Source organism: Salarias fasciatus, chromosome 18 (assembly GCF_902148845.1).
Source record: "Salarias fasciatus chromosome 18, fSalaFa1.1, whole genome shotgun sequence".
Classification (NCBI taxonomy): domain Eukaryota; kingdom Metazoa; phylum Chordata; class Actinopteri; order Blenniiformes; family Blenniidae; genus Salarias; species Salarias fasciatus.
In genome coordinates, this window is record NC_043762.1 from 4682367 (window position 1) to 4754455 (window position 72089).

Genomic DNA, 72089 nt, shown 5'->3' on the forward strand with positions numbered 1-72089 from the left:
GAGGCACCGCACGCTGCAGCGCTCTGCTCCGATCACCATTCCCCCCCCCCCCCCCCCCCCCCCCCAATCATAATGTTGTGCGATTATATATGGTGTTCTTACGGTTGTTGGTGACTGATTTGAGCTGTGGCGGAGGTCTGCGCTCTCTGAGTGCCAATTTCTAGTTTTTGTTGAAATATCGCCAGAATTACCCAGCAACTAAAAGCAGTTGGTGCTGTAGCTGTAAGATATGACACAGAAAGAATGAGCGAATGGCTTTGATCAATCCTCTTTCAAAATGTTGCTGATTCACTGTGTTATAAAAATACTTTCACAAAGAAATAAATTCATGATGCAGGATAATGTAAAACAACTCATGGTAACAACTCTGAGGAAACAGAAACTTACACACCATTCATATGGAGCCTTTTGAAGTTTTATAATTGTTGACAATCGAGTGCATGTGGTGGCACAAAGGTAGCATGTGGTGATAAGACTTTAATTTTATTATTGCACTCTTCAAGTGAGGTGGAATCCGTTTATTTTAATCACATGTAGGTGTGTTGAACTATTAGTGTCCAAATGATGTCAAGATAAACTAAACCAAACTAAACTACACTAAACAAAATTAAACTAAACCAAACTAAATTAAACTAAACTAAACTATACTAACTAAATACTAGTTTAAACAGTAAAGTATTCACAAAGCTGCCCCAGGAGCTAGAATGCTGTGGGAAGTACGGTGCACTGAGCCCTATCCTCGAATGTCTGAATGTTATTCCCTTTAGTCCGTTCATTGCTTTTCTCCTGTTGTCCCCCCCCTTCGAGGGGGAGTCTTCTCCAGTTTCAGTTGCTGACTCCACTATTACGAGGGCCTATGAACAAGCTCCGGCCGGACCGGGAGGACACTCCTGTCGGTCCTGCCCGTGGACTGGCTTCGGTTCTACTGCTGAGATCCGTGGTTCTTGTGCTGGACCGTCCAACGGACTGTACTCAACATAGTCCGAGGCTTTACTTCTTATTGTCTCATGCGAGCTGTTGCCAAAGCTGTCCGTCCCTGGGAGAGGGATCCCTCCATACTGTGGTTCTCCCCAAGATTTCTTCTTTTTCCACTGGGTTTTTGGAGTTTTTTCTTGCCGGATGTGAGGGTCGAAGGCGGTGGTTGCTTCGTTTTGTCTCGTTACTGTAAATATTGACATATTACCATTATGCTTATTCACTGTTTTTACTTTTACCGACCAATGTAACATCTTGAAGCCCTCTGAGGCAACTGTTGTTGTGATACTGAGCTATACAAAAATAAATTGATTGATTGATTGATTGATATTGTGCCTGACAAATATTTTGGCATAATGCCGTGCACAAGTTATTGATGCAAAAATATAAAATGAATGCATGTAATATTTTTCTCTTGTGGATTTAAAATTGTAGACAGTGTTTCAGCCTTAAATCCTTGAAGTTTGAATGCTGTGTCTTCTTACATTCCTACATTAATGCAGGGTCGATGCTGAAGTTTGTCCAAATAGATGTAGATGAGCAACCATCAGCAAGAGGTGTATCCACATCTCTGGATTGCTCTTCAGATTGCTCTAACTCTCCCTGTTACTGTTGTCTCTGCTGAGCGAATCTTTTTAAAACTCAGGCTCATTACAACATGTTTGCGTTCATCATCTGTGTGCTGCTGGACACTGGAATTTCTCCCTTGGGAGATTAATAAAGTTTTTATCTATCTATCTATCTATCTATCTATCTATCTATCTATCAGTGGGTCAGGAACGTTGAGGTGGTTTGGCTGTCATCAGCATCAACATGGACGTGGCTCAGAAGCTGTCCTACAATGACCTGACAGCTGATTTTGCTTCCAGGAAATGCAGACGTGTGTCTCTGTGGGGCCTGCAATTAGTGGCATTCACTCAAACTGACACCAGGGGGCGCCACAATGCAGTTGTGTTTCGTGCCCCCAAATTACTCGCAGCGGCCCTGTGCAGACCCTGTTACAGAGGATCGGAGTGTAACAATAACCTTGAGTCATCTTAGTGTCAAACCTGCTTTGTTTGTAGTCATGAATCATTTTACAGGAAACTCCTGAACATGGCTGCAATTTAGTGGAATTATGTGTGATTTAACTTTGCATTTTAACTCTTCTGATAAATCAACATGTGACCTTCAACATGGATGTTTGTGCTCTAAAGCATTCAGTATGAAAGTGTTTCTAACTTCTATGGAGTCTGTTCTGATGTGAATCCAACATGGACCCTCAGCAGCAGACTGCAGGCTGGATCATTGTTCCTCCTTTGACTCCATCATTTATTGCTGGAGTTCACAAATGGAGACTTTTTCTCTCACAGAGGAAGAACAGAGTTTCCACTTGTAGCTGTCATGTTAATAAAGAGAAAGTCAAAGGTCACAGTGTGGAGGCTGCAGAGCAGAAAGCCACAGAGCTGCTCTGCTGCAGTGGAGGAAGTGTGATGAGCTCTCACCAGCTTGTTTTTTCTCTTCTAATAACCACAGAGAACAAATTCACATCTGCTGCTGCTCCGTCATGAACGCCACTCCTGTCTGTCTGTCTTCTCTGTGGTTTGATTTCCTCTCAACATGTTTCTGATGAGACCTCCACCCACACACAGGTGAGCTGAGACCCTGAATACTGTTACTGTTGCACTGTGGGAAATATTTGGAGCTGATTGAATTCAGTTCAGTCCATCAGTATCAATGTCATCAGAGTTTAGTAGATTGAACAGCTCTGTGTTTCATGAGGAAGAGACTGAAGATAATCAAAACTCCCATTCACTGTTCACTTCACAAGAAACTATCCTGATGAAGAGTGAAACACTTCCTGTTAGCGCTCAACATGTCAGACTGAAGAGAAAACACAACAAAACAACATTATGTGACATTTTATTCTGAAAGTAACACTGAGGAAATGTAAAGAAAGTTTAACATTGAGAAGCAATATCATGAAAAGGAAAACAGAGAAATATGTCATTAGTTTCTTTGTTTAAAATACTGACTGAACTGAAGTTCCTCTTTCTATTCTTATTCTCTGTGTTTTCTACATGTGTTCAGGAGGAAGATTGTTTCAAGATAATCTTTGTTGTTCTTTACAGTTGATGACAGAAAACATGTTTGAGTTTTCCAGCAGGTGTGAGTGAGACGTCAAAGCTCTTGGAGGTCAGTCAGCATGTGTGGAGCTGGTGGACGGTCCTTTGTTTCTGAGGATCATCATCAGAGAGAGTCCAAAGCAGTAGACCACACTCTTCACTATCAGCACTGTGTACTGCAGGCAGAGCAGCCTCTCTCTGGACCAGAGTGGTGAAGGGACGGCTGGAGGAGGAGGAGGAGGAGGAGTAGAGGGAGGAAGGGTAGGAGGAGGAGTAGAGGGAGGAGGACGAGTCGATGGAGCAGTAGATGGAGGGGCAGTGACCTTTATGACTGAAATGGACAAAGGTCAACATGTCAGTGCTCTAAATAATGACAGTGAATCACAGCTAAACTCATCAAACCTTCTTTACCTTGCTCTGTTTCAGCCTCCACTGTTCCTCCCTCGTGCTTCACAGAGCAGCGATATTTTGTTTCAACATCATGCTGACCGAGCACCAAGATGGAGGTGAAGCGTCCCGACTCTCTGAGCTCCAGCTGCTCTCCCTCTCTGGAGTTCAGCTCCTCCAGGTCGCCGTTCTGCTTCAGTCTTTTCCAGGAGAACTGGACCTCACGAGGGAACATGGCTGAGGCCACACACAGCAGGTGGTTCTTCAGGGGATCTCTGGAGGCTGCTGGGTACACGCTCACCACGGGCTTCACTACCTGCTGCTCTGGAGTCAGACAGCAGCAACAAGCAGCACACACACACAACCACAAAGTCAACAGCAGCTTCCAGCTCTCAGCTACATTCAGTCTGATCCTGGAAACCACCTCAACTCTGATCAATCAGCTGATTGATGTGAACACAGTACAAAGGTCACTGCTCACTGTGTTCATGTTGATATCAGACTCTGTCTTCACCTCAGGTCCTCATGTGTTGCAGCTCACAGTGATTTTAACAGAGAAATAAAGTGGTCAGAGTCGGGGCCACACAGTGGAGTCAGTGTGAGAAAGTTCCTGCTTCACATCCAGGCTGAACTCAGACTGAGTTTATATGTGGAGTTTGCATGTTCTTCAGATTCAGATTCAGATTCAGAAAACTTTATTGATCCCATAGGGCAATTCATTTGCAACACATCTCAAGCAGTTTCACACGTGTATACAACATGAGACAGGATATTAAAACAAGCAATACAATAAACAATTTAAGCACTGGAATTCAGTAATTCATGAGCGCACATTTCATTTTTCCTGGGCTTTTGGTTCCATCCAGTTTTAAAAAGTTTTTTTTTTTTTTACTTTTGTGGCCAACTGGCAACTCACAACTAGTTTTATAAGTGTGAGAGAGGAGTGAAGTGTTCAGTGTTTTGTCTTCACTCTGATGGATAAAGACAGAAAACAACCTTCACTCAGATTCTTTATTTCAGTTTATTGCGGTGCAAAATTTGTAACATTCAAGACATTTAACATCATACAATCAGAACATTTTGATAATATAAATGTATTTAAAAAATTTTGTTTGTAATTTATATCTTGACTGTGATGTTTTTCAGATTTTATATTTAATGCTTTGACTTTGCCTGGAGACCAAGAAAATGCAGTGAATAAATTATATTTTCAAAAAACTGTTTTTAAAAATTTATGCATCAGATTTGTAAGATGATCATTCAAACTAGTTTCATGTCATCTGATGTGATATTCTACACAAAGTTATATTTCATTAAAAAGTTACCTAAAATAAATTGTAATTTTCACTTATTTCCATGTTATTTTATATTGGCATGTATTTTATTTTAATTTGAAATAAATATAAAGGATGCAAAACAAATCTGTTATATCATGCTGATGTTTCTCCACAGTGGGTAATAATGAAAAAAAGCTGGTAAACTCAGCTGTACTTGGAAGCTGATAAGTTTATCCCAGAGCGATATAAACTGATGTCAAACTATGAATTTTGTCTTTGATTTTGTAAAGGAATTATGAATTGAATTACTGAGCTTATAAATTATATTGACGGGCCCCTCGGCACAGCGGGAGCTCAGAGTAACAAACAAAAATACAGTTTTCATCAGAATTTAATTAATCTTCAATTGTGATACAAGACTCAGTGTGAAGAAATATTGTATTTATTTCTATTTTCCACTCAATTTTAAGCTTTCCACATTTAGGATGAGAGTGCAGATTCATTTTCAATTTTGTACACATGCACCAAATACATAAGTACTGTACAAATATTCGTGAATACGACATGTTTAACATCATTATTTTAGCATCAAATTAACCTATTTGTATTGAAGACTTGGATTCAGTGTTTTTTGTGAAGTGTATGATCAAATAATGTCATTTTATATTAGACACATTCATCAGTTTTTATTTATAACAATTGAAATCCTTTGAATGTCAAAATAAACTGAAATTGAAAGTTGAAGGCCAATTCATGATTTATGTTTTAAATTAAACTTCAGCTTGTCTGTCAGGAGGTAACGGCTTTGTAAAGTGTCTATCTAGTATCTAAAGCATCTTTGATGAATCTCAATCCATTAACCTGAAAAAATAAATAACCTTTAAAAAGAAACTCAGACAATTTTCCATGTAAATAAAACAATTAAATAAATTAAAAGTTTGTTCTTACCTGTTACATACAGTTTAGTCCCAGAGCCGAAGATGTATTCTCCCACAGTGAGAAAGAGTGAAACAAAAACCCTCCTGCAGCTGAATGCGAGCTGAGCTGATGAGACTGTGTCATATTTCTGCTCCATTAAGAGTTTCTCTGATTTCATATCAACACATCTGTCTCTGGTTTCTTTGATCCAGCAGCTCAGCTCTGATGATCATGTCTGTCTCTTGGTCAGTTCACAGCTTTAGTCCACATGGAGCAGATCTGGACTAAAATACTAACTGTTGGACTGAAAGGAAACTTTTACTTTCTTGGTCTCCAGAAGATGAACTTCATGAAATAAATAAATTAACTTCACCAGAAGCTGGAGTTTTTTTTTTTCTTCTCACTAAAATGAACCAACAGCCATGAAAAGCATTTTGTTCTCAATAATTCAGAGGATAATCTGTAAGTATGATTATTGATTGTGGTCACACAGTGGATCAGTGATTAGCACTCTTGCCTCACATCAAGAAGAACCTGGGTTCAAATTACCAGCTGAGGCCTGGGGCCTTTAAAGGTGCATTAAAGCAACACTGAGGAACTTTCAGTTTTCGTTGATTTTGGAGGCGCCAGTGGACAAAAGCGGTAGTGTTTTGCCTGAAGGAATACTACAGTTCCCATGAGGACTAGCGCGTGACGTCATAAAATGCTGCTCCCAGTGGCATGCTGTCGGACTGAACTCGCCTTCATTTGTTTCCAGTGGCTGTGTGAAGGACGGATAGCGACGAGGTAATGAATCTAATGGTGGCTAAACAATGTTATATCATGATGTGACACATGCTGTAAAGCAGTCCACACATTTGGAGTTTTTTAGCGTGCAGGGTTCCTACCACCCTCCTCACAGTTTCTTAGTCCAAGTGAAAGCAATACTGACGCCCTCAGCCCGTGACAGAGGGGTCATTCAACTAGTTGTAAGTCGATGTATCATCACAAACGATATTAAAATGTTTTATTAAGGTTGAAAAGTTCCTTAGTGTCGGTTTGAGGAGTTTGCACGTTTCATGCGAAACAACGGACCCTGCAGGCCTTGGACGTAACTGCAGCTTAGTGAAACGCTCGTGCCTGTGGCTTGCATCCATGTACGTGCACAGAAGAGGGGAACTCCTTCCTCACTCTTTAGTAGTGCTCGAGAAAAATTTGAGTTTCTTTTGCTTAGTGGGGTCTGTGCTGGAGTTGTGGCAGTGCTAGAAGTCGGTCTTTTCTTACTTTCTGGAAGATCCATCCTCAACACTGCTCAGTTGTTGCTCGCTAATCCTCTGGCGGAGTAATGGCGGACAAAGCGAAAGCTAAGCGAGAGAGGCCAGGGGGAGCACGCATTACGTCACATCCTCTCAAATTCTCACCAAGAAATACAAATTGCCGGACCGGCACTACAACTACTCAAGTGACAATTTAACGCTGTTGGTGGTACTTGCAATGAATATGTCAGGGCACATTCTACACATCATTGAATATTTCGAACATATTTATGGTGGAAAATAAGTATTTTTAAAGTTGAAAAACTCCTTAAACCTACACTAAGGAACTTTTCAACCTTAATAAAACATTTTAACATCTTTTGTGATGATACTTCGACTTACAACTAGTTGAATGACCCCTCTGTCACGGGCTGAGGGCGTCAGTATTGCTTTCACTTGGACTAAGCAGCTGTGAGGAGGGTGGTGGGAACCCTGCACACTAAAAAGCTCCAAATGTGCGGACTGCTTTACGGCATGCGTCACATCACGATATAACTTTGTTTAGCCACTATTAGATTCATTTAGATTCATTACCTCGTCGCTATCCGTCCTTCACACAGCCACTGGAAACAAATGAAGGCGAGTTCAGTCCGACAGCATGCCCACCGGGAGCAGCAATTTACGACGCCACGCGCTAGTCCTCATGGGAACTGTAGTATTCGGTCAGGCAAAACACTACCGCTTTTGTCCACTGGCGCCGCCAAAATCAACGAAAACTGAAAGTTCCTTAGTGTAGCTTTAATGCACCTTTAAGTGTGGAGTTTGCATGTTCTCCCTGCGAGTGTGGGTCCTTCAGTTACTCTGGCTTCCTCCCTTAGATTTACCTGGTGAATCTAAACTGCCTCGAGGTGTGAACGTGAGTGTGTGTGGCTGCATGTCTGTGTGTTGGACTTTTTTTTTTTTTTCCCCCTTGTCCTGTTCAGCAGCTGGGGCGTGCAATATTGTATGATTGCAGCCTTTTACTATCCAAACAGATTTTAATGTTAGCAGCAGGACGAGACTGAATCTCCTCCTGCTGCTGCCTTTATTTAAAACTGGCATCCGGCAACACCAAAACAGAGCCGACAACTAACACAAAAACTGACAGAACCAGAAGTGATAAGTGATAAGTGATATATATATATATATATATATATATATATATATATATATATATATATGTATATATATATATATATATATATATATATATATATATATATATATATATATATATATATATATATACATATATATATATATATATATATACACACACACACATATATATATATACACACACACACACACACACATATATATATACATATATATATATATATATATATATATATATATATATATATATATATATATATATATATATATATATATATGTATATCACATACACACATACAATTTTTTTCTTTTTTTTCCTGACGAACCTTAGTGAACACACCAGGCCACAACAACAAAAGGAGGTGTAGGGAAGGAAGGAAATGCAAGGACACCACAAACCTTTTTTTTTTTTTTTTTGGAGAATATAGCTAGTAGTAACTAGTAGTAAACTAGGGGTGTGCATCAAGAGAGGTCTACTACAGATCACCATTATTCTAACCACCACAAGAAGACAAGGTAACCGAGTATGTGAAGAGTGATTAAAAATCAGCGTGATCATGCAAATGTGATGGTGATAGTGATGCTGATAGTGATCATGCATATATGACCTCTGACCCCTGAGAAGACCAGAAGCACACACACACACACACACACACACACACACACACACACACACACACACACACACACACATAGTCCCTCCACTAGGTGGCGTTGTCAGAACAACTTTAAATTAACGTATTTGTAACCCCCTCGGCCCAGATTTTCTGGCGTTGTCAGCAGGACCACAGGTTTGTGAGCAGTGTTTTAACCAGCTTTTATTTTTTTCTTAAGCAATTTTAAAAACTGTTGTTTTTACTCGTTTTTAATTATTTCTTTTAACTCGCAATGATGATGCCAATTTATCCTGGGGCCCCATGGGTGCCTAAGTTTGAAGGTGAAGATGGCAGTTTGAAGTATTTGGAGTGGAAGGAGCAAATGCAAGGTCTTTTAGAAACAAATCATTTAACCGAACCCCAAAAAGTTAGGATTTTGATCGGTGGTTTGTCTGGGCTGCCAAAGCGACAGGTTAATGTGCTGGCTGATGATGAGCGTGATAGAGCTACAAAAATCTTTACAGTTTTAGACGGACTATATGTAAAGGAGGTTCCAATATCTGTTTTACGTTCTCAATTTTTTGGTTGTGTACAGAAGCCGGGCCAGTCCGTTCAAGCTTATGCACTGTGCTTGAAGGAACTTTATCGTAAGCTCCAGCAACAGGGTGAGGGGGAAGCACCTACTGACGTTTGTTTGTTTGTTTGTTTGTTTATTTTGTTTCGAGCTGAATTTCATTCACAGTGCTCGGCAGTAAACAAAAATTACATTACAATATACAAAAATCATTACAATCAATACAGCATAATACAATAACAAAACACACGTTCACTTGAGGGACCAGTTCATGCTTGGCCTTAAGGATGGCACCTTGCTCCGAGCACTAAAAAGAGAGGTACATCTAGCACCCCAAACTACCTTCAATGCACTGCTCCAGGAAGCCCTCCTCCTGGAAGAAGAAATGCCCCCAAGGTGGCCTGAAGCAACATGTGCTGCTGTAAGAGAGCCGAACCACTCTAGACCTCAACAGCAGGGGGAGACTTGGAGGCAGGAGTTAAAAAGGGAAATTGTTGAGGAGCTCAAGGGCCAAATAAAGGATGTTGCACGTGAGCTCATTCAAGAGTTGAGACCGGCCAGCCCTCCACACATACCTGTGCGCCGCAGCATCGCCCCCGAGCCCGACCTGGAGACGAGTTATCAGAGGGGACGTCCGCTTAACAGATGGGATGAAGGAGGCAGGCCCATCTGTAGAAACTGTAACCAGTCTGGTCATATTGCCAGGTTTTGTAGGACACCCCCTGTTACTCAGCCGGCTTTAAACTAGGCCACCCTACTGTTGAGGCCCATGCAGCGGGGTCTGGGGGGGAAGATCAGAGGGCCGCTACAGCCTTGGTGGGAAACTGCCCCTACGTGGACGTGTATGTAAGTGGAGTCAAAATGGAGGGACTTTTAGACACTGGTTCACAAGTTAGTCTTATTCGGCAGAGTTTATTTTTCAAACATTTTCCAGATCATGCAGTAAACAATGTGCCGTCATACATCAAGCTCAAAGCGGCCAATGGCCTCAAGATCCCCTGCATAGGCTACGCACTAATGGACTTTAACATAGAGGGTGTGGAAATAAGTCAAAAAGGAGTTTTTGTTGTCAGTGAAGAGTGCTCTTCCAACTCATTTATAATGAGTTGCCTCAGGTTTTCCTGCAAAACATCCTGATAAACTTTTGAATTCATTTTTCCATTAATGATTGCAAGTTGTCCAGGCCCTGAGGCAGCAAAACAGCCCCAAACCATGATGCTCCCTCCACCATGCTTCACGGTGGGGCTGAGGTGTTGATGTTGGTGAGCTGTTCCATTTTCCCTCCACACATGACGTTGTGTGTTCCTCCCAAACAATTCAACTTTGGTTTCATCAGTCCACAAAATATTTTGCCAAAACTTCTGTGGAGTGTCCAAGTGCCTTTTTGCGAACATTAAACGAGCAACAAAGTTTTTTTTTGGACAGCAGTGGCTTCCTCCGTGGAGTCCTCCCATCAACACCATTCTTGGCCATTGTTTTACATACAGTTGATGTGTGCACAGAGATATTGGTCTGTGCCAGCGATTTCTGTAAGTCTTTGGCAGACACTCTGGGGTTCTTTTTTTTTACCTCTGAGTATTCTGCGCTGAACTCTTGGCGTCATCTTTGGTGGACGGCCACTCCTTGGGAGAGAAGCAACAGTGTCAAACTCTCTCCATTTGTAGACTACTTCTCTGTCGATTGATGAACATCCAGACTTTTAGAGATGGTTTTGTAGCTTTATACAAATCAACAATTCTTGATCGCAGGTCTTCAGACAGCTCTTTTGAGCGAGCCATAGTGAACATCAGACAATGCTTCTCATCAAGACAATTCTTATCAGGTGTGTGTTTTATAGTGGGCAGAGCAGCTTTAAGCCACTCATCAGTGACTGGGCACTTTCCTGACTTAAAGGGACTTAAGACAACTTTACAAAATTTACCTCAGTGCTGCCGCAATAGGCGCTGCAGCCACCAGCCAAGGCAGCACGGGAGCATGCAGCGGCTTCTGTCATTTTTTTTTTTTTTTATTCACGAGATAACACTGATAAAGTCCTTTTTTCTTCGTGGTGGTACTTTTTTGTGGGCTTTGAGTGGATGCAGGTCGTTTGATGACTGCTGAAGAATCCATTTGTATCCCTGCAGCAGGGTTTCCTGCAGAAAAAAGTTTGGATGGGGGGAGCGTTTGGGGGGGGGGGGGGGGGGGGGGGGGGCCGTGTGGTGCCGCGGGGAATGCTACTAATGAGCTGTCGGCTCGGGGTGGGCAGGGGGTGCTAACGCAGCTAACACAGCTAACACAGCTAACACAGCTGCCGGTGTTCGACGGTCGGAGAGTTTATTTTTTTCTCCTCTCCGTTGCCCGGGCGCTCCACAATTTAGTGCGGGCAGGGCGCCGGACTGAAAAGGTCTGGCAGAAACCCTGCCTGCAGTGTTTTAGTCCGTGTCCATGGCAGCCATGTTCTTCCTGTTCTAGAGCTGTTGGGAACACGCTTACAGCGCCAGTTTACGTCACATCCCCACGATTCAGAAATTCGGACCCCGAACTGCAACAAATTGTGTGGCACACAACCTGTATTCACTTTATTCATGAAGTGCTGCTGGGCGGCGCCATTTTCGAGAGCAACTTCCGGTTGGCTGTCTTTGCGCTGCAACAACATCTAGTCCTCTCGCTACTTTAGCTACTTTTAACTGTTCTTTTTAGCGATTTTAACATGTTTGGCATCAATTGCGCTGTCCGTGGAGCCACAACAACTGGGGAAAGATGAAACTTTCTCTCTCTCTGAATTGTTTGGACCCTGGAAAGGCTAGATCTGAAAGCTGCGGACCAGCTTTTAAACTCCACCCGCCTCGTCTAAAGAAGAAGACCTCCGCTGCTGGCTCAAGGCGCTCAATTTAAAAAAGCCACCAAAGCGTCCATATGTATCTGTCATTTTGTGGACCTACATCCCTCACCACTTCATCCTTATCCAGAGAAACGGCTGGGCTACAAGGCTGAGTTAAAGAAGTCACGACGGAAGCTGGAGAGACACGCAGGTAACTATATGTTAAATAACAGCTGTTGCTGTTAGAGTTGGGATGATAAACACTGTAAATGATAGCTTAATGATTATCCTTGGTTTGTGTAGATAATTGTCAAAAATATCAGGGCTCCTCATTAGCATTAGCTTGTGACAGGGTTAATAACACAGTAAACAACAGGAGCTGTTTCAGAAATGACAACAACCTCCGTTTGCATGTTGGATAACTAGACCGATGCAGAGTGATACAGGAGAGTGATACAGCAGAGTGTCCTCCCAGGCAGAGACTCAGCCACAACTTCCACTAGCACAATGGTTACTATGACATGATCTATGTCAATAAAAAAATAAATAAATAAATAAAAAAAAATAGTAAATGTCAAATGTATTCGTATTTCCTTATTTGTTTAAAATTAAATGAAATGGACTTCTGTTAGCTGTTAGTGAAAGATATCTTACTAAAGTAAAAAGATAAAACTGAACTGCAATTTTATTGTGACATAAAAAATCATTATTGTCCATCCCAAGAGTAACTGGATTACAGACGTCCTGTTTTGTGCAATCATCCATACATTACATGAGAAGATACACTCAACCTTTTAACACACCTTTTACGTCTATATATGTTGTTTCCATCCCAGCAGGTAGGAAACACATATGATCATTGACAGAACATTTACTAAATAGTTAAGTGGGAATAAAATAAATTTCATGTTATTTGGGGACTTGTCTGATACGGTGTTTCTGTAACATCATACCTGAAATAAACCCATCATTCTTTTTCCTCAGATGCATCAATCAGTGCTGGGGGTGAAAGTCCTGCGCAGCCACACGACGAGCTCCAGGCTGAACCTTCTGCCTCCTGCCTTCATCTGTCAGACCAGGACTGAGCTGGAAGTCCTGTTCTCTACCAGCCATTCCAGGGTCATCCAGCCACAGTGTTCAGCACCATCCAAGCTGCATCCAACACTCCACACATCCACACATCTGTCCCTCATCTACACTGGTCTCCCTCTGGACACTTTTAGCCTTTTGGCAGATCAACTAACAAAACACCACGTCAGCACCTTCCAGCTTGATGTCTGAGACCAGATCCTGAAGACACCCATGAAGCTCCGGCAGAACCCCATGCAGGAGGACCTGGCTGAGAGGTTCGGTGTGTCACAGTATGGAGCAGCAGGATCATCTCTGCATGGTTGGACATCATGGGGAAGTTGAGGTCTCACATTGTGTGGCTGCCCAGATAGACCATTGATGCTACAATGCCACAGTGTTTTAAAGAGCATCACCCAACAACGACGTGTGTGTGTGTGTGTGTGTGTGTGTGTGTGTGTGTGTGTGTGTGTGTGTGTGTAAGTGCAAGTGCTTTGATATCTGTACACCATAAATTGCATTCTGAAGTTTGGTATGGTCAGTCCTGCTGTGAGGGACTGTTGTGTTTGAGCTGTAGCATTTTCTTTTACTATCATGATGCTGCACCACCTGCTTCATGGTCTTCTTTATTTGTCATATAGAACTTTTGGTAAACAAAATGTTTATTCTGTCATGCTGTATTGATATTTAAACTGCACCGTCTAATGGACTGTTCAAGAATAGTCAATTCAGTAAAATATCACTGCTTTATGACTGACTGTTTTGTAATCTTTCAATAATTCATTAATACACTACTACATTATGACAGGAAACAATTGACAACAAGGAATAGAGCACATTTAAATCAATAGCTTAGCTTTAAATTTCAGAAAAATAAGTAGACTCATACAAAAGGTCTTCATTTGAAGTACTATTTTTTCACATTTCATTAAACTATAAACAATCTCAAACACAAGTACCTTCCATTTGTAAAATGGGCTGCAACAACTGATTAAATTAATCCTATCTATGGAAGTATTTATTTTTAATTGTGGAGAGTACGCTCACTGCTTATCAAAACCATCAGCTGAAATGGCTTATATCCAAAACTTTGGGAGGAGGAGGAGCCATTAAAGAAAATTAGTAGTTACTGGATGTAACTCCAGTTCTACGAGTAAGTGCGTGCCCGCCTTCGGGCTTCACTAGTGGCACACCTCCAATCTCTGTCCAATCCACTGAGACTATACAAAGCTCGACGCACCAATCCCCAGCACGCGATGGTGCAGCACCACACCCCACACCGAGGGTACATAACCTCGGATGGCGCTAAAGCAAACCCTTCTTCTGACGTAGCAAAACAAGGGAAGCAGACAGCTGGGCCAGCAGGTAGGCGGGCACGCACTTACTCGTAGAACTGGAGTTACATCCAGTAACTACTAATTCTACTTCGTAAGTGCTTAGCCCGCCTACGGGCTTCGCTAGTGGTACTCACCAAGGCGAAGGCCGTAGGTCGATGAATGTACTCCCAGCTGGCCTGCTGACGGGATTGGTGCGTAAGACGGAAGTAAACAAACCGTACGTCCAGAACAGCCGAAGAACTCCCAAAGGACGAGGCGGGCACCTAGTGACGAAGCGCGGCCCACAACGTACAAAGCATCGCCACAGCGACACACACACACGCCGGCCAGGAACCACAGCGGCAGGTGGTGAAGGGGGGGCCCCTAGCCCGCGATCCACACATGGGGAGCGGCAGCGAACCCAAAAACGGCAAGCGGCAGAAGTCCTGCTCCCGCAACACCGTAAACAACATCCGCAGACCGCGGCAGAGCTGAGCGGCAGGCGGGGAATCCCTGGTCCGCGACCCCACCCGGGACGTGGCGGCCAGGCCAGAAGGACCGAAACGGTTAGACGACCGAACTTCTGTTCTCGCCGAAAACCATAGGCCTCGTAGGCAGCTGCAATAGCGCCCCCCACCCAGTGGGCGAGACGCTGAGAGGTCAGCGGGGAACCACGCCCCCGGGCTCCAAACCTCACAAACAGCTGGTCCGTGGCGCGAAAGCCAGCTGTGCGCTGGACATAAAGACGCAGAGCCCTGACCGGGCACAGCAACCGCAGTCGTGGGTCGTCCCTAGATGAGCCAGGCATGGAGTCAAGTGCCCTGATCCAGATCACTCGCGACCGGAAGTCCGAAGTGATCACCTTGGGATGAAAGGCCGGGTTAAGCCAGAGGTGCACGAGTCCCCCATCCTCGCTGAACACCATGCAGGATGGGTGGACTGACAAAGCGCAGAGATCCCCAACTCTCTTGGCGGATGCTAGCGCCAACAAGATGGTGGCCTTAAAGGAGAGAAAGTGGTCCTCCGCCTGCTCCAAAGGCTCGAAGGAGGTCCCTTAAGGCCCCCCAACACCACGTGGAGGTCCCACGGAGAGACGACATGCCTGGGGGGTGGTCGCAACCGACACGTCCCACGCAGAAACCACTTCATAAGCGGGTGGCTGCGTGCAGAGAAGCGGCCGAAGCCGCCGTGGCCCGCTGCGATGGCCGATGCAAACACCGCCAGGGTGGATGCAGCGCGACCGCTGTCCAGCAGGGCCTGGAGGAACTCCAAAACTCCACCAATGGTGCAGGACACCAGCTCGAAGCCCCTCCCCGAGCACCACGACGTGAAGAGCTGCCACCGAGACCTGTAGGCCTTGACAGTGGAGGGGGCCCTGGCACTCTGAATGGTGGACACCACCGCTGGGGGGAGGTCTAGTTCCACTAGTCTCACCCGCTCAGCCTCCAAGCCAGGAGCCTCCCGCCCTGGAAGGGGCGGGACCGAAGGGCGCCCCCTGCCTGCTGCAGCGCGTCGGGCCCGTCGGGAATCGGCCACGGGTCCCTGACCGCCAACTGAACCAGGTCCGGGAACCACCGCGTACTCGGGGTGTCCGGAGCCACCACAATCGCGTGAAGATTGTGCAACCTCACCCTGCGCAGCAGCGGGATCAAGAGGTGGACTGGAGGGAACGCGTACAGGAGGCCCGACGGACAGCTCCTGTGTGCGAAGGCGTCTACCCCTCGGGGGTGGGGGCGTCTGACGACCTGAGCGAGAACCAGAGTGGGCACTGTGCGTTCTCTGCACTGGCGAAAAGGTCTGCCACTGGGGATCCGAACCTGCGCCAGAGTCGGGCTGCGACCCACGGGGACAGGCCCCACTCGTCGTGGAATGGGCCTCCCCGGGACATTCTGTCTGCACCGATGTTGAGGACTCCGGGCACGTGACGCGCTCTGAGAGACGCGAGGTGCCAGTCCGCCCACCAGAGGATCCCCGCCACTATGCGATGAAGAGGGGGAGACCGTGTCCCCCCCTGCCTGTTCAGGTATCAGAATCAGAATCAGAATCAGAATCAGTTTATTGTCATTGCACAAAGTGCAACGAAATTTCAAGCAGCATCCGTGTATATATAATTTAAAAGAACAACCAACAATAGTGCAAATTTAAAAGGAAAACATAAATAGAAAAAAAAAAAATCATATATAGAAAAGAACTTGCAGTATTTGCAGATTATTGCACATTTCCATGAGTGCGTGTCTGTCAGTGACCCTTCAGATTCAGTGCAGTGATGGCTTGTGGAAAGAAGCTGTTTCTTAGTCTGTTTGTCTTTGTTTTGATGGACCTGTAGCGCCTGCCAGAGGGTAACAGTTCAAACAGGTGGTGTGCTGGGTGGGTACTGTCTCTTTTGATTGCCTCAGCTCTGCTGAGGCAGCGGGATGTGAATAAGTCTCTGATGGAGGGAAGAGGGCATCCGATGATCTTTTATGCGACCACCGTAGTGTTGTCCGTCCTGATGAGCACATGGCTGCCCTTCAGCCTGGCTTGGAAATGGAGCAGGACCTTCTGCACCGCCATCCTTTCCAGCATATTGATATGAGTGGGAGTCGAATCCCAAGCACCGCCCACCGCGTGGTGGTCTAGGGTGCCTCCCCATCCCGCGAGAGACACATCCGTGAACACTCGACGTGATGCGACACGCAGCCCAGGGGAACTCCTTGCATTAGGAGAGCAGGATCCATCCAATAAAGGAGCTCCTCGTGTGCTTGGGGCGGGATCGGGAACCATTTGCATCCGTCCCGCTTCCCCACGCAGCGGAGGCGTGCAAACCACCGTTGCAGCCTGCGCATGTGTAGAAGGCCCAGCAGGACCACTGGGTGGGCCGCGGCCATCAAACCCAGGATGGTCCTGATCAGTTGAACCCCGACCAGGGGTGCGGTCACTGCAGACCTCAGGGTCGAGAGAAGGGAAGTCCGTCTCTCCTCGGAAAGGCGGACCGTCATGGAGAGTGTATCCAGCTCCAACCCCAGACAAGCCATGCTCTGAGCTGGGGTGAGCGCGCTCTTGTGTCGGTTCACCATGAACCCCAGGAGCTCGATGTGGTGCAGGACCTGGGTCGTGTGCAGCACAGCCTCCTGATGACAGGACGCCAGTATGAGCCAGTCGTCGATGTAAGTGAGGATCCTCAGACCACGACGACGGAGGGGCTCCAATGCTGCTTCGACACACTTCCCAGATAGCATACGGATATGGGCCACTTCAGGCAACAATCTGGCACTGCAGGCATTCTTCTGGGCCGCAAAAAACAGATGTAAGCCTAAACTGGCCCATGTGGTAAATACTACATTTGGCCCATACCTCATAAAACAAATATGGCCCATGTTTGGCAAATACATGGCAGAGTAGGGAATAGTTATTCTGTAGGTGAACCAAGGCTGGGCCACATATGGTTCAGCACACATGGCCCACCTTTGCTGAAACTCATTTGGGCCACTTTTGGCCGAAAGACGGCAAATCAGCATCGACTAATCGGGATGTGAGCCTAAAGTGGCCCACATATGAGAAAACGCGCATGGCCCACCTTTGCTGAAACACATTTGGGCCAGTTTTGGCCGAAAGATGGCAGTCAGCATCGACTAATCTGGATGTGAGCCTGAAGTGGCCCACATGTAACATGGTGGGGTCCATACTTTGTGAAGTACAAATGTTGCAGGGCAAGAAAAGACAAGAAAAGCTATGTTAGTTTGCTTCTCTCATTGAACAGCTGTCCACTATTACTTGCTCCTAGTTGTATTTACAATTTCAATTAGCAGACACTTTTGTCCAAAGCAACGTACAACAGATATAACATACAACCATTACACTCACATTTAAAACTAGGGACAATTTAGGGTGACCAATTAAACTGACATGCATGTTTTTGGACTGTGGGAGGAAGCCAGAATAGGGAACCCATGCAAACTCCACACAGAAAAGCCCCAAGCCATGGCCAGTACTTGAACCCAGGACCCTCTTACTGTGAGACAAGAGCATTAACTACTACGCCACCATGCATAGCTATGCAAACTGCTACTGCTTTTCTTTTGTCCAGATCATCCGTTATTAACTAAACCATAAACATAAGATAAGATAAGATAAGATAAGATAAGATAAGATAAGATAAGATAAGATAAGATGACTTTATATTCCATTTTCAGTGGAATGTTCCATGATGTACCTGAACATATCACCCACAGTGACAGTTTTTTTGTTTTGTTTTGTTTGTTTGTTTGTTTGTTTGTTTTTTGTTAATGAAGTCAACTACTAAGTCTGTATGCCGTGAAGGATCATATCTTTATTCAAACTCTACTTTCCGTTATGGTTTTTCCTGCTTCAAGTCGGAGTTTTCCAAATTACCGAGTCCTTTAAATGCATCATATTTGAATTGACGAATGGGCACAAGGAAACAATTGCTGCAAACCTGCAGCTGTGAATTCTATCCAGAACAGAAGAGAAGACATGGTGAGGTAAGTCCCTGAACAAAAAATAAAAGAATGAATTAATCTGTTTGCTGGAAACATTTAGCTCTTATTGTTGGAACTTTACATTGTTTTGTCAGGTTGCCAGTGCTGCAAAAATGTTAGGTAGTTAACATTCACTTTTATGTAAGGATAAAGTGACCAGTGCTGAAAAGGCGTGCCACACAGCTCACATGTAAGTCAGCTACAATACCTATTTTGCAGTATACGTGTGATGCTGTTCTACAGCAGAAATCAAGTTGAAGCTGTCACCATATGTAAAAAAAAAAAAGGAAAAGAGGGTGAAGTACAGAACAAATCTCCCCAATTCTAAATGAATTGAACTCTATGTTTTATTACTGTAACTTCAGGTTAAATGTGAAGTTTGTCAGAGTGTTTGATCAAACTGCTTTACTCAAGTTCACTTGGCATGTATCAGTGCCATCTTTCATTGTTGTCTGAGCGAGCAGATATTGGGTCAGTGATCAGATGCCTTCAGATTAATTTAATTTAAAAAACCTTTTTTTTGTTTGGTTTCATGATAAGGTTTTTGTAGTTAGCACTTCACTGCAACCATGTCCAGTAACCACAGAGCTGCTTTACTGAGTCAACAAAATGTTCTTTTGTGCATTTCTTAAAGGGCCAGATGAAGATGAGACGATGCTGGGGCCATGATTGTTTTGCAGTGAGCGTTGGAGGTCAACAAGTGTTCCACTAAGTCAGAATTTTCTTATTTTTTTATTTTGTTTTGCCTATTTTGGGGCACAGGTTAAAAAAATAAAGGATCACTAGTTCTTTACTTTTCACAAGTTGTTTCTCGTGTCTGGTTATTTCTTCATTTCTTCAGAAGGTATCTTCATCTTTGACCCTGATGAGTCCCAAGACTGGACCACTGCATGCCACCATTTAACACAATATCTGGAGGTACCGAAATAATATGTAGCCACAAATTCACATGACACCAGTTCTGCTTCATTTATATGCTGTGTTCATGTTTGACCTAGAACTTTGTCATGGTGTAGGCTCGACAAGATCTGCCCAGATAGCAAAAATTTTTCGGCTTATATCTGGCCCATACCTGACATGCTCACACGGCCCACGTACCCCATGGAATGATGGCACTTGGGAGGTCCGCTCCTGTTTGCCAAAAGTGGGTCACAACCAAGCCTTTACAATGCCGCACCGCTTGCGTGACGCACACAGCGGGAAAGCTAGCGGCTCCAGCGCGCTGCTATGCCCCGCGTCCGCAGCCGCATTGCGGCCAGAGCGCGAAGAAAGCGCCGGTGAAGAGGCAGTTCCGTGTGCATTCCGCTCACCATCCTCAGCCGCCTTATCAAATCAAATCAAATCAAATTTTATTTGTATAGCCCTTTACACACAAAAAGTGACCAAAGTGCTTTACAGTGAGATAAAAGCAATAAAATCATAACAACTAAAACAAATGAAACGGATGGTACAAATTGAAATTTTGTCCATGATCAATTTAAAGGAGCTATGAAAATAAAAACAGATAAAATACAAAAACCAAAGTGCCACTGTGCTACTGAGAGTTAAATGCCAGCCTGAGTAGATGAGTTTTAAGCCTGGATTTAAAAAGACCCAGCTAGGTCAGTGATGGTTCGCATGTCGGGGGGGCAGTTTGTTCCAGAGTCTGGGCCCAGCAGCAGAAAACGCCCGATCTCCCCAATGTTTATATCGGGCTCTAGGGACTTCCAAAAAGAGCTGGTTTGATGACCTGAACTGCGAACTTTGAGAAGCTCTGTAAGGTATGGGGGAGCAAGGCCATTAAGTGCTTTAAAAACAAAAAGTAAGAGTTTAAAATCGACTCTGAAAGAAACTGGAAGCCAATGCAGTGATAGAAGAACCGGGGTAATGTGCTCACGGTGAGGCGTGTTTGTTAGGAAGCTGTATTTCTAAATAGAGGCTCTGTGTTTGTTATTATATGAGTGTGATCAGTGGCGGACCGTGCATTTCACACTAAGGCCTTCAGAACAGATCTGCCTGAACCAATCCACCTCTCAATAACTATTTTGTCTACAAAAAAAAATCTTATTGTGCAGATATGCACATAAAGAGTTGTTGCACAGCAGATAGATACTTGTGCAGCCAGAATAAATGCCTTTGCTGAAGTGCACAAGTCTCCTACTACATCTGTGCACATACAATGAGCATCAACAACTTAATAAAACAGCAATATCATTTAGGAAAAGAGGAACATTTTACTCACCAAAATCCCGATTATTTGAAAACAAAATACATCCTCCTTTTCTTCCTCAAAAAGAGTTCAACTGCTCTGTCATCTAGATTATCCGTGCGTTTCAGTTCCATAAAGCCAGGGCTGAAAGTCCAGCTGCCCTGTGGGATTTCTGGCGTAAGTTTTATTTCTCTTCAGGTCTTCTTCTTCTTCTTTGGAATAATTGAGGTAGGCGACCAACAACTTAGGTGCATACCGCCCCCTACTGTATCTCTTGGTGAATGTAAATCAGAAGGCCTGGATATGCTGTTCGTGTACGCTAGCTAGAAGGCGCTGAGTCGCCAACTCGAAATCTGATTGGTTGAAGCAACTGTCTGATTGGTTGAAGCAACTGTCTGATTGGTTGAAGCAACTGTCTGTTTGACGCTTCACTTTACTTTACTGCGCCAACAGGAACGAACTGTGAAGGCCTCGGGCAGATTTCTTTGACCCTAGCAACAGATGATGCCTGTAATCTGATTGGTTAAATGATTTAATATGAAAAAAACATGTCTGGAAGCAGCGCAACCATGAAAACTATGAAAGGAACTGGAACATACCATTTGGAATCATTTATTAATTATTTATGGACAAAATATAATTTACATCAGTCTGTAATTCAGATACTTTTTAGGCCAGCAGAGAAGGCTTTGCAGGCCCTGACGGCCCACCACTGTAATACAGTAACATACATGGAGGTTTTCCAGAGTAAAATGTAAAAAATAAAGTAAGTGTAATAAAAAATGAAGTCACTTTAATCAGAAGAGGTTCATCGAATACAATGGACACTCATTTCTCGAATAATTAAAACTGACTGAGTGAAACAGCCAAAGGAAGACAAGAAATGGAAAAAATGAAAGCATGAAACACAGTAATTGCAATCAAAAATAGAAAAGTTTATTTACAGGACATGACAGAAGTGCACACTGACATATTGAATTGAATTGAAAGTCCTTTATTTGTCCCGCATGGGCAAATTGCAGGGTTGCAGCAGCAAAAACAACGCGGAAAGAAAAATAGAAAAATACAAAGCCAACTATACAAGAAAAAGTTAAATGCAATTTGTATGTAAAATTAGGATAGATATAATTAAATAAGTAACAGGAATATACTGACCGACACAACTAAGTATTAAATTAAATATAATGTAAATACAAATTAAGACATATATAATTAAGTAATAGATATAAACTGACAGATATAAATTAAATATAATTTACATAAAGATCTAAGACAGATATAATGAAATAAATAATAGATTTAAGATAACAGACATGGTAAGTGCTATGCAGTAACGTATGTACTTTTCAGTGTCAGATATGATCATGCCGTGCTTTTCACCTTCTCAAACGGATTTCTAGTTCATTTACACATTTTCTGATGACAAAAATAGCCTTGTCACCCGTCACCAGGTCAGGTGCTCTCCTGAGGAGAATCTGCTCAGCTGCAGAAAAACCCGGCCAGTGCTGGTCTCGGGTCTCCTCACTGCTGTTCTCAACGTATTTCAAGCATTGTGACTTGATTCCAACACAGAAGTTTACTGCACCTTGATAAATCACGAAACACAAAGTCACATACCGTGCTGGCGTCCCACTCTGAATCCGCTTTTTGCCACTACCGGAAGTCAGCTGCGATTTGCCATCTCTCAGGGGGCAGTCTAGTAATTCTATACGTCATTGAGCGGCGCCACGATCCAGGAAGCTCGCCATGCGCCTGTCCCTTTCCGACGGCAGCACGGGTTTTACGCCGGGCCAGGATCGGGGGAGGAGGCACAGCCGAACGGAGTCCTCAATGGCAGGCACTCCGGAGACCGGCGGCCAGCCCTCCACACAGGAATACTCTCGGTAGCCCTTCACTCTCGGTAGCCCTTGGCGGTAAGTGGCGTACCCCAGTCCCGCTGCATGTGAGCTTGAAACGACGGCACGGCGGGACATAGCACCGCAGTCCGGGACCGAGCCCGTGACTGGGTTGCCAGCCCGAGTGCAAAATCACGCTGCACCGGCTCCGGAGGCTGCGGCAGCAGCGCGAGGCCGGTGCGCTCGGCGGCTGAAGTAAAGAGCCCCGCGAGGTGCTCCACAGGCTCCACAGGCTCGCGGGGGAGACGGGATGCGGTGGAGGCGGAGTCGAACCGAGTCGAACTCCGTGGCACCAACACGGCGCTGCAGCTGCTGCTGCTGGCGCTGCCGCAGATCTCGGCCCAGTCGTAAGCGGGGGCAGCGGTCTCCTCGGCGTCGTCCTCACCAGCAGGAACCAGGGAGGTTGCGCCCATGAAGGCTGCTCGCCGCTGGCTCTCTTCGAGTGGCAGCGCGAGGCAGGCCGGGCAGGAGGTCCGCTGGCAGTGATGCTGCCAGCCAAGGCAGAGGAAGCAGAGCTCGTGACAGTCCTGCACGATGAGCAGAATGCCGCAGGAGCGGCAAGAGAACGGCCTGACGCCCGATGGCGACTGGTCCCGGGCCGGCGAATCCATTGTTGTCAAATCTTGATCCGGAGAAAAGAGGCTTCTAAGTCTCATGGAGATGCTGAGAAAGAAGAAGGGTTTGCTTTAGCGCCATCCGAGGTTATGTACCCTCGGTGTGGGGCGTGGCGCTGCGCCATCGCGTGCGGGGGATTGGTGCGTCGAGCTTTGTATAGTCTCAGTGGATTGGACAGAGATTGGAGGTGTGCCACTAGCGAAGCCCGTAGGCGGGCTAAGCACTTACGAAGTAGAATCATCTCCACCTGACAAAACAAAATGTATGTATATTCCCGTTCTTGATGAGACAAAACAGCGCCGACTTTACCGCTGTGCAAATATTGATAGCCTTCAGTGCTCTTACAATTCCTCATAGCCGAGCCACCCGCGCCAAGAGACAACTCGAAATAGTTGAAAATATCGCCATATATGACCTGGTTCAACTTTTTCATGCCATCCTCCCACTCTGTAATAAGTTGCGGCTGAGGCAGACTCGATCCATTTATGTTTTTTAAAGAGGTTTTCGTTTATTCCCGCATCATTTTCTCAGTTGTAAACACCGCCAGTACCCTGTTACAGGAAGTGCTACTCAAAACAGGAAGTCCCACCCCTTGGAAAATGGGCGGGGCTGAATAAGGTGAATAAGGCAACAGACAGCTATGAGGATTGGCCTGCTATTTTAGGGTTGCTTCACGGCCCATTTGCATTGAATAAACTGGAAATGCATGTGTAGTTTTTCACAAATTTTGCCTTAAGTCCCTTTAAATGGGTAAAAATTGGTTTCATTTGCTCTTTAGGTCTCCTTAGGCAGAGGGTTCAGTTACTTATTACTCCCCCTTCTGTCATTGTTTGCATGCTATCCTCATTAAAATATGAAAACCTATAAATGTTTGGGTGGTTTTAGTTAAAGCAGACACTGTTTTTTCATCTGTGTGATTTTGACAAAGATCAGATCACATTTGATGGTGATTTTATGCAGAAATGTGAGAAATTCCAAAAGTTCAGATACTTTTTCGTACCACTGCATCTGCTGTGGCTCTTTGATTCTGTGTACACTTCGACTGAACAGATTGTTTTAGTTCAAACATCTTTGCTTCAGTTTTCCAGATCAGAACTCTTCTCTGAGTCTGACTGAACATGAACTCAAAGTAGCGTCAAAACAATATTTCAGATATTTAGTTAGAAATATGGTGCTGTCTTTAGTGCTCTTTCCTCTCAACTAGAAAACCCAGGTTCAGTTCCAGGTCCTGCTGTTTGATGTTTGCATGTTCTCCCTGAGCCTGTGTGGATTCTCTCAGGTTCTTCATCTTCTCATATTTCATAGACATGCTTGTTGTGTGTCAGTGGTTTTCTGTTCCTCTGTGTGTTCTGTGATGGAATATTGGTGTCTCCCTGCTCTTCACCAAATCTCAGCTGAAATAAGTGTTTCCTCTCTGAGAGCCTGACTTGGAAAATATGAGGATGAACTGGAGTCATTCCAGCTGAGGATCAAAACAGGAGAATTATCTTCCTTTACTATATTTGATTGAAATATTTTTCATTATACTCAAAATGTTTTATTGTTGACTGAAAACAGTTATGTTAAGTCTGTTATTCAGTATTATTGATGTTCACAAATTATTTAAAGACAGGCCTATGAACGTAATTACATTTAAAATTGATCAAAATAAAGATCTCATTCACTAAAATTAATAGTATTTGTGATTCAAACTGAAGTGGATTGAAATATGTGAACCTGCTCTCTGGTTTACTGTTTACTTCCTGTCACACACTTTATTTGACATCAGTTGGTTTTTGTTCAGGCTGCAGGGATCATTTCTCACTGTGGTCGTTTCCTACCAAGCAGCGGCAGTAGTAGGAGGCTGAATGATCTGATTTAATTTTGTTAATCTTTAAATCACAGATGCCTCCTTTCTTCAGAGCTGAGAAATCATTTTGCTGAGGATGATTGTGTCCTAAATGTAATGTGCAGTCTTTTCTATTGATCTCAAGAATCACTCTGAATGTTTCTCTGTCTTTCTTCTGGTACCAGAATACATAGTTAGTGCTGCACGGATCAGTTCTACATCTGAAGGAGACTGTGTCCCCGACTCTCCTGGTCAATGTTAAATCGTCCTGAATCAGCTCTGCTGCCATGGCAACCAGCGCTGTGGAGACACAGACAGACAGGTGCAGGTCAGTGTGACCTCCTTTGTTCCAGGTGGAGTTTTCTGGCTCCTGATTGGCTGGAAACACTCACCTGAACACAGACAGCAGAGAGCAGCAGCTGGGAGGAAAAGCATTGTGTGCAGTGGTGTTTCCTCTGGAGGAGCTGAGGAGAAGTGGAGCTCTGATGCAGCCGAGGCCAAACAAGGACGAGCTGTTTGAGCAGACGAGCTCATGTGGTTTCTAACAGCTCCTCAAACCTCCCATCAGCCCACAGATAAGCTGCTGATTGACAGCTCAGCTGAGGCTGCTCTGTGGTTTCATCTGGCTGAATCCAGCCTGAGGAGAGAAAAAAAACACTGAGAATATTTATTTTCTCACGTATTTAGGTTTGGGGTTGATAAGTTCAGTGTCATACAAAATGTTCACACACACACACACACACACACACACACACACACACACACACACACACACACACACACACAAAAGTATATTTGAATGACTTCCAGGTAATTGTGGATTAATGATTGATTTGTTACAAAACATACATTTATGAAGTGTTGAACACAAAACTCAAGTAGAAAATCAGATCTAATGAAATAAATAATTCCATGAGCCTTCTTGGACTCATGCTTGGACTTCAATGACCCCAAACATTTTTTTTCATCATTAATAGTTTTTTTTTCCTTCAGACATCACTGAATTTCAGTTCAACCTTAAAATCTTAACAAAATTGGTCTTAAAACATATTTCCATCAATATGATGAGCTCATTTCCACAGCTTCCACAGACCAGGATGAAGTTCAACCAGGACCACAGCCAAGGCCTCATGGAGGACCTGAGAAAATCCTTTCTGCCATCAGCAGCACTGTGGAGTGGTGTTATGCTCTGAGAGGCTTTCAGACCAACACTGAACTTCAGCTGTGAAAACATTTAGACATCATTAGTTTTTGTAAAACAGGTGCGTTATGTGTTAACAGTCCGTAAAGGTATAATGTCAACATGAATAAGACAACAAAAACTTTACACATATTTTCCATGAAATTCCCTTATTTGTGAAATCACATCTTTTGTTTCAGCACGTAACAACAACATATCTGGAGATTTTTGGCAGATGTGTTTAAGAGGCTGATGATGGATTCTTTTTTGGTTTTTTTTTCAGTGCAAATAAGATCATGGAAGGCAATAAAGACAATAGAAACCCTACATAGAGTAACTAGATATGACTATAATCAAAAAAGTAATACTGAATATAGTAAAACCCTTAACTCACATATTCAATGCTTCCTTTGTAACTGGAGAATTTCCTCATCTTATGAAAATAGCTAAAGTCATCCCAATCTATACAAATGGAGACAGTCATCAGTTCACCAATTACCGTCCGATATCAATTCTTTCTCAATTATCAAAAATTTTGGAGAAGTTACTTGTTACACGCCTGAGAGGCTTCATAAATAAGCATAATATACTCAGTGACAGCCAGTATGGCTTTAGAAACAACAGGTCAACAGCTCTTGCGCTGATTGATCTCATAGAAGAGGTAAAGGATAAAATCGACAGCAAGATGTATTCTGTGGGTATTTTCATAGACTTAAAAAAAGCCTTTGACACAATAGACCATAATATACTTTTGCACAAACTATATCTAAATGGAATCAGAGGAACTGCATATAATTGGTTGAAATCTTACTTAACAAACAGACAGCAGTATGTGCAGATAGGTGAGCATAGTTCAAGTTGGAGAAGCATAACCTGTGGTGTCCCCCAGGGGTCAGTGTTAGGACCTTTATTGTTCTTACTATACATAAATGATCTGTGTGATGTATCACCAAAACTAAAATTTATATTATTTGCAGATGATACTACAATAGAAGGCTCAGGCAAAAATTTGCAGCTCCTTGTGACTGAGATTACAGCAGCACTTTGTAAAATTAAAGAGTGGTTCAATAAAAATAAATTATCACTAAATGTACTCAAAACAAAATTCATGTTATTTTGTAAAATCAAAGAAGACACTAAAACCCAAGTTAAAATAGATAATGTTGAAATAGAAAGAGTGAAAGAATACAAGTTTCTGGGAGTGATTCTGAGTCACAACATGAGCTGGAAGCCGCAAATCAACAGTATCCGAACTAAGATGGCTAAAAACATCGCTATTATGAGCAGATGCAGACACCTTCTTGACCAAAAAGCTCTCCAAATCTTGTACTGCTCACTTGTCCTTCCTTACATCACATACTGTGTAGAGGTTTGGGGAAATACCTACAGAAGCCACTTGGAGATTTTGTTCAGACTTCAAAAAAAATCTATCAGGATCATACACAACGTGGGGTTCAAGGACCATACAAACTCATTGTTCCTAAGATCTAGCTTTCTAAAGCTTGAGGACTTAATACATTTGAAATCTCTGTTAATACTCTACAAGGCAAGAAACAATTTACTTCCCGGTAACATAAATTGTCTGTTTGCTAATAGAGAGGCCAATTATTCTTCCAGGCAAATGCTTAATTTAAAAGTTCAACGTGTTCGTACGACCCTCAAAAGCCAATGTATTACCCGGAGAGGCGTAAATCTATGGAACAGCTTAGATGGGAACCTAAAAAGTGCCATAACTATACATCAATTCAAAAAACTGTATATGCGCCGTATTTTTGATAACTATGCCAGACAAACATAACACTGGAAGTGAATACTGTACGACATAACACACGCTCATAAACAGGCACATGCACGGGTTAGGGTGCATGGGCCTGGGTATGGAAAATGAACACACAAAATATAATAATACTGTCGGACATAGTATGATTATGAGTATACTGTAATAATATGAAATATTGTGTGATTGGTTTGAATAACAATGAATAATGACTGATTGGTTAATGATGCAGCTCATGTCCAGGCATGCACACACACTGTGTGGCATACCAGGACATGAATCTTGTACCACATAACACACACACATTCATAGGCAGGCACATGCACATGCTACTGTGTAATGGCCTGGGTATGGATGATAAAATTATGTATAAATACAACAACATTACCATGTGACCCTCAGTGATATATTTACGAGATATGGGAAGGGGTAGGCACTGATAAGCTTCTGCTTCAGCCTACTCCTTTTGGGCTTTCATTGAATGGTTCTGTATACTTTTGTTGACATGTTTGTTATGTTATGTGATATGCCCAAATAAACGAAACGAACGAAAAAAGAGTACAGTCATGATAATGTTATGGCAAATAAAGACAAGCAATAAATTAATTATTAATTTCATTATGTTTAATAATAACAACAATAACAAGCAAAATCAAATATCACAACCTCAACAGTTATTCATTTTTATTGATTAGTAATAATTGTTTGAATTTCATTTTGCAGCAGAACATAAGAGAGGACAGTAAAAGAGAAAGTATCCTGCTGGAGAGCTGATGGACATGAAACATGTTGAGTTAAAGTCCAGAAAAACCTGCAGACTGGACGACTTTGTGGTTCAGTATCAACTGTCACACACCGCCCTCCTCAAGGAATCTGAAGAAAAGATCTTCCAACTTCCAACTTACTGCTTATTTCCAGGATCGTAACCCAAAACTGTACTTTCACCGTTTTTAATATTTGATAAATATTTTATCAATTGCGGGATTAAATGTTCATATGAAAAGAAACAACGAAATTATTTTTTATCTAGAAAATCAATATTTACAAACATTTACTTTGAAAAGTTTTACAAGTAAAAAAGTAACGCGTATCAAATAAGTTTGAATATATAAAAGGAATGATCTTCTCTGTCTGAAGATTGATTCTGAGGTTAACTGAAGAGTCAAAGATAAAAACAAAGTCTTCACCTCTCAGAGAACAAATAGAAACTTCTGAAAGTCCTGAGGAGCTGGAGCTGGATACTAAACTGACATTAAACAAATAAGGAGCAAAATGTGGAATTGAGTAACTAAATATCAAAAAAGTGTTTTATTTAATTTCTGACAGCTTGTGTCCCTGAGGTGCAGAAAAGAAACCAAAGTTGTGATTTTAGTGCTTCAATCTGCAGTGGAAGGACGTTACATTCTAATCCTCCTGAACGGTGAACTGAATGAAACCTTTCATGTTCATTTTTAAATTCATTTTAGGCTGTTAGATGTATAAAAACAAACAAACTAAACTTACAGGCTTCAGTTTGAAAGTTGAGCAAACAAATGTTTTTCTCCACAAGATGGAAATTTGAAACTGAGGTGTTAAACTAGAAAAAAAAAAAGAAAAAAAAGGGGCGATACTATAGAGCCAAGGGTCAGAGACCTCCAGGGCTCCACCAGCAGCCTCCATCCTGACCCTGACTCAAGACTCTCCACCATCCCCAGCAGGAATTCCTGTCAGTGGAGAGAAGTAAAATACCTCAGACTGCCTGGATGAGGATAAAATTGTGATTTTAATAATAATAATAATAATAATAATAATAATAATAATAATAATACATTTTATTTGTCTTGCGCTTTACATTTCGAATTAAGTCTCAAAGCGCTACAGAGCAATATTAAAAACAATTGTCAAGGCAAAAAAATACAGGACAAAACAGAACAAAAATAGCACTTTAAAACTTCAAGGTCACTATAATGGAAGCAAGGTGGATCCAGTTGGCCCTTTTAAATAGAAATGTCTTGAGACCTTGTTTGAAGGTTTCCACACTTAGTGGAGCCCTCAGGGTCTCGGGGAGAGCATTCCACAGCCGAGGGGCCGCTGCCTGGAGGCCCCGTCTCCCATGGTGGAGAGTTTAGTCCGGGGTTGATGGAGGCAGTAGGTGGAGGAGGAGGAGGAGCGGAGACTTCGTGTGGCGGTGTGGAGGGTCAGTAGTTCGCGGAGATAGGCAGGGGCAGTTCCATGTAAGCATTGGTGAGTGAGGAGGCAGACTTTGTATGGGATTCTGTATTTAATTGGCAGCCAGTGGAGAGTTTTGAGTATGGGCGTGATATGATCGAATTTGCGCCTCCTCGTCAGGATCCAGGCAGCACAGTTCTGAATGTGCTGCAGCTTTTGCAGACTCTTGGCAGGGATCCTGACGAGGAGGGCATTGCAGTAATCCAGCCTGGAGGAGATGAAGGCATGGACCAGCCTCTCAGCATCTGGTTGGGAGATGGAGGGGCGGAGTTTGGCGGTGTTTTAGAGGTGGAAGAAAGAGATTTTACAGAGGTGGCGAATATCGGTTTCAAACAAGAGCTGAGGGTCAAAAAGTACTCCAAAATTTTTAACAGAGGATGACAGGGAAATGTTATGACCAAGAATGGGAAGACTGCTGAGGGTGAGGGACTGAGTTTGATGTGTGGTACCAATCAGGATGGCTTCTTTTGTTTTGCTTCCTCCTGGTGGTTAACAGGAACAGCGACAGTGAATTTAGTGTAAACACAATAATGCAGTGCAATGCAACAATGCAGACATGCACTTGCACACACATAACTGAATGTACTGTTTCTTTTATGATTTTATGACAATTTTACATTTCTTTTGAACAAAACGGTGTCAACAACAGACACTGAACAAACAGACAATACAGCAGCTCTGACTGAATAAATACAGAATTAAATAAAAGACAGGAGGTGGTGGATTACATTTACATTGTATCACTTTATGAATTAACAGTAATAATAATGTAATAGCGTAATAGAAAAGTTTTCCTCAATAATGGATACTTTTAGATTTTCCAGGAAGCCTTTTAGAAAGGTCAAGGATAGATCGGGTCTGATATCATCCAAATAAAGATGCCACACTTAGTAGAACTGGTCTGCATTATGTTACGGCTGGCTCGAGAGGCGCCACATAAAAGGAACAACACACAGGGTTTGGGTCTAAAAAAGGTTTATTTTTAACCAAAAATACTCTCAAAGAGGACAAACAAAAGATGGAGCAAACAAAAAGGCGTCTGCTGTGCAGAGAGAGAGAGAGAGAGAGAGAGAGAGAGAGAGAGAGAGAGAGAGAGAGAGAGAGAGAGAGAGAGAGAGAGAGAGAGAGAGGAGGGCAGAGAGCCTTTATGGCCTCTGCCTGCTCAGCTGTTGCCACTTCGGTCATCAGTGCAGTATTCCAATCTCTTTTACAATATTAAAATACTAAAAGTTTCTTGCTGGTTGTGTTCAAGAGGAACTGGTTTGAAAAGTGTTTACAGTTACTTTGAGTCATCTTAGTGTGAAACCTGCTTTGTCAATAGTCATGAATCATTTTACAGGAAACTCCTGAACATGGCTGCAGTTTAGTGGAATTATGTATGATTTTACTTTGCTGGTTGATAAAAGTGTTCCTGAGCTCTTTAGCAGCCCTCTGTGGATTAAAGCCTTTAATCTGAGCTCCTCAACATGATGTGGAATTAAGAATACAGCAGCTGGAGAACTAGAAACTGAAGTAGAGGCCAGAATGAAACATGAGATTATCTTTAAGTGACACAAAATCACTATTATAAGAACATAAGGTAACGCTTCCTTTTACAGTACGGTAATTACCATGTATTAACAGGGTAATTGCAGGGTAAGTACCATGTAATAAGGAGAAGTTACTGTAAAATTACCATGTAATTACAGGGTAACTATGTTGCTAATTACCTAGTACTTTTAGAGTAATTACCAAGCCAATTCCAGGCAAATACCAAGTAACTACCTGGTAGTAAGTATTAATTACTGGGTAATTATACTGTATATAGCAACTATGTCGGTAATTGCCAAGTACTTACTAAGTAATTGCTAAGTAATTACTATGTAATCATTTGGAAATGTAGACTTTTTACTAGGTATTACTAGGTACTGCTAGGTGTGTACGCTATGTATTTCCCTATTAGTCAAGTGTTTTTTACTACTTACCTGGTAACTTCTTAGTATTTCCCAGTAACTACAACATTTACCTGGTAATTTCGGTTGAACTGTAGACTACTGCAAAAGGAAGTGAGGCCTGTTTCCACACTATTACCTGGTAACTACTTATTCGTTACCCAGGAACTGCAAAAATACCTACCTCGAAATTACATAGTTATTAAAGTGGATTTGTACTGTAAAAGGAAGTGAGGTCTGTTTCCATGTTATTACCTGGTAATTACTCATTTATTACCCAGTAAATAGAAAAATATCTACCTGGAAATTACATAGTTATTAAAGTGGATTTGTACTGTAAAAGGAAGTGAGGTCTGTTTCCATGTTATTACCTGGTAATTACTCAGTATTTGGCCTGTTACTCGGAAACTTTCACATTACCCCACACACTTGCACCAAAAATGCAGCAAACCCCATCAGTGTCTGTGATACAGTGTCTGAACAGCACACTGTATCTGTCAGGAGATCAGAGTTTCCATCAAAACCACCATCACCAGGCACCAAATTACATTAAGATGAACGCATTATTATTACACTTCCTCACTCCAAAGACCTCACTGTGACAGACATGCAAAAACAAGAGAGCTGCCAAAGATAAACATTTTAATCAAATGGAGATCAACTTCTTATAAAACAATTTACAAAACAGTGCACATTTTTAGCAGTCAGGCACCTTTTTTTTTTTTTTTAAGAAACAGAACAGATTTCTTTTGCAAAAAACAAATACAAATAACAGTGATAAACAATCACTATAAATCAACATTAATAAGTACACTGCTCCAGTCTTGTGAATTCACATCATGTGTTTTCTGCAGACCCGTCTGGTCTACAGGAACCCTTGATCTCCATCATTCCGAATACCCAGGACCGCCATCGCCAGGTGTTGTCACGTCGTCCACGTCCAGACTTGTACCTCCCTCGGCGTGATGGAAACGAGGACAGCACAACTGTTCCTTCTTAATGCTCAGGGTTTATTCACTTTAACACCCAAACCCCAAACGTGAGAGCTGAAAACATACAAATATACATTTTAATAAACAGAGACTTAGACAATAAACAAATATACACATTGCACAAAACACCAATATCTTTAAACCTTCAAACATACACATGAAACCGACATTACAACCGAAACATTCACCCAAGCCTGAACCACAGCCACCCAGCACCAGCTGCAGAGCTCCACACTACCACCACGATAATGATCAATAAAACACCAAGAAAAACGAAAATATACTCACCTCAGTGGCTGCTTCACATTGTAAAGGAGGTAAGTCGTTTGTTTTTGCTCTTTTCACGGAGTTTTTTGTTCTTATTTTCTCTCTCCGCGTTAATCTGTGCATCACTTAATGTGGTCCTACCCGGAAGGTTCCGCCGTAAACACGCTTTCTCTCATTAGAGTAGGAACCGAAATTTAATTAAATATAAATATCACCATATCACCAAGTGTCTGCAGACGTTCTGCCATAAATAAGCTTTCTCTCAATCGAGGTAGAACCGAAATTTAATTAAATATAAATATCACCGAGTGGCGGAACTGACCCTCTGCAGACGTTCCGGGTAGGACCGCATTAAGTGGTGCACACAAACGTGGAGAGAGAGAAAACGCTCCAAAAAGTATGTAAAAAAAAAAAGCAAAAACAAACGGCTTACAGTGTGATGCAGCCAGTGAGGTGAGTATATTTTCGTTTTTCTTGGTGTTTTATTGATCATTATCGTGGTGGTAGTGTGGAGCTCTGCAGCTGGTGCTGGGTGGCTGTGGTTCAGGCTTGGGTGAATGTTTCGGTTGTAATGTCGGTTTCATGTGTATGTTTGAAGGTTTAAAGATATTTGTGTTTTGTGCAATGTGTATATTTGTTTATTGTGTAAGTCTCTGTTTATTAAAATGTATATTTGTATGTTTTCAGCTCTCACGTTTGGGGTTTGGGTGTTAAAGTGAATAAACCCTGAGCATTAAGAAGGAACAGTTGTGCTGTCCTCGTTTCCATCACGCCGAGGGAGGTACAAGTCTGGACGTGGACGACGCGACAACACCTGGCGACGGCGGTCCTGGGTATTCGGGATGATGGAGATCAAGGGTTCCTGTAGACCAGACGGGTCTGCAGAAAACACATGATGTGAATTCACAAGACTGGAGCAGTGTACTTATTAATGTTGATTTATAGTGATTGTTTATCACTGTTATTTGTATTTTGTTTTTTGCAAAAGAAATCTGTTCTGTTTCTTAAAAAAAAAGGTGCCTGACTGCTAAAAATGTGCACTGTTTTGTAAATTGTTTTATAAGAAGTTGAACTCCATTTGATTAAAATGTTTATCTTTGGCAGCTCTCTTGTTTTTGCATGTCTGTCACAGTGAGGTGTTTGGAGTGAGGAAGTGTAATAATAATGCGTTCATCTTAATGTAGTCTGATGCCTGGTGATGGTGGTTTTGATGGAAACTCTGATCCCCTGACAGATACAGTGTGCTGTTCAGACACTGTATCACAGACACTGATGGGGTTTGCTGCATTTTTGGTGCAAGTGTGTGGGGTAATGTGAAAGTTTCCGAGTAACAGGCTAAATACTGAGTAATTACCAGGTAATAACATGGAAACAGACCTCACTTTCTTTTAGAGTACAAATCCACTTTAATAATTATGTAATTTCCAGGTAGATATTTTTCTATTTACTGGGTAATAAATGAGTAATTACCAGGTAATAACATGGAAACAGACCTCACTTCCTTTTACAGTACAAATCCACTTTAATAACTATGTAATTTCCAGGTAAATATTTTTCTATTTACTAGGTAACAAATAAGCAATTACCATGTAATAACATGGAAACAGACCTCACTTCCTTTTACAGTACAAATCCACTTTAATAACTATGTAATTTCGAGGTAGGTATTTTTGCAGTTCCTGGGTAACGAATAAGTAGTTACCAGGTAATAGTGTGGAAACAGGCCTCACTTCCTTTTGCAGTAGTCTACAGTTCAACCGTAATTACCAGGTAAATGTTGTAGTTACTGGGAAATACTAAGAAGTTACCAGGTAAGTAGTAAAAAACACTTGACTAATAGGGAAATACATAGCGTACACACCTAGCAGTACCTAGTAATACCTAGTAAAAAGTCTACATTTCCAAATGATTACATGGTAATTACTTAGCAATTACTTAGTAAGTACTTGGCAATTACTGACATAGTTGCTATATACATTATAATTACCAGTAATTAATACTTACTACCAGGTAGTTACTTGGTATTTGCCTGGAATTGGCTTGGTAATTACTCTAAAAGTACTAGGTAATTAGCAACATAGTTACCCTGTAATTACATGGTAATTTTACAGTAACTTCTCCTTATTACATGGTACTTACCCTGCAATTACCCTGTTAATACATGGTAATTACCGTACTGTAAAAGGAAGCGTTACCGAACATAAATATGTGTCTCACTGGAAAACAAGTGTCAAGATACAGTGAAAAAACAGCAACAACAAACATTTTGAATTAACTGTGAGAAATGAACCAAAGCGGCTGAAAAAGCAAAAGACTGTCAAACCTGAGGAAAGAAAAAAAGAAAGAACCTCGTGAGGAGATTGAGACACTGTGTCAGTTTAACCATCAGAGGGCAGCACAATGAAGGTTTTCTCTGAGTCTCCACAAGAAGAGTGAGAAATGAGTGAAAAGCCTCATCTGTGCAGGTCTGGAGAACTGCAGGAGATGGATGGATGGATGGATGGATGGATGGATGGATAGATAGACAGATAGATAAATAGATAGATAGATAGATAGATAGTTTCATCAGTTTCCAAACCTATTATGACCATGAAAACGACCTGAATTGACAGTAAGATTTTTGTTTTTAATGTCCATCCATCCATTTTCTACAACTTGTCCCCTGCAGGGTCGCGGGGGCTGGAGCCGATCCCAGCTGCTGTGGGCGAGGGCAGGGTACACCCTGGACAGGTCGCCAGTCTGTCGCAGGGTTTTTTTTTAATGTCTGTGCATTAAAATAAAACTCCTTTATTCTTCAAATTTATATTCAATCAGTCAGTTGTATATAAAATGTAAAAACACAATATTTTGCAATAAGTTCAGTTTATGGATTTGTTTGATCGATCATTTGAAAGTACCAGAATTTCTCTATCATTTCACTGTCAAGGTACATTTTAACACTTCTGATAAATCAACATGTGACCTTCAACATGGATGTTTGTGCTCTAAAGCATTCAGTATGAAAGTGTTTCTAACTTCTATGGAGTCTGTTCTGATGTGAATCCAACATGGACCCTCAGCAGCAGACTGCAGGCTGGATCATTGTTCCTCCTTTGACTCCATCATTTATTGCTGGAGTTCACAAATGGAGACTTTTTCTCTCACAGAGGAAGAACAGAGTTTCCACTTGTAGCTGTCATGTTAATAAAGAGAAAGTCAAAGCTCACAGTGTGGAGGCTGCAGAGCAGAAAGCCACAGAACTGCTCTGCTGCAGTGGAGGAAGTGTGATGAGCTCTCACCAGCTTGTTTTTTCTCTTCTAATAACCACAGAGAACAAATTCACATCTGCTGCTGCTCCGTCATGAACGCCACTCCTGTCTGTCTGTCTTCTCTGTGGTTTGATTTCCTCTCAACATGTTTCTGATGAGACCTCCACCCACACACAGGTGAGCTGAGACCCTGAATACTGTTACTGTTGCACTGTGGGAAATATTTGGAGCTGATTGAATTCAGTTCAATCCATCAGTATCAATGTCATCAGAGTTTAGTAGATTGAACAGCTCTGTGTTTCATGAGGAAGAGACTGAAGATCATCAAAACTCCCATTCACTGTTCACTTGACAATAAACTCTCCTGATGAAGAGTGAAACACTTCCTGTTAGCGCTCAACATGTCAGACTGAAGAGAAAACACAACAAAACAACATTATGTGACATTTTATTCTGAAAGTAACACTGAGGAAATGTAAAGAAAGTTTAACATTGAGAAACAATATCATGAAAAGGAAAACCAGAGAAATGTCATTAGTTTCTTTGTTTAAAATACTGACTGAACTGAAGTTCCTCTTTCTATTCTTCTTCTCTGTGTTTTCTACATGTGTTCAGGAGGAAGATTGTTTCAAGATAATCTTTGTTGTTCTTTATAGTTGATGACAGAAAACATGTTTGAGTTTTCCAGCAGGTGTGAGTGAGACGTCAAAGCTCTTGGAGGTCAGTCAGCATGTGTGGAGCTGGTGGACGGTCCTTTGTTTCTGAGGATCATCATCAGAGAGAGTCCAAAGCAGTAGACCACACTCTTCACTATCAGCACTGTGTACTGCAGGCAGAGCAGCCTCTCTCTGGACCAGAGTGGTGAAGGTCGTGGAGGATGGAGGACTGAAAAGGACGAAGGAAAAAAATGTCAGCGCACAGAATCACAGCAAGACAAGAGTCGCTAGATCTTAAATGACTTGCTCTGCTGCAGCCTCAGTTTTACCTCCCTCGTGCTTCACGGAGCAGTAATATTTTGTCTCAACATCATGCTGACCAAACACCAAGATGGCGGTGGAGCGTCCCGACTCTCTGAGCTCCAGCTGCTCTCCCTCTCTGGAGTTCAGCTCCTCCAGGTCGCCGTTCTGCTTCAGTCTTTTCCAGGAGAACTGGACCTCAGGAGGGAACATGGCTGAGGCCACACACAGCAGGTGGTTCTTCAGGGGATCTCTGGAGGCTGCTGGGTACACGCTCACCACGGGCTTCACTACCTGCTGCTCTGGAATCAGACAGCAGCAACAAGCAGCACACACACACAACCACAAAGTCAACAGCAGCTTCCAGCTCTCAGCTACATTCAGTCTGATCCTGGAAACCACCTCAACTCTGATCAATCAGCTGATTGATGTGAACACAGTACAAAGGTCACTGCTCACTGTGTTCATGTTGATATCAGACTCTGTCTTCACCTCAGGTCCTCATGTGTTGCAGCTCACAGTGATTTTTAACAGAGAAATAAAGTGGTCAGAGTCGGGGCCACACAGTGGAGTCAGTGTGAGAAAGTTCCTGCTTCACATCCAGGCTGAACTCAGACTGAGTTTATGTGTGGAGTTTGCATTTTCTTCATGAGCGTCTATTGCTTTTTTCCAGGTTTACTGGTTTCCTCCAGTCTAAAAACAGCTTCTGAGTCTGACCAGTAACTCTAAAGTAGTTGCATCTGTGTTCGTGTGAGAGACTTGTGTTTTGTCTTCACTCAGATAAAGTCGGAAGAAAACAGTGTTCAGTCAGAATCTTTATTTTACATTATTATGTTACACAATATTTGCCATTGATGTCATTTAAAATAAATGGAAAATATTATGAGGAATCTGAGTGTTTATATAAATGTTTTTATATTAACACATTCTTTTTGATAACTATGATCTTTATGATATATTTAATGCTACGATTTTTCCTTGGGCCCAAGAATGTGTTAATTAATCAATCACATGATGTAAAACAATTAGTACAGTTAAAATTTTAATGTTGTTGATCAGTGAGTTCAGTCTATATGTTTTCACAAAGTTATTTTGAAAGAACTAATATTTCTATATGACATCATTCAATTTCTGTCTGATATTGAAATCAATTTTACAATTGATATTTGGTGGTAAAATAAAGAAAAGAGTGCAGAACAAAGTCAGGTGAACATGCCCACCAAACATCTGACGTCAGGAAGACGTGCAGATCAGGTCTTATTGGGTCGGTCAGTCAAAGACCATATGCAGACGTCAGCAGAACGTACAAAACAGGTCCAAGATTCAGACCTTTTTTTGACGTCATAATGACCCAGCTGGCATTCAACCGACCTTATACGTTGAAATTTAGTTGAAATAATGTCAGTTGATGAAAAACTTTAATTCAACGTCAAAACAACGTTGACACTACATGGTTGAAGTTGTGTCGTAAACTCACTGTGGATTCAACATTGAAATATCAACATTTTTTAGATGTATATCTAATCGTCAGTATTTTTAAAATCATGACTTCTAAAAATTTTGCTGAAATATGTCAGTGGAAAAATGTCATTTCAACATCCAGACACGTTGATAAATTTACCATTGAAAAAGTGTTTATGTGAATGTTAACCCCGCCTTGTATTTCTTTTTCTTTGAGTCTGCTTGTTTTCATTGTCTCGTAAAGATAGAATTATGTCTGATAAAAGAGCCACTCCAGCGGTTAAATTTAGTACGTAATTTCATCCAATTGTGAACTTTAGTGAAAAACAAAACAAACTTCTTTAAAACCACCACTTTGTTTCATGTGTATTGCACTATAATTCAAGTAGTTTTCTGCAAACTCGTGGTCACCCTCCCATTTACAGATTACATACACAGTAAACTTATAGCTCAACAGGTAAGGCTGAGGATCGCTGAACAGTAAGTCGTAAGTCCAAAACCAAAACCCGTGTTTCACTGGTCTGTAATGAAATGACTGAGAGAATATGCCTGAACCTCAAATGCAAGCCCAGTGGTTAAAGGGTGGTCAATTAAATTTTTAATTTTATGCAGTTTTGCTGCTGTACTGCTCAGTTTAACTAAAACCAACTCTGCATTGGAGGTCGGCAAGATGTCAGATTCGGACCTCCATATGACGTCCAAAAAAGACGTAATAAAAACTTTCATTCTGCACCTCCACAAGACCTGATTTGGAGGTCAAAAAATTATGCTGATTAGACGTTATTTCAACGTCACATTGCGCAGTGGGTGGTAGTTCATTAAAATTCAGTTTAGGAAAATCAAGAGACAAAGAAACAATGTCATTAAAGTCAGCATCTTTAGTTTGAATGATGTATATTTTTACTACATAAAAAACTAAACGATTTTAAATGATGCAGTATAAATTGATACCAAGCTGCTAATCATGTGGGCTTCTTTCAAAAAAAGGTTTTATAAACTATATTCTTCAGGTTATAATATGTAGACAAGCCCCTCAGCCAGAACTGAAAACATTTTACATTTATTAGCGACACAAGACTCAATGTGAAAAATGTTTTATCATTTGTATTTTCCCATTCTACTTTTAATTCAAAAAATTTTGGCAGTGATTGAATTCAGCACAAAGGATTCAGGAATCTGTCAGTTTATTAGTAAAGATTCATCATCACTTTGAAGAGAAACTAAACTCTCTGGACACAGAATTAATGAGTGTTTTATCTTGGACTACTTATATTTGTGTGGTTATCTTGATGTGAAAACATTCTAGATATTTTCAACAGTAAAATACAATTACAAGAGTGATTTCCCTCTATCATTACTTGAACATCGAATCAGCATGTGTATTTGGTAAGTTCAATGTTTTTGTGTTTCAGTGTATGATTGATTAATTGCATTCTTCGAATTTAAATTCAGCAAATTTAAATGATCACAGTATGGCATGAAAGCAAAGCTGTGAATTTTGTTGAATCTAAAAATCAGTTTGTCTTCAGGAAGTACTGTAACTGCTTTCTAAAGTATCTGATTTTAAGGTGAATAATCTTCTACAATGAATGAACAAATAAACAGCATTTTAATATCCTTTCATCAAATATGTTTTGATTTCTGATTAAAACAAGACCGATATAGAATAGAAGCTTCTTCTTACCTGTTACATACAGCTTAGTCCCAGAGCCAAAGATCTTTTCTCCCACAGTGAGAAAGAGTGAAACAAAAACCCTCCTGCAGCTGAATGTGAGCTGAGCTGATGAGACTGTGTCATATTTCTGCTCCATAACGAGTTTCTCTGATTTCATATCAACACATCTGTCTCTGGTTTCTTTGATCCAGCAGCTCAGCTCTGATGATCATGTCTCTTGTCCAGTTCACAGCTTTAAGGCCTCATGCTCCCCCGTCGTCGCGACGGCGTTCCCACGACATCTACGCCGTAGCCCCTGTGATTGGTCCGCTTTCGCATTGTTTATAGAATAAAGTACAAGTCACCCGGAATGCTTTTCTGATCCGAACAGTGCTTCGGGAGAAATTTAGATCCAAAATTGAGCGGTGCACATCCCTATACTGTTAGCAGACGGGGCTATGTGTATAGCCGCTCCTAAAATGGCTTTAATCGTCCAAAAGCTCATTAGTTTCACCAATATTTCATCATGATCCGCTCATGCCTCTCCTCCACGACAGCCCGGTGTCGCCAGATATGTCATATATGCAGATGTATGTTTGGTAAATGCACGCGTGTCTAGATACATATGTCTAGATACGTATGTCTAGATATCTATGTCTATGTAAAGCCGGAGCTACGGAAGCCGCATTGTTGTTGTGACTGCTAGCGGCTTGGCGGTGAAATTGCAGAGGAGGGTGTTCCCTTGATGCAGAAGCAAGATATGTTCAGTAGCGGCGTAGGGTTGCCGGCGTAGGAACGCCGTGGCGGCGACGGGGGAGCATATGAGGCCTTTAGTCCACATGGAGCAGATCTGGACTAAAATACTGACCGTTGGACTGAAAGGAAACTTTTTTACTTCCTTTGTCTCCAGAAGACGAACTTCATGAAACAAATGAGTTAATTTAAATGTTAAAATACTTTTCTTGTTATTTGATCAACTTTTATTTTTGGCGAGAACACAGTTTTATACAACAAAAAACTGTGTTGTCACCCACCAGGCAGTATTGTGTCTCCTTCAAGCTCGGGTCCTCTACTAGAGGCCTGAGAACTTGAGGGTTCTGCGCAGGATCTTAGCTGTTCCCAGGATTGCGCTCTTTTGAACAGAGATCTCAGATGTTGTTCCTGGTCTCTGCTGGAGCCATCCTCCCAGCTTGGGGGTTACTGCTCCCAGTGTCCCGATCACTACTGGTATCAGTGTTGCCTTCACACCCCACACTCTTTCTATCTCTTCCCTCAACCCTTGGTATTTCTCCAGCTTCTCGTGCTCCTTTTTCCTGATGTTCCATCACTTGGGATTGCTACATCGATCACCACAGCTGTCTTCTGCTGTTTATCCACCACCACTATGTCAGGTTGATTGGCCATCACCTGCACCAACACTATCACTAAGACCAATCAGCTGATATATGCAACAGCATCAGTTATCCCAGAGATGCTTGGCTACAAGATGAACAGCATGAGCAGCCGGGGTGACCAAGAAATTCCATGGAAAAGAAGGCCAGAGGCAAAAACCATGGCAACACAGAGAGAAGTCAGCGTCCTTACAGAACTAAGTGGAGGGGTGAATCTCAAGAAAGAACTGCTCAAGAAATACAGAAAGCTGTCAATAACTGAGGTTCACGGCCCTAGATACCTGTCTAAACAGATACATGAGAGAAGCAGAGACCAGGAGAATGAACAGGGTGTTCTCCAACAATCCAGCTAAGGTCTACTCTCAGTGGCAGGGTAGCAAGACCATAGCAGACCCACCAAGGGCTGAGACTGAGCAATACTGGAAGAGTATCTGGGAGAAAGAGGTGTCACACAACACCAATGCTCAATGGCTGGCAGACTTGCAGGCAGAGCACAGCAACCTCCCAGAACAAGACCCAGTAGTAATTACTAGGGATGTGCGAGTACCGATACCAGGTATCGGTATCGGGCCGATACTGGCCTTATTTCAAAGTATCGGGTACTCGTTAAGGCTACCGATACCAGCCGCCGATACTCACGGCAAGAAAACCCCACACGTAGTAAGCCCTCCTCACCAGCAGTTGGCGGTTGTGCAACCAAATGGGATGCAAGCTGCCGACAAACATGAAGGAGGAAGAAGCTCCTCTCTGGAGTCGCTGACAGGCGCAGGGCTACACTGCAGCAGGTTGATTCTCCATGAGTCTCATCCAGAGCAGAGACAACAGGATGAATCCAGAACGGCTGCTCGTCTCACCAAAACTCCGCCGGTGTGGAAATTCTTTTATATAAGTGAAAACGAGCCGAGCTTTGCAGAATGCTAACTCTGCAATGCTAAAATTGCTAAAGGAGGTGCGCGATGTTGTTCATTTACCACAAGTATTTTGTTTAACGCCTCAGGGCGAAGCTTGTGGACGAGAGTCTGACGCTGTTGTGCTGGAAAAAAGAAAACTCCGGCAGCAACTCGACGGCAAACTCTGCAGAAGACCGAGAAACTGAAGAGCAGAGATCCGAGAGCAGCACAAATAACACGAGCAACTCTTTAAACCCGGGGGTTGTTCTATCTTTGACTTTAGTTCATAAAAAAATCATTAAAATTAGTACATTTAAAAACCTTAGTTTATGTAAAGTGTAAAATTCAGAGAAAACTGTTTTATCTTGCACTTAATTTTATTTTAAAACCGTTAAAATAAGTTCATTTTAAAAAGTGTGTAACTTAGAGTTGTTTGATTATGTCTTGTAATTCAGTTCATTTAAAAAAAACTTAAAATTCAGAGAAATTATTTTATCTTGCACTTAATTTCATTTAAATAAGTGCAAACTCAGAGTTGTTTGTTTTATTTTTCAGACTATTATTTTGGACTTAAACATAGTGGCTGGGCTGCCTTTTTATTAGAAATAAAATTCATTTTCAAAAATAATCTGTCATTGCATTATTTTAAATTTTATGTATATAAAGTATCGGTATACAAGTATCGGTATCAGTGAGTACTGAAGATGAAGTACTCGTACTCGGTATCGGTCTGAAAAATAGTGGTATCGCACATCCCTAGTAATTACAACAGCAGTTGTACGGGAAAGAGCACCAAAATGAAAAGCTGGACAGCTCCAGGACAAGATTCACACCTACTGGCTGAAGAAGCTAACTGCACTCCATGAACGCCTTGCAACACAAATGAACCAGCTGCTAATATCAGGGACCCACCCAGAGTGGCTAACCCAAGGTCGGACAGTCCTCATCATGAAGGACACCCAGAAGGGAACAATACCATCAAACTACCGGCCTATAACCTGCCTCAGCACCACATGGACACTCCTGTCAGGCATCATAGCGGCCAAGATAAGTAGGCACATGTTATCAGTACATGAGTAAAGCACAAAAAGGGATTGGAAATAACACCAGGGGGCCAAACACCAGCTACTGGTTGACAGGGCAATCGCCCAAGACTGCAAGGCCCGCAGCACCAACCTGTGCAAAACCTGGATTGATTATAAGAAAGCCTATGACTCAATGCCACACACGTGGATACTGGAGTGCTTGGAACTGTACAACATCAACAGGACTCTAAGGAGCTTCATTCAGAACTCAATGGGGCTGTGGAAGACAAGTCTAGAGGCCAACTCAAAGCCTGTGGCACAGGTGAGCATCAAATGCGGCATATACCAAGGAGATGCCCTGTCCCCCCTGCTGGTCTGCATAGGCCTGAACCCCCTCAGCCAGATCATTACCAAGAGTGGCTTTGGATACTGGTTCAAGAGCGGAACAACTGTCAGCCACCTCCTCTACATGGATGACATCAAACTGTCTGCCAAGAATGAGCGTGACATCGACTCCCTGATTCACCTCACCAGGATATACAGCAATGACATCGGGATGTCATTCGGACTAGATAAGTGTGGACAAATGGTATCTAGAAGAGGGAAGGTGATCACAACTGAATGAGTTGAATTGCCTGAAGGGAACATAACAGATGTGCAGGACAGCTACAAGTACCTGGGGATCCCACAGGTAAATGGTAACCATGAGGAGGCAGCTCGAAAGTCAGCCACAGCCAAATACCCACAGAGAGTAAGACAGGTCCTGAAGAGTCAGCTGAATGGCAAAAATAAGATCCAAGCCATAAACACCTATGCCCTACCGGTAATCAGATACCCTGCTGGCTTAATATCCTGGCCACTAGAAGAAATGCAAGCCACTAATATCAAGACAAGAATGCTCCTTACAATGCACAGAGGGTTCCACCCTAAGTCCAGCATACTGAGGCTATACACAAAGAGAAAGGAGGGAGGCCGAGGACTAGTGAGTGTCAGAGCCACTATCCAGGAGGAAGCCAAGAGCCTCCATGAGTATACCAAGACGATGGCCCCCAGTGATGATCTGCTAAGTGAATGCCTCAGACATCAAAAGCCCAGTAAGGAGGAGCCAGAGCAGCTATCATGGACAGATAAAGCCCTGCATGGCATGGACCACCGACAAATTGAAGAAGTGGCTGACATTGAGAAAACATGCCAGTGGCTGGAAAAGGCTGGACTGAAGGAACGCACAGAGGCACTAATCATGGCTGCACAAGAACAGGCCCTTAACACAAGATCAATAGAGGCCGGGATCCACCACTCCAAACAAGACCCCAGGTGCAGACTGTGCAAAGAAGCCCCAGAGACAGTACAGACCATCACAGCAGGGGGTAAGATGCTGGCAGGCAAGGCATACATGGAACGGCACAACCAGGTAGCGGGCATAGTGTACAGGAACATATGTACCAAGTATGGACTGGAGATCCCAGGGTCAAGATGGGAGACACCTCCAAAGGTGGTCGAGAACAATCGAGCCAAGATCCTGTGGGACTTCCAGATCCAGACTGACAAGCAAGTGATGGCCAATCAACCTGACATAGTGGTGGTGGATAAACAGCAGAAGACAGCTGTGGTGATCGATGCAGCAATCCCAAGTGATGGCAACATCAGGAAAAAGGAGCACGAGAAGCTGGAGAAATACCAAGGGTTGAGGGAAGAGATAGAAAGAGTGTGGGGTGTGAAGGCAACAGTGATACCAGTAGTGATCCGGACACTGGGAGCAGTAACCCCCAAGCTGGGAGGATGGCTCCAGCAGATCCCAGGAACAGCATCTGAGAGCTCTGTTCAAAAGAGCGCATTCCTAGGAACAGCTAAGATCCTCAAGTTCAAGTTCCCAGTCCTCTGGTAGAGGGCCGGAGCTTGAAGGAGACAGACACAATACCGCTGGGGTGGCGAGAACACAATTTTAAATTTATATATGTATGTATATATATATATACACACACACACATACCTGTACACCAGGGATGTCGCGGTATACCGGTATTGACGATAATGGTGGTATTAAAAAATATTGTGTTCAAAATGCACAAATGATAATATCGTATCGAGGATCTAGTGCCACTTGAAACGTGTTGAAGTGTATTTTCAAAATCCGCTTCTGTTCTTTTGCCCTGTTTCGTCTCCCTCCTGCAGCACCCCAACCCCTCCCCCTCCCCCCTCATATAAACACAGCAGGAGCAGCAGGAGCCGGCACGGCTCCCATCTAGCGTGGCTCCCAGTTAGCGAGCGTCACGAGTGAACAAAACATGTTGGCGGTGGCCAACAATGACAGCGAGACACTCCATCCTAACCTGAAAAAGTGAAGTCGGTGGTGTGGGAGTTTTTTGGGTTCCTAAAGGTGGAAGCGGACAAGTTTGACGACACGCCAATTGGCAAGAAATGCCAAGCTAAAGTATCTGCAAAAGGGAGTAAAGGCCTCAGTATGCTTCCTCGTCGCCGTGACATCGTTCCTACGATGTCTACGCTGCGCTCTACATCGGGGCTACGCTAGGGCTTGATGCACACCTCCCAGAAATTCTGACTTCGCATCGAGGCGACGTGTGGTGACGTGAACGTTGAGGGCTGTGATTGGTCCGCTTTGTTTATAGAATGTAGTAGAACTCACCCTGAATGCTTTTCTGATCCGAACAGTGCTTCGGGAGAAATTTAGATTCAAAATTGAATTGCGCACATCCCTATACTGTTAGCAGACGGGGCTATGTGTATAGCTGCTCCTAAAATGGCTTTAATCATCCTGAAGCTCATTAGTTTCACCAATATTTCATCATGATCCACTCACGCCTCTCCTCCACAACAGCCCGGTGTCGCCAGATATGCCATATATGCTGATGTATGTTCGGTAAGTGCACGCGTGTCTAGATACATATGTCTAGATATCTATGTTTATAGATCTAGTATGTCCAGGTAAAGCTGGAGCTACTGAAGCCGCGTTGTTGTTGTGACTGTCGATTGCGAAACAAAGACACCGCCACGCCCGCCTAGCGGCTTGGCGGTGAAATTGCAGAGGAGGGCATTCCCTTGACACGGAAGCAAGATATGTTCAGTGGTGGTGTAGGGTTGCCGGCGTAGGAACGACGTCACTGTGACGGGGAAGCCTACTGAGGCCTTAACACCATGAACCTGTCCTCTTCAGGGGACATTCAGTGTTTCGCTCCAGCTTGAAACCTGATAAACTGAACATGCTTGTTTTCCTTCATAAAATTCTGCCATAAACAGAGAATGGAAACAGAATTAAAGCCGCAAGCGGCATTGGTCGGGACCGAGCCTCCCCGCCGGCCAGCGACTGAGACGTCCACCCACTAACATGAAGCTGTTTGAATCTGTATTCCATTAACACAGAGTTGCTAGTATGTCCCATCCACTAACATGGAGTAGTTAGCATCTCCCATCCACTAACATGTAGCTGTTAGCATCTACCACTCACTAACATGGAGCTGTTAGCATCTCCCATCCACTAACATGGAGTAGTTAGCATGTCCCATCCACTAACATGGAGTACTTAGCATCTCCCATCCACTAACATGGAGTAGTTAGCATCTCCCATCCACTAATATGGAGCTGTTAGCATCTCCCATCCACTAACATGGAGTAGTTAGCATCTCCCATCCACTAACATGGAGTAGTTAGCATCTCCCATCCACTAACATGGAGTGGTTAGCATCTCCCATCCACTAACATGGAGTAGTTAGCATCTCCCATCCACTAACATGGAGTACTTAGCATCCCCCATCCACTAACATGGAGTAGTTAGCATCTCCCATCCACTAACATCGAGTAGTTAGCATCTCCCATCCACTAACATGGAGTAGTTAGCATCTCCCATCCATTAACATGGAGTAGTTAGCATCTCCCATCCACTAACATGGAGCTGTTAGCATCTCCCATCCACTAACATGGAGTAGTTAGCATCTCCCATCCACTAACATGGAGCTCTTAGCATCTGTCTTCCACTAACATGGAGTAGTTAGCATCCCCCATCCACTAACATGGAGTAGTTAACCTCTCCCATCCACTAACATGGAGTAGTTAGCATCTCCCATCCACTAACATGGAGTAGTTAGCATCTCCCATCCACTGACATGGAGTAGTTAGCATCTCCCATCCACTAACATCAAGCTGTTAGCATCTCCCATCCACTAACATGGAGTAGTTAGCATGTCCCATCCACTAACATTGAGTAGTTAGCATCTCCCATCCACTAACATTGAGTAGTTAGCATCTCCCATCCACTAACATGGAGTAGTTAGCATCTCCCATCCACTAACATGGAGTTCTTAGCATTTCCCACTCACTAACATGGAGCTGGTGGCATCAGTCATCCACTAACATGGAGTTGTTAGCATTTTCCATCCACTAACATGGAGTTGTTAGCTTCTCCCATCTGCTTTTGAGAGTCACTGAATGAAGGCAATCAGTGGCAGAGTTTGATTGACAGCTGCTGTCAGCTGTGTAACTGCAATGCATGCCCATATATGGTAATGTGAGTTAGAGTGGAGAGAGGAGAAAATAAAAGTCTTTTTTGGGGAAACAACTGCTCCTTGTTCCTTTGCTGTTTGGCATAACTGAACAAAAAATATCACGTTTGATAGGAAAATTTGTTGTCTTTCAGTTGGTGAGGCTTTCAGAGCAGTCAGACTTTTAGTTTGGACTGTAGAGGCCTCAGTTTGTGAGAAGCGCAAGATTTTTCCCCATCCGGCTCCATTATAACTGAGAGCAAAAAAAATGCAGAGCGCACACCTTTTCTTACCTGTGAAAACATACATATAACATGATATTTTCCCCACTTATGTTACATCATCTTGTTCGGGAGAACCTGCTGGAACTTTGCGTGTGCTCGGTTTGTTGATAGGAGTCACGGTTTAGCCGCAGTCGCCACTTGTTCGAGGTGCTGAAAAAAGGCGACTTTTTTCCTTTTTTCCCCATTATAACGGATGAGGGCCGGAGAAAGGCAGGATTTCAGACTTCCAACTTTGAACGCTAATAAAATCCACACCGTGGGACTTTTGACAAAGTTGTTCACAACTTTTGTAGAGAAAATTGTCCTCTTTCACGTTGCGTGACTCTTATGTCTGTACGACAAACGGTCTCGGAGGAGATAATTTTTTCGTGAGGAGTGATTTTGATCAAAATTTTACTTTGAAAGGGAAATAGCGGATTTCCTGTTGGATTTAGGTCAGGGGTGTGAGCGCGTGAAATGTAGATCATGATGAGACAAACGCGTGAGTGTTGGTTTGATCTCTCTACGACATTCCTATGGGTCGTGGCGACTGTTTTAGACGTTTTTTGGGATATAGGTGGCGCTAGAGAGCTGATGGTGTTCGTTTTTGTATTTTATAAAATTTTTCGCCGGTCATGACGGGCGTGCCAAATTTGGTGAGTTTTCGTGCATGTTTAGGGGGTCAAATTCGCGTTTATTTGGGCGTTAGTATAATAATTAAAGCCGCAAGCGGCATTGGTCGGGACCGAGCCTCCCCGCTGGCCCACGACTGAGACGTCCACCCTCTAACATGGGATTTATTAGCATGTCCCATCCACTAACATGTAGCTGTTAGCATCTGTAATCCACTAACATGGAGTTGTTAGCATCTCCCATCCACTAACATGGAGTAGTTAGCATCTGCCATCCACTAACATGGAGTAGTTAGCATGTCTCATCCACTAACATGGAGTCGTCAGCATCTCCCATCCACTAACATTGAGTAGTTAGCGTCTGCCATCCACTTACATGGAGTTGTTAGCATCTCCCATCCACTAACATGGAGTAGTTAGCATCTCCCATCCACTAACATGGAGCTGTTAGCATCTCCCATCCACTAACATGGAGTAGTTAGCATCTCCCATCCACTAACATGGAGTAGTTAGCGTCTCCCATCCACTAACATTGAGTTGTTAGCATGTTCCATCCACTAACATGGAGTTGTTAGCATCTGTCATCCACTAACATGGAGTTGTTAGCTTGCCCAGTCCACTAACAAGGAGCTGTTAGCATCTGTAATCCACTAACATGGAGTTGTTAGCATCTCCCATCCACTAACATGGAGTAGTTAGCATCTCCCATCCACTAACATTGAGTAGTTAGCATCTCCCATCCACTAACATGGAGTAGTTAGCGTCTCCCATCCACTGACATTGAGTTGTTTGCATGTTCCATCCACTAACATGGAGTTGTTAGCTTCTCCCATCTGCTTTTGAGAGTCACTGAATGAAGGCAATCAGTGGCAGAGTTTGATTGACAGCTGCTGTCAGCTGTGTAACTGCAATGTATGCCCATATATGGTCATTTCAGTTAGAGTGGAGAGAGGAGAAAATCAAAGCTTCTGTTTGGGAAACAACTGCTCCTTGTTCCTTTGCTGTTTGGCAAAACTGAACAAAAAATATCACGTTTGATAGGAAAATTTGTTGTCTTTCAGTTGGTGAGGCTTTCAGAGCAGTCAGACTTTTAGTTTGGACCTCAGAGGCCTCAGCTTGTGAGAAACGCGAGATTTTTCCCCATCCGGCTCCATTATAACTGAGAACAAAAAAAATGCAGAGCGCACACCTTTTCTTACCTGTGAAAACATACATATAACATGATATTTTCCCCACTTATGTTACATCATCTTGTTCGGGAGAACCTGCTGGAACTTTTCGTGTGCTCAGTTTGTTGATAGGAGTCACAGTTTAGCCGCAGTCGCCACTTGTTCGAGGTGCTGAAAAAAGGCGACTTTTTTCCTTTTTTCCCCATTATAACGGATGAGGGCCGGAGCAAGGCAGGATTTCAGACTTCCAACTTTGAACGCTAATAAAATGCACACCGTTAGACTTTTGACAAAGTTGTTCACAACTTTTGTAGAGAAATTTGTCCTCTTTCACGTCACGTGACTCTTATGTCTGTACGACAAACGGTCTCGGAGGAGATAATTTTTTCGTGAGGAGTGATTTTGATCAAAATTTTACTTTGAAAGGGAAATAGCAGACTTCCTGTTGGATTTAGGTCAGGGGTGTCAGCGCGTGAATTCTAGATCTCGGTGAGACGAATGCGTCAACGTTCGTTTGATCTCTTTACGACATTCCTGCGGGCCGTGGCGACAATTTTACTGTTTCTAGGTGGCGCTAGAGAGCAGATGAGGTTAATTTTTCCATTTTATGAAATTTTTCGCCGGTCATGATGTGCGTGCCAAATTTGGTGAGTTTTCGTGCATGTTTAGGGGGTCAAATTTGCGTTTACTTGGTAGGTCAGTATAATAAAAAGCCGCAAGCGGCATTGGTCGGGACCGAGCCTCCGCGCCAGCCCACGACTGAGACGTCCATACACTAACATGGGAGTTGTTAGCATCTGTCATCCACTAAAATGGAGTTGTTAGCATGCCCAGTCCACTAACATGGAGCTGTTAGCATCTGTCATCCACTGACATGGAGTTTTTAGCATGTACCATTCACTAACATGTAGCAGTTAGCATCTGTAATCCACTAACATGGAGTTGTTAGCATCTCCCATCCACTAACATGGAATTGTTAGCATCTTCCATCCGCTAACATGGAGTAGTTAGCATCTCCCATCCACTAACATTGAGTAGTTAGCATCTCCCATCCACTAACATGGAGTTGTTAGCATCTCCCATCCACGAACATTGAGTAATTAGCATCTCCCATCCACAAACATGGAGTAGTTAGCATGTCCCATCCACTAACATGGAGTAGTTAGCATGTCCCATCCACTAACATTGAGTAGTTAGCGTCTGCCATCCACTTACATGGAGTTGTTAGCATCTCCCATCCACTAACATGGAGTAGTTAGCATCTCCCATCCACTAACATGGAGCTGTTAGCATCTCCCATCCACTAACATGGAGTAGTTAGCATCTCCCATCCACTAAAATGGAGTAGTTAGCATCGCCCATCCACTAACATGGAGTAGTTAGCGTCTCCCATCCACTAACATTGAGTGGTTAGCATGTTCCATCCATTAACATGGAGCTGGTGGCATCAGTCATCCACTAACATGGAGTTGTTAGCTTCTCCCATCCACTAACATGGAGTAGTTAGCATCTCCCATCCACTAACATGGAATTGTTAGCATCTTCCATCCACTAACATGGAGTAGTTAGCATCTCCCATCCACTCACATTGAGTAGTTAGCATCTCCCATCCACTAACATGGAATTGTTAGCATCTTCCATCCGCTAACATGGAGTAGTAAGCATCTCCCATCCACTAACAATGAGTTGTTAGCATCTCCCATCCACTAACATGGAGTAGTTAGCATGTCCCATCCACTAACATGGAGTATTTAGCATGTCCCATCCACTAACATTGAGTAGTTAGCGTCTGCCATCCACTTACATGGAGTAGTTAGCATCTCCCATCCACTAACATGGAGTAGTTAGCATCTCCCATCCACTAACATGGAGCTGTTAGCATCTCCCATCCACTAACATGGAGTAGTTAGCATCTCCCATCTACTAACATGGAGTAGTTATCATCTCCCATCCACTAACATGGAGTAGTTAGCATCTCCCATCTACTAACATGGAGTAGTTATCATCTCCCATCCACTAACATGGAGTAGTTAGCGTCTCCCATCCACTAACATTGAGTTGTTAGCATGTTCCATCCATTAACATGGAGCTGGTGGCATCAGTCATCCACTAACATGGAGCTGTTAGCTTCTCCCATCTGCTTTTGACAGTCACTGAATGAAGGCAATCAGTGGCAGAGTTTGATTGACAGCTGCTGTCAGCTGTGTAACTGCACTGTATGCCCATATATGGCCATTTCAGTTAGAGTGGAGAGAGGAGAAAATAAAAGTCTTTTTTGGGGAAACAACTGGTCCTTGTTCCTTTGCTGTTTGGCAAAACTGAACAAAAAATATCACGTTTGATAGGAAAATTTGTTGTCTTTCAGTTGGTGAGTCTTTCAGAGCAGTCAGACGTTTAGTTTGGACCGTAGAGGCCTCAGTTTGTGAGAAGCGCGAGATTTTTCCCCATCCGGCTCCATTATAACTGAGAACAAAAAAAATGCAGAGCGCACACCTTTTCTTACCTGTGTAAACGTACATATATCATAATATTTTCCCCACTTATGTTACATCATCTTGTTCGGGAGAACCTGCTAGAACTTTCCATGTGCTCGGTTTGTTGATAGGAGTTACGGTTTAGCCGCAGTCGCCACTTGTTTGAGGTGCTGAAAAAAGGCGACTTTTTTCCTTTTTTCCCCATTATAACGGATGAGGGCCGGAGCAAGGCAGGATTTCTGACTTCCAACTTTGTACGCTAATAAAATCCACACCGTCAGACTTTTGACAAAGTTGTTCACAACTTTTGTAGAGAAATTTGTCCGCTTTCACGTCGTGTGACTCTTATGTCTGTGCGACAAACGGTCTCGGAGGAGATAATTTTTTCGTGAGGAGTGATTTTGATCAAAATTTTACTTTGAGAGGGAAATAGCGGACTTCCTGTTGGATTTAGGTCAGGCGTGTGAGCGCGTGAAATGTAGATCTTGATGAGACGAACGCGTCAACGTTGGTTTGATCTCTCTACGACATTCCTGCGGGCCGTAGCGTCTGTTTTAGACGTTTTTCGGGATCTAGGTGGCGCTAGAGAGCAGATGCTGGTTTTTTTTCCATTTTATCGAATTTTTCGCCGTTCCGGATGTGTGTGCCAAATTTGGTGAGTTTTCGTGCATGTTTAGGGGGTCAAATTGGCGTTTATTTGGGCGTTAGTATAATAATAGAGGAGAACGAGAACGACAAACGAACGAAAAACAATAGAGACCTTGCCCTACGGGCAAGGTGGCCTGCGGCCACCTTGCCCTCCGGGGCTCGGTCCCTAATTAAAGCCGCAAGCGGCATTGGTCGGGACCGAGCCTCCCCGCGAGCCCACGACTGAGACGTCCATCCACTAACATGGGAGTTGTTAGCATCTGTCATCCACTAACCTGGAGTTGTTAGCATGCCCAGTCCACTAACATGGAGCTGTTACCATCTGTCATCCACTAACATGGAGTTTTTAGCATGTCCCATTCACTAACATGTAGCTGTTAGCATATGTCATCCACTAACATGGAGTTGTTAGCATGTCCCATCCACTAACATGGAGTTGTTAGCATCTCCCATCCACTAACATGTAGCTGTTTGCATCTGTCATCCACTAACATGGAGTTGTTAGCATCTCCCATCCACTAACATGTAGCTCTTAGCATCTGTCATCCACTAACATGGAGTAGTTAGCATGTCCCATCCACTAACATGGACTAGTTAGCATGTCCCATCCACTAACATGGAGTAGTTAGCATGTCCCATCCACTAACATTGAGTAGTTAGCGTCTGCCATCCACTTACATGGAGTTGTTAGCTTCTCCCATCCACTAACATTTAGTAGTTAGCATCTCCCATCCACTAACATGGAGTAGTTAGCATGTCCCATCCGCTAACATGGAGTAGTTAGCATGTCCCATCCACTAACATGGAGTAGTTAGCATCTCCCATCCACTAACATGGAATTGTTAGCATCTTCCATCCGCTAACATGGAGTAGTTAGCATCTCCCATCCACTAACATTGAGTAGTTAGCATCTCCCATCCACTAACATTGAGTAGTTAGTATCTCCCATCCACTAACAATGAGTTGTTAGCATCTCCCATCCACTAACATGGAGTTGTTAGCATGTCCCATCCACTAACATGGAGTAGTTAGCATGTCCCATCCACTTACATTGAGTAGTTAGCGTCTGCCATCCACTTACATGGAGTTGTTAGCATCTCCCATCCACTAACATGGAGTAGTTAGCATCTCCCATCCACTAACATGGAGCTGTTAGCATCTCCCATCCACTAACATGGAGTAGTTAGCATCTCCCATCCACTAACATGGAGTAGTTAGCATCTCCCTTCCACTAACATGGAGTAGTTAGCGTCTCCCATCCACTAACATTGAGTTGTTAGCATGTTCCATCCATTAACATGGAGCTGGTGGCATCAGTCATCCACTAACATGGAGTTGTTAGCTTCTCCCAGCTGCTTTTGACAGTCACTGAATGAAGGCAATCAGTGGCAGAGTTTGATTGACAGCTGCTGTCAGCTGTGTAACTGCAATGTATGCCCATATATGGTCATTTCAGTTAGAGTGGAGAGAGGAGAAAATAAAAGTCTTTTTTGGGGAAACAACTGGTCCTTGTTCCTTTGCTGTTTGGCAAAACTGAACAAAAAATATCACGTTTGATAGGAAAATTTGTTTTCTTTCAGTTGGTGAGGCTTTCAGAGCAGTCAGACTTTTAGTTTGGCCCTTAGAGGCCTCAGCTTGTGAGAAGCGCAAGATTTTTCCCCATCCGGCTCCATTATAACTGAGAACAAAAAAATTGCAGAGCACAAACCTTTTCTTACCTGTGAAAACATACATATAACATGATATTTTCCCCACTTATGTTACATCATCTTGTTCGGGAGAACCTGCTGGAACTTTCCTTGTGCTCGGTTTGTTGATAGGAGTCACGGTTTAGCCGCAGTCGCCACTTGTTCGAGGTGCTGAAAAAAGGCGACTTTTTTCCTTTTTTCCCCATTATAACGGATGAGGGCCGGAGCAAGGCAGGATTTCAGACTTCCAAATTTGTACGCTAGTAAAATGCACACCGTTAGACTTTTGACAAAGTTGTTCACAACTTTTGTAGAGAAATTTGTCCTCTTTCACGTCGCGTGACTGTTATGTCTGTACGACAAACGGTCTCGGAGGAGATAATTTTTTCGTGAAGAGTGATTTTGAGCAAAATTTTAATTTGAAAGGGAAATAGCGGACTTCCTGTTGGATTTAGGTCAGGGGTGTCAGCGCGTGAAATGTAGACCTCGATGAGACGAACGCGTCAACGTAGGTTTGATCTCTCTGCGACATTCCTGCGGGCAGTGGCGCCTATTTTACTGTTTGTAGGTGGCGCTAGAGAGCAGATTGGGTTAATTTTTCCATTTTATAAAATTTTTCGCCGGTCATGACGTGCGTGCCAAATTTGGTGAGTTTTCGTGCATGTTTAGGGGGTCAAATTTGCGTTTACTTGGTAGGTCAGTATAATAATTAAAGCCGCAAGCGGCATTGGTCGGGACCGAGCCTCCCCGCCGGCCAGCGACTGAGACGTCCACCCACTGACATGGGAGTTGTTGGCATCTGTCATCCACTAACATGGAGTAGTTAGCATCTCCCAACCACGAACATTGAGTAGTTAGCATCTCCCATCCACTAACATGGAGTAGTTAGCGTCTGCCATCCACTTACATGGAGTTGTTAGCATCTCCCATCCACTAACATGTAGCTCTTTGCATCTGTCTTCCACTAACATGGAGTCGTTAGCATCTTCCATCCACTAACATGGAGCTGTTAGCATCTCCCATCCACTAACATGGAGTAGTTAGGATCTTCCATCCACTAACATGGAGTAGTTAGCATGTCCCATCCACTAACATGGAGTAGTTAGCATCTCCCATCCACTAACATGGAGTAGTTAGCATCTCCCATCCACTAACATGGAGTAGCTAGCATCTCCCATCCACTAACATGGAGTAGTTAGCATCTCCCATCCACTAACATAGAGTAGCTAGCATCTGTCATCCACTAACATGGAGGAGTGAGCATCTCCCATCCACTAACATGGAGTTCTAAGCATGTTCCATCCATTAACATGGAGCTGGTGGCTTCAGTCATCCGCTAACATGGAGTAGTTAGCATGTCCCATCCACTAACATGGAGTAGTTAGCATCTCCCATCCACTAACATGGAGTAGTTAGGATCTTCCATCCACTAACATGGAGTAGTTAGCATGTCCCATCCACTAACATGGAGTAGTTAGCATCTCCCATCCACTAACATGGAGTAGTTAGCATCTCCCATCCACTAACATGGAGTAGCTAGCATCTCCCATCCACTAACATGGAGTAGTTAGCATCTCCCATCCACTAACATAGAGAAGCTAGCATCTGTCATCCACTAACATGGAGGAGTTAGCATCTCCCATCCACTAACATGGAGTTCTAAGCATGTTCCATCCATTAACATGGAGCTGGTGGCTTCAGTCATCCGCTAACATGGAGTAGTTAGCATGTCCCATCCACTAACATGGAGTAGTTAGCATCTCCCATCCACTAACATGGAGTAGCTAGCATCTCCCATCCACTAACATGGAGTAGTTAGCATCTCCCATCCACTAACATAGAGTAGCTAGCATCTGTCATCCACTAACATGGAGGAGTTAGCATCTCCCATCCACTAACATGGAGTTCTAAGCATGTTCCATCCATTAACATGGAGCTGGTGGCTTCAGTCATCCGCTAACATGGAGTTGTTAGCATGTTCCATCCACTAACATGGAGTCGTTAGCATCTCCCATCCATTAACAAGGAGTAGTTAGCTTTTGCCATCTGCTTTCCTGAGTCACTGAATGAAGTCATTGAGTGTCAGAGTTTGATTGACAGCTGCTGTCAGCTGTGTAACTGCTCTGCATGCCCATATATGGTCATTTCAGTTAGAGTGGAGAGAGGAGAAAATTACAGTTTCCTTCTGTGAAACAACTGCTCCTTGTACCTTTCCTGTTTGGCAAAACTGAACAAAAAATATCATGTTTGATAGGAAAATTAGTTGTCTTTCAGTTGGTGAGGCTTTCAGAGCATTCAGACTTTTAGTTTGGACCGCAGAGGCCTCAGTTTGTGAGAAGCGCGAGATTTTTCCCCATCCGGCTCCATTATAGCTGAGAGCAAAAAAAATGCAGAGCGCACCCCAATTCTTACCTGTGTCAACATGCATATATCATCATATTTCCCCACTTATGTTACATCATCTTGTTCAGGAGAACCTGCTGGAACTTTACGTGTGCTCGGTTTGTTGATAGGAGTCACGGTTTAGCCGCAGTCGCCACTTGTTCGAGGTGCTGAAAAAAGGCGACTTTTTTCCTTTTTTCCCCATTATAACGGATGAGGGCAGGAGCAAGGCAGGATTTCAGACTTCCAACTTTGAACGCTAATAAAATCCACACCGTCAGACTTTTGACAAAGTTGTTCACAACTTTTGTAGAGAAATTTGTCCTCTTTCACGTCGTGTGACTCTTAAGTCTGCACGACAAACGGTCTCGGAGGAGATAATTTTTTCGTGAGGAGTGATTTTGATCAAAATTTTACTTTGAAAGGGAAATGGCGGACTTCCTGTTGGATTTAGGTGAGGGGTCTGAGCGCGTGAATTTTAGATCTCGATGAGACGAACGCGTGAGTGTTGGTTTGATCTCTCTACGACATTCCTGCGGGCCGTAGCGACTGTTTTAGACGTTTTTCAGGATATAGGTGGCGCTAGAGAGCTGATGGTTTTCGTTTTTGTATTTTATCAAATTTTTCGCCGGTCATGATGTGCGTGCCAAATTTGGTGAGTTTTCGTGCATGTTTAGGGGGTCAAATTTGAGGTCAAAGGCGCGGGGAGTATAATAATAATAATAGCTAAGAAGAAAAAGAAACGGACGAATAACAATAGAGACCTTGCCCTACGGGCATGGTGGCCTGCGGCCACCATGCCCTCCGGGGCTCGGTCCCTAATTAAAGCCGCAAGCGGCATTGGTCGGGACCGAGCCTTCCCGCCGGCCAGCGACTGAGACGTCCACCCACTAACATGAAGCTTTTAGAATCTGTCATCCATTAACACAGAGTTGTTAGCATCTCCCATCCACTAACATGGAGTAGTTAGCATCTCCCATCCACTAACATGGAGTAGTTAGCATGTCCCATCCACTAACATGTAGCTGTTAGCATCTACCACCCACTAACATGGAGCTGTTAGCATCTCCCATCCACGAACATGGAGCTGTTAGCATCTCCCATCCACTAACATTGAGCTGTTAGCATCTCCCATCCACTAACATGGAGTAGTTAGCATCTCCGATCCACTAACATCAAGCTGTTAGCATCTCCCATCAATTAACATGGAGTAGTTAGCATCTTGCATCCACTAACATGGAATAGTTAGCATCTCCCATCCACTAACATGGAGTAATTAGCATCTTGCATCCACTAACATGGAGTAATTAGCATCTCCCATCCACTAACATGGAGTAGTTAGCATCTGTCATCCACTAAGATGGAGTTGTTAGCATGCCCCATCCACTAACATGGAGCTGTTAGCATGTCCCATCCACTAACATAGAGTAGTTTGCATCTCCCATCCACTAACATGGAATAGTTAGCATCTCCCTTCCACTAACATGGAGTAGCGAGCATCTCCCATCCACTAACATGGAGTAGTTAGCATCTCCCATCCACTAACATGGAATAGTTAGCATCTCCCATCCACTAACATGGAGTAGTTAGCATCTTGCATCCACTAACATGGAGTAGTTAGCATCTCCCATCCACTAACATGGAGTAGCTAGCATCTCCCATCCACTAACATGGAGTAGTTAGCATCTCCCATCCACTAACATGGAGTAGCTAGCATCTCCCATCCACTAACATGGAGTAGTTAGCATCTCCCATCCACTAACATGGAGTAGTTAGCATCTCCCATCCACTAACATGGAGTAGTTAGCATCTCCCATCCACTAACATGGAGTAGCTCGCATCTCCCATCCACTAACATGGAGTAGTTAGCATCTCCCATCCACTAACATGGAGTTCTTAGCATGTTCCATCCATTAACATGGAGCTGGTGGCTTCAGTCATCCACTAACATGGAGTTGTTAGCATGTTCCATCCACTAACATGGAGTCGTTAGCATCTCCCATCCATTAACAAGGAGTAGTTAGCTTTTGCCATCTGCTTTCCTGAGTCACTGAATGAAGGCACTGAGTGTCAGAGTTTGATTGACAGCTGCTGTCAGCTGTGTAACTGCTCTGCATGTCCATATATGGTCATTTCAGTTAGAGTGGAGAGAGGAGAAAATTACAGTTTCCTTCTGTGAAACAACTGCTCCTTGTACCTTTCCTGTTTGGCAAAACTGAACAAAAAATATCACGTTTGATAGGAAAATTAGTTGTCTTTCAGTTGGTGAGGCTTTCAGAGCATTGAGATTTTTAGTTTGGACCCCAGAGGCCTCAGTTTGTGAGAAGCGCGAGATTTTTCCCCTTCCGGCTCCATTATAACTGAGAGCAAAAAAAATGCAGAGCGCACCCCAATTCTTACCTGTGTCAACATGCATATATCATCATATTTCCCCACTTATGTTACATCATCTTGTTCAGGAGAACCTGCTGGAACTTTACGTGTGCTCGGTTTGTTGATAGCAGTCACGGTTTAGCCGCAGTCGCCACTTGTTGGAGGTGCTGAAAAAAGGCGACTTTTTTCCTTTTTTCCCCATTATAACGGATGAGGGCCGGAGCAAGGCAGGATTTCAGACTTCCAACTTTGAACGCTAATAAAATCCACACCGTTAGACTTTTGACAAAGTTGTTCACAACTTTTGTAGAGAAATTTGTCCTCTTTCACGTCGCGTGACTCTTATGTGTGTACGACAAACGGTCTCGGAGGAGATAATTTTTTCGTGAGGAGTGATTTTGATCAAAATTTTACTTTGAAAGGGAAATAGCGGACTTCCTGTTGGATTTAGGTCAGGGGTGTGAGCGCGTGAAATGTAGATCTTGATGAGACGAAAGCATGAGTGTTGGTTTGATCTCTCTCCGACATTCCTGCGGGCCGTAGCGACTGTTTTAGATGTTTTTTGGGATCTAGGTGGCGCTAGAGAGCAGATGGGGCCAATTTTTCCATTTTATAAAATTTTTCGCCGGTCATGATTTGCGTGCCAAATTTGGTGAGTTTTCGTGCATGTTTAGGGGGTCAAATTCGCGTTTATTTGGGCGTTAGTATAATAATAGAGAACGAGGAGGAGGAGGAGGAGGAGGAGAACGACAAACGAACGAAGAACAATAGAGACCTTGCCCTCCGGGCATGGTGGCCTGCGGCCACCATGCCCTCCGGGCTCGGTCCCTAATTAAAGCCGCAAGCGGCATTGGTCGGGACCGAGCCTCCGTGCCAGCCCACGACTGAGACGTCCATACACTAACATGGGAGTTGTTAGCATCTGTCATCCACTAAAATGGAGTTGTTAGCATGCCCAGTCCACTAACATGGGAGTTGTTATTAGCATCTGTCATCCACTAACATGGAGTTGTTAGCATGCCCAGTCCACTAACATGGAGCTGTTAGCATCTGTCATCCACTAACATGGAGTTTTTAGCATGTCCCATTCACTAACATGTAGCTGTTAGCATCTGTAATCCACTAACATGGAGTTGTTAGCATCTCCCATCCACTAACATGGGGTAGTTAGCATCTCCCATCCACTAACATGGAGTTGTTAGCATCTTCCATCCGCTAACATGGAGTAGTTAGCATCTCCCATCCACTAACATGGAGTACTTAGCTTGTCTCATCCACTAACATGGAGTAGTTAGCATCTCCCATCCACTAACATGGAGTAGCTAGCATCTCCCATCCACTAACATGGAGTAGTTAGCATCTCCCATCCACTAACATAGAGTAGCTAGCATCTGTCATCCACTAACATGGAGGAGTTAGCATCTCCCATCCACTAACATGGAGTTCTAAGCAAGTTCCATCCATTAACATGGAGCTGGTGGCTTCAGTCATCCGCTAACATGGAGTTGTTAGCATGTTCCATCCACCAACATGGAGTCGTTAGCATCTCCCATCCATTAACAAGGAGTAGTTAGCTTTTGCCATCTGCTTTCCTGAGTCACTGAATGAAGTCATTGAGTGTCAGAGTTTGATTGACAGCTGCTGTCAGCTGTGTAACTGCTCTGCATGCCCATATATGGTCATTTCAGTTAGAGTGGAGAGAGGAGAAAATTACAGTTTCCTTCTGCGAAACAACTGCTCCTTGTACCTTTCCTGTTTGGCAAAACTGAACAAAAAATATCACGTTTGATAGGAAAATTAGTTGTCTTTCAGTTGGTGAGGCTTTCAGAGCATTCAGACTTTTAGTTTGGACCGCAGAGGCCTCAGTTTGTGAGAAGCGCGAGATTTTCCCCCATCCGGCTCCATTATAACTGAGAGCAAAAAAAATGCAGAGCGCACCCCAATTCTTACCTGTGTCAACATGCATATATCATCATATTTCCCCACATATGTTACATCATCTTGTTCAGGAGAACCTGCTGGAACTTTACGTGTGCTCGGTTTGTTGATAGGAGTCACGGTTTAGCCGCAGTCGCCACTTGTTCGAGGTGCTGAAAAAAGGCGACTTTTTTCCTTTTTTCCCCATTATAACGGATGAGGGCCGGAGCAAGGCAGGATTTCAGACTTCCAACTTTGAACACTAATAAAATCCACACCGTCAGACTTTTGACAAAGTTGTTCACAACTTTTGTAGAGAAATGTGTCCTCTTTCACGTCGTGTGACTCTTATGTCTGCACGACAAACGGTCTCGGAGGAGATAATTTTTTCGTGAGGAGTGATTTTGATCAAAATTTTACTTTGAAAGGGAAATGGCGGACTTCCTGTTGGATTTAGGTGAGGGGTCTGAGCGCGTGAATTTTAGATCTCGATGAGACGAACGCGTGAGTGTTGGTTTGATCTCTCTACGACATTCCTGCGGGCCGTAGCGACTGTTTTAGACGTTTTTCGGGATATAGGTGGCGCTAGAGAGCTGATGGTTTTCGTTTTTGTATTTTATCAAATTTTTCGCCGGTCATGATGTGCGTGCCAAATTTGGTGAGTTTTCGTGCATGTTCAGGGGGTCAAATTGGCGTTTATTTGGGCGTTAGTATAATAATAATTAAAGCCGCAAGCGGCATTGGTCGGGACCGAGCCTCCGCGCCAGCCTACGACTGAGACGTCCATACACTAACATGGAGGTTGTTAGCATCTCCCATCCACTAACATGGAGTTGTTAGCATGCCCAGTCCACTAACATGGAGCTGTTAGCATCTCCCATCCACTAACATGGAGTTTTTAGCATGTCCCATTCACTAACATGTAGCTGTTAGCATGTCCCATCCACTAACATGGAGTTGTTAGCATCTCCCATCCACTAACATGGAGTAGCTAGCATCTCCCATCCACTAACATGGAATTGTTAGCATCTCCCATCCGCTAACATGGAGCAGTTAGCATCTCCCATCCACTAACATTGAGTAGTTAGCATGTCCCATCCACTAACATGGAGTAGTTAGCATGTCCCATCCACTAACATTGAGTAGTTAGCGTCTGCCATCCACTTACATGGAGTTGTTAGCATCTCCCATCCACTAACATGGAGTAGTTAGCATCTCCCATCCACTAACATGGAGCTGTTAGCATCTCCCATCCACTAACATTGAGTAGTTAGCATCTCCCATCCACTAACATGGAGCTGTTAGCATCTCCCATCCACTAACATGGAGTAGTTAGCATCTCCCATCCACTAACATGGAGTAGTTAGCATCTCCCATCCACTAACATGGAGTAGCTAGCATCTCCCATCCACTAACATGGAGTAGTTAGCATCTCCCATCCACTAACATGGAGTAGTTAGCATCTCCCATCCACTAACATGGAGTAGCTCGCATCTCCCATCCACTAACATGGAGTAGTTAGCATCTCCCATCCACTAACATGGAGTTCTTAGCATGTTCCATCCATTAACATGGAGCTGGTGGCTTCAGTCATCCACTAACATGGAGTTGTTAGCATGTTCCATCCACTAACATGGAGTCGTTAGCATCTCCCATCCATTAACAAGGAGTAGTTAGCTTTTGCCATCTGCTTTCCAGAGTCACTGAATGAAGTCATTGAGTGTCAGAGTTTGATTGACAGCTGCTGTCAGCTGTGTAACTGCTCTGCATGTCCATATATGGTCATTTCAGTTAGAGTGGAGAGAGGAGAAAATTACAGTTTCCTTCTGCGAAACAACTGCTCCTTGTACCTTTCCTGTTTGGCAAAACTGAACAAAAAATATCACGTTTGATAGGAAAATTAGTTGTCGTTCAGTTGGTGAGGCTTTCAGAGCATTGAGACTTTTAGTTTGGACCCCAGAGGCCTCAGTTTGTGAGAAGCGCGAGATTTTTCCCCATCCGGCTCCATTATAACTGAGAGCAAAAAAAATGCAGAGCGCACCCCAATTCTTACCTGTGTCAACATGCATATATCATCATATTTCCCCACTTATGTTACATCATCTTGTTCAGGAGAACCTGCTGGAACTTTACGTGTGCTCGGTTTGTTGATAGCAGTCACGGTTTAGCCGCAGTCGCCACTTGTTTGAGGTGCTGAAAAAAGGCGACTTTTTTCCTTTTTTCCCCATTATAACGGATGAGGGCCGGAGCAAGGCAGGATTTCAGACTTCCAACTTTGAACGCTAATAAAATCCACACCGTTAGACTTTTGACAAAGTTGTTCACAACTTTTGTAGAGAAATTTGTCCTCTTTCACGTCGCGTGACTCTTATGTGTGTGCGACAAACGGTCTCGGAGGAGATAATTTTTTCGTGAGGAGTGATTTTGATCAAAATTTTACTTTGAAAGGGAAATAGCGGACTTCCTGTTGGATTTAGGTCAGGGGTGTGAGCGCGTGAAATGTAGATCTTGATGAGACGAACGCATGAGTGTTGGTTTGATCTCTCTCCGACATTCCTGCGGGCCGTAGCGACTGTTTTAGACGTTTTTTGGGATCTAGGTGGCGCTAGAGAGCAGATGGGGCCAATTTTTCCATTTTATAAAATTTTTCGCCGGTCATGATTTGCGTGCCAAATTTGGTGAGTTTTCGTGCATGTTTAGGGGGTCAAATTCGCGTTTATTTGGGCGTTAGTATAATAATAGAGGAGGAGGAGGAGGAGGAGGAGAACGACAAACGAACGAAGAACAATAGAGACCTTGCCCTCCGGGCATGGTGGCCTGCGGCCACCATGCCCTCCGGGCTCGGTCCCTAATAATAGAGGAGAACGACAAACGAACGAATAACAATAGAGACCTTGCCCTACGGGCAAGGTGGCCTGCGGCCACCTTGCCCTCCGGGGCTCGGTCCCTAATGAAGGAGAAACACCGGAAGAACAATAGAGACCTTGCCCTACGGGCATGGTGGCCTGCGGCCACCATGCCCTCCGGGGCTCGGTCCCTAATAATATAGAAGGAGAACGAGAACGACAAACGAACGAAAAACAATAGAGACCTTGCCCTACGGGCAAGGTGGCCTGTGGCCACCTTGCCCTCCGGGGCTCGGTCCCTAAAAATAAAAGTATCCAAGGGATTGTTCAGTAGACATATCACTTGTCATTCTTCAGTTGCACAAAAATGCTTTGCCCCTGCTATCCACAAACGATTGTGTTTATCTTGTAGTTATAGCAGATTTTGCACCCTGTGTATTCTCTGTTAATCAGTTCATCAGATTTTAATTAGTTGAGTGTAATTAAACTTTTTGTATGTAGTTGTACAGTTACTGTTGTCATATTGTTTCAACACCTCATTTGACAGGTATTTTGAATGTAATTAATCTGGGAAAAGAGAGAAAAAAAAAACATAAATAAAATTAAAGATGAATCTGAATGTTTGTACCATTATAAGTAAAATTTTTGCTGATATCGTGACAATATCGTTATGACATTTTTTGCCCATGATAATCATGAAGAGAAAATTTGATATCGTGACAGCCCTACTTTACACCAATGTATACTTTGGGTACAGTAAAGCATTTACGAATAAAAGAAAATACTACAGTGAAACAACTTGAAAAATTTCTCCTCATGTACCTGGTGTAGTGGGTGACAAGGGTGATACAAAGGTGAACTCAGAGCAACAAGGCAAGTCCAAAGCACAAGAGAGCATAACACGGGAAAACCACACAGAGACACAGGATGACGGCATGAAGCACGATCATCTGGCAACAAAGAGTTAAACAGGGGAGGCTAAATACACACAGGAGGAGGGAAGACCCACCACTATAGGATAATTGAATGATTGAAAGAAGCAGGTGAGGGCAGTGTTGCCAGATCCTCATGGTAGTTTCCAGCCCAAGCACTGCTGAAAACCCGCCCATTTTTATAAAAACCAGCCCAATTCGGCCAAGCCCATGAGATAGCGCCAAAACATTACACACACAACAGAAAACACTTCCTATGCATACAAACCTTCACATAGAGGCCATAAGGAGGATAAACAACTGTATAAGGCAACACAAGTAACACCTCTCTGTTGCCACAATAAAATTATTAAGCAAAAACAATGCATTTCAAAACCAACAGCTGCTCTCTCATCTGTACAGCACGGTTCTCACATGCACACACACGCACGCACACGCACGCACGCACGCGGACACACACACGCACATCCTAATGAAATTATCTTACCTTCATGGAGAATCGGGCTAAAGTTCCATTTTTTTTTCTTTTTTATTACTTTGAACGTTGAACTCGCCAATTAATAGGGAAACCAGTTCTTCCAAAACACCGGCTCCACTCCGCTCCGGGTTCTACACACTTCTCCTCCGCTAGTTAGCTGCTGCGTTCAGGTGACTGGAGCGAGCTGCGGAAAACTGAAACTCGGTCGTTCACATGAAGGCAGCCGTGACAGCTGGACTCAGGAGACACTCAGGAGACAAGTGAAGGAAGTGTGGACAATTTGCACAAAGGAACGGCTTTCAGACAGCTGTGAACCGACTCTCGTCGTTCACTTAAAAGAGCCGTTCAAGTAACTGTCTGTGGAGGATGACAATGGTTGCTGCAGACTACTGGTTTTTCGTATCTGCCGCCGTGCAGTCGTCTCAGCTCGGCAGGTACACAGTGGAGGGGGGCGTGTCGCGTTTCTGCACCAGCCGCAGAAGAGCAGACAGACGTGATTTCCGTCAAAAATTCCGCTATCGCGGAACTTGGGCTCCCGCCCAAGTCTGATTTTTCCAGCCCAAGGAGTTAAAACCAGCCAAATTTTTACATGCCCGCCCAAGGCTCTTTTTCCCAGCTCAATGACTTTTAAAGTAGCCCAACTGGGCGTGAACCCGCCCAATCTGGCAACACTGGGTGAGGGAGACACACAGAGGATGAGGGAGGAACAGCAGGCTCAGGCCGAGCCCTGACAGTACACCACTCCACAGCAGACACCCAGCGGCCTCAACAACCCGGGATAGTCCTGATGGAAGTCTTGAATGAGTTGGGGGTCGAGGATGTTCTTAGGTGACTCCCACGAGCACTCCTCTGGACCGTATCCCTCCCAGTAGACCAGGTACTGGACTCCTCGCCCCTGTGGCAGACCACCAGCAGCTTCTTGATGGGTTTAGATGGGTGTAGATGGATTCCTTGTCCAGGACACTCGGAGGAGGAGGAGAAGCGGGTGGAACCAGCGGACTGGGATGTGCGGCCTTGATGCAACTGAGGTTGGGTGGATCCTCATTCTCCTAGGAAGGCACAACCTCACTGCACAGTCATTAATGATCTTGACCACTGGGAAAGATCCAGACCTGCTAGTCCACCTTGGAGACAGGAGCAGCTGACTGACTGCCTGCCGCTTCCTTGTAGGGGCTCCACCTCCTGGAGATCCCAGTAATCCCGGTCAATGGATGAGAGGTCATGAGGAGTCTTCTGGGGACTGGAGGTGTGAGAGGAGTGCGATGGTGGTGCTCGAAGACACTTACCAAGGCAGGCGTTGCCCCAGGGCCGAATGCCACCTGTGGACCAGTCCAGCTTGTGGCTCGTGCTCCCTTCGCCTCAGATACCCCAAGATGAGAGGATTGGAGGAAGAAGAGATCATGAGGAGCCCTGACACCTGGAAATAAGAATCAAGAATTAATGAACTAGAAAGTAATGACAGTTATGTGTATTTAATTGTGTTCATGCTTGTTTCTTGGCTATTAGATGATATATTATTCTGATTACCACTGCTGGTATTTATCTTTTTGCTGTACTCTACCCTTGCAGCATTCCCTTTACCATTGTTGGTATTAAAATGGTATATTACTAATTATGAAATGTGTATGTGAATATTCAAAATAGGTATGTATGTGTGTTTTTCTACATCCATGCATATATAATGCCCTTTTTGTTGTTAATGAGGATCTGTTTAATTGAGAAGATTCATAGAAGCAGTTTCTGTTTAAAGTTTTCCATGAGAAAGTAGGGGTGGGGATAAAAAAGTTAGTCCCCCCCCCCCCACTCCTTTTCAAACATTTTCTTTTTTTTTTTCTTTCTTTTATGACACATGTACTAATATGTACGGTTCGAAATAAAGACAGACAAACAAAACAAAACAATTTCTGCAACAATTAAAAGAAGCCGAGTTGCACTTGAATGCACCATGAAGTGCAATCATCTTTACTGTGAGGATTTACTCCTGAACAATCATCACAACTTGAGATGCCGGCACAGTATTGACTTGCTAATAGGGGTGTAAGGGTACACAAAAGCCACGGTACGGTACATACCTCGGTGTAAGGGTCACGGTTCGGTACAGTGGAGAAAAAGTCAAAAAAGCTCACAAATGTACCAGAACATTTTTCCCAAGTTTTCCCATGCGACACATTATTGGCCCAGTTTACATGGTGTTTTTTCAATCCGATTGTAAACAACAGTATTAAACGCGAGTGTATTCATGTACAGCATACAAAGCATCCAAGATGAATCCTCGTTTACAAGGACCCTGTCACATGCGCACAAAGTCTCACTAGGAACTTGCAGGTCTTCCTCTCTGCAGCAGCAGTCCTCAGCGCCAAGCAGAGTGTTTTTATCTGCTGATATCTGCTCAAATAATGTCCCAAAATCTCCATGATACCCTGCTGAAGGAGCGGCTGCTCCCCTGACAGAGCACCGCCGCGCCGAGCAGCACGTCTCGGTGTGAGCTCTGCGCCGCATGCCGATGTTTCGAATTAACTGGTGCCCGTGTTAACTTGTGACCAATAATGACTGAAACATCTAGTCGTTCTGGCGAACGTCGGCTATCGACAGTTACAGTGAGTGTATACGTTTAAAGTGTTTTGTGAGTCTTACTTTAACAACTGCTGTAATCAGCATGTGTTTACACAGACCTCCGCTGTCATTCGCCGAAAGGGCGAAGCCAAGCAGTACGCCGCGCCCCCTGAGCGGTGCGCCTCACGGCCTCAGGCGCCCCCTGTGGCTCAGCGCCCTGGGCAAGTGCCCCGGATGCCCAGCCTAATCGCTGGCCCTGGGTGTGTAATATGAATGCAATGTGCTTCCTTAAAAATGCACCAACAACCATTAAATGATTTTTGTTGACATCAGAGGATGATCTGTCGGTGATTTGGTACGACTTTGAATTTGACACCATCATCAAATTCCTGTCGGATGTCACAACTTTCTGAATATTCATTTTATTTGAGATAGAAGTTAAATTCACAGTTTGTCTGTTCATATATTTCAAGACATGTCAATCCAATCAGATTAATCGTTGGATCTGCTCCAGCTCCTCTGACCCTGATGAGGATATTATGATGTCAGAATATGGTGAGTCATCATTATATTGTTTTTATTAATGTTTGAAACAGTGACAGTCTTTTTATAAACGGAAGCTGTGTGTGAATATTTGGAAGAATTCATGAACATCTCCCCAGACACAGGTAGAACATGTAGCTTCTCTATAGAAAGACTGAAGCCTGAATCAAACCAGGTTTTCTCATTGTGAAGCTGAAGTCTTCATCACTTCCTTGTTGTGCTGCTCTGATTCCATCTTTTGAAAGAATTGAAGTGATTCTGCTTAATTCTACTTTACACACAGTATTGATTAAATATATTGTTCTGAAAAACACAGCTTATATCTGCTGTGGCAGTTTAATTCTACTGGAGTGATAGCCTCGTGGTAGAGCATTCGCCTCACGACCTACTGCTTTCCAGCCAGGTGCTTGGCTTATATAGAATGGGGTAGGGGGTCGAACACACAGAGGTACCAGAGATCTAACCCCCCCCCCCCCCCACTGTAGCCTTCACTACTCACAGTAGCTTTGTGGCCTGGGGTTACGAAACGGAGATAGGCGCCACCCAACACATTCATACACAGGGAGATTTCGACTTTAATTCTGTATCCACTTCATTTGAACAGAGTGTTTTAGTTCAAACATCTTCGTTTCCATTTTCCAGATCAGAACTCTTCTCTGAGTCTGACTGAACATGAACTTAGAAAGTAGCGTCTAAGACAGCATATCAATTATTTGATTTGAAACTGATCAAAATGAAGCAGACACTCTCTAAACTATATAGTAATTGAGACTCAGACTGAGGTGGAGTGAAATATGTGAACCTGCTCTCTGGTTTACTGTTTACTTCCTGTCACACTCTTTATTTGACATCAGCTGGTTTTTGTTCAGGCTGCAGGGATCATTTCTCACTGTGGTTGTTTCCTACCCAACAGGAGCAGTAGTAGGAGGCTGAATGATCTGATTTAATTTTGTTAATCTTTAACTCACAGCTATGAGATTTTTTCACAGCTGAGAAATCATTTTTCTGAGGATGACTGGACCTCCAATTTACTGTACAATCTCGATCATTAATCCGAAGAATCACTTTGAATGTTTCTGTGTCTTTCTTCTGGTACCAGAATGGATAACACTGATTAGTTCCTCCACAGCTGAAGGAGACTGTTTCCCCGACTCTCCTGGTCAATGTTAAATCATCCTGAATCAGCTCTGCTGCCATGGCAACCAACGCTGTGGAGACACAGACAGACAGGTGCAGGTCAGTGTGACCTCCTTTGTTCCAGAGTTTTCTGGCTCCTGATTGGCTGGAAACACTCACCTGAACACAGACAGCAGAGAGCAGCAGCTGGGAGGAAAAGCATTGTGTGCAGTGGTGTTTCCTCTGGAGGAGCTGAGGAGAAGTGGAGCTCTGATGCAGCCGAGGCCAAACAAGGACGAGCTGTTTGAGCAGACGAGCTCATGTGGTTTCTAACAGCTCCTCAAACCTCCCATCAGCCCACAGATAAGCTGCTGATTGACAGCTCAGCTGAGGCTGCTCTGTGGTTTCATCTGGCTGAATCCAGCCTGAAGAGAGAAAAAAACACTGAGAATATTTATTTTCTCACATATTTAGGTTTTGGGTTGATAAGTTCAGTGTCATATAAAATGTTCACACACACACACACACACACACACACACACACACACACACAAACACACACACACACACACACACACACACACACACACACACACACGCACACACACACACACACAGCTTGTGTGTGTCTGAAATATTTTCAGGCAATTTCTGATTAATCATTTACAGAATGTTTAACACCAAGTAAACTCAAGTGCAAAATCAGAAATAATATAATCAATAATCCAAGTGAGTTCATGAGGGGACTTGGACTGTTTCCTCTCTCTCTTTATTTGCCTCAATACAACATGTTTAATTTTCCAGTCCTGCTCAGACAGATGTTGGAATTATTGTCTGATCATGAAATTTAATTTGGATTCACTTTAAATGTTATATTTCCAGTAAAACATGTCTGGGGAAAAAAAAAAAAATTCCATGAACACGATGAGCTCATTTCCACAGCTTCCACAGACCAGGATGAAGTTCAAGCAGGACCACAGCCAAGGCCTCATGGAGGACCTGAGAAAATCCTTTCTGCCATCAGCAGCACTGTGGAGTGGTGTTATGCTCTGAAACATTTCGACATTTTGTTGAACAGGTGCTTTATGTGTTGACAGCCAGTAACAGTATATTTCTGAAGATGATTCAAGAAAAAAAAACTTTACACATATTTTCTATGTAATGCCGCTATAATTGAATCTATTCTGA

The 72089-nt window shown here is 43.4% G+C and overlaps 1 protein-coding gene across 1 annotated transcript; it reads right to left on the reverse strand.

Annotated features, from left to right (window-relative positions):
- Positions 1-2958: 2958 nt before the first annotated feature.
- Positions 2959-26033, reverse strand: LOC115405137 (uncharacterized). Its single transcript, XM_030114614.1, has 3 exons — positions 25807-26033; positions 3492-3791; positions 2959-3411 (listed from the first exon to the last, which is right to left on the reverse strand). The coding sequence occupies exons 1-3, from the start codon at positions 25946-25948 to the stop codon at positions 3152-3154; spliced, it is 702 nt and encodes a 233-aa protein (XP_029970474.1). The 5' UTR covers positions 25949-26033; the 3' UTR covers positions 2959-3151.
- Positions 26034-72089: the final 46056 nt, after the last annotated feature.

Bases quoted from the DNA above. Each gene is read 5' to 3' on its own strand.
- LOC115405137 (XM_030114614.1), bottom strand. From the start codon at position 25,948: ATGAGCTCGTCTGCTCAAACAGCTCGTCCTTGTTTGGCCTCGGCTGCA. The intron at 3,792-25,806 runs GTGAGTGTTTCC...GTCTGACTCCAG, and splicing joins TCTCTGCTGTCTGTGTTCAG to AGCAGCAGGTAGTGAAGCCC. The intron at 3,412-3,491 runs GTAAAGAAGGTT...TGTCCATTTCAG, and splicing joins GGAGGCTGAAACAGAGCAAG to TCATAAAGGTCACTGCCCCT.